The sequence below is a fragment of the Geotrypetes seraphini genome, chromosome 11 (assembly GCF_902459505.1).
Source record: "Geotrypetes seraphini chromosome 11, aGeoSer1.1, whole genome shotgun sequence".
In the NCBI taxonomy this organism is placed as follows: Eukaryota; Metazoa; Chordata; class Amphibia; order Gymnophiona; family Dermophiidae; genus Geotrypetes; species Geotrypetes seraphini.
In genome coordinates this window covers 119628157-119700245 of record NC_047094.1, presented here as the reverse complement: position 1 = coordinate 119700245, position 72089 = coordinate 119628157, and the positions used below count along the sequence as shown (strand labels likewise).

The 72089-nt window shown below is 45.3% G+C and overlaps 1 protein-coding gene across 3 annotated transcripts; it reads right to left on the bottom strand.

The window, feature by feature from the left end:
* Positions 1-14574: 14574 nt before the first annotated feature.
* On the bottom strand, positions 14575-70703 carry CD40 (CD40 molecule). 3 transcript variants are annotated; one of them, XM_033914295.1, is made up of 9 exons: positions 70548-70703; positions 53563-53644; positions 52054-52179; positions 51320-51466; positions 50195-50288; positions 46067-46128; positions 39800-39883; positions 29521-29558; positions 14575-17234 (listed from the first exon to the last, which is right to left on the bottom strand). In XM_033914295.1, exons 1-9 carry the CDS (start codon positions 70587-70589, stop codon positions 17073-17075), a joined length of 837 nt encoding a protein of 278 aa, XP_033770186.1. In that variant the 5' UTR covers positions 70590-70703; the 3' UTR covers positions 14575-17072. The 3 variants fall into 3 exon arrangements, with proteins under 3 accessions (XP_033770186.1, XP_033770188.1, XP_033770187.1); XM_033914297.1 differs by having other exon boundaries at positions 14575-14951; XM_033914296.1 differs by lacking the exon at positions 70548-70703 and adding an exon at positions 67861-67910.
* Positions 70704-72089: the final 1386 nt, after the last annotated feature.

The window sequence follows — 72089 nt, the reverse complement described above, 5'->3', positions numbered from 1 at the left end:
CCACTCTGCCCTTCTCTCTCTGACCCCCACACACCCACATCCATGTGCCCTCTGCCCTTCTCTCTCTCAGATACACACACACATCCAATATGCCCTCTGCCCTTCTCTCAGACACTTCCCACCTGCCCACAATCACAACCCACCTGCCCTCAGCCACTCTGCTCTTTTCTCTCTGCGAGCTTGTTGATTTTGCTGTCTCATGAGCTTGGAAGTTATAAGATCAACAGGCTCCTCTTGTACTTAGTCAAAGAGGGCCTAATTCCTTTAATTCATCTCTAAATGAATACATGCATTTCTTACTTGTTTAGGGTCTAATGAGGTTCTTTAGATTTTTTAACATATGTGTGGTTTAAGTATTTTCGTCTTTGTTGTTGATGTAATTCAACTGTAATGCTAGAGGAAAAAGAACCCCCCCCCCCCCCCCAGCATTAAATCCCCTTCAACTAAACCTTCTACACCTCTTCAGACCTGGCATGCAAGTTATCCTCACCTAAAAGTCTTCTGCATATTTATATGCATTGGGACCAAATAGCTAATAGCCTCGGTACAGTTTAACATGCTGTGCACCAGTGTCCTATGAAATAAATTTGAGCAGCATTATCTTCTGTATGAAACGCTTCTTTGCATTGGGCAGCCAAAAAATTGCATACAGACTTCTCACTAACAGCCAGGGGTAGGCAATTCCGGTCCTCGAGAGCCAGAGCCAGGTCAGGTTTTCAGGATATCCACAATGAATATGTATGAGGTGGATTTGCATGCACTGCCTCCTTGAGATGCAAATCTATCTCATGCATATTTATTGTGGATATCCTGAAAACCTGACCTGACTCCGGCTCTCAAGGACCGGAATTGCCTACCCCTGCATTAACCTTATGCTTGCACCCGTGCTAGCCTTCTGCATCAGCCCTGAGGCAAGGGAGAGCTGTTTCCTGCCTGAGATCACTGGTATAGCCAGACAGCCAATTTTGGGCAGGTCTGAGCCCAAAGTGGGTGGGCAACTCTCTCTCCCTCCTAGCCCACTCTCCGCCCAGCCTGTGCAGCAGCCTCTCTCTTTCCCTCCCTTTCCAGCCTCCCCCCTCCCCCCACTCCATGCAGTCTCACTTTTTATCTTCAGGTTGCCAGCAGCGTTTCCTACGTGCTGCTGGCGGCCTTCCCTCTGACACAAAATGCAAACAAATCAGAGAGAGTGTGTGGCATAGTAGTTAAAGCTACAGCCTCAGCACCCTGAGGTTGTGGGTTCAAACCCTGCACTGCTCCCAGTGACCCTGGGCAAGCCACTTAATCCTCCACTGACCCAGGTACATTAAAAAGACTGTGAGCCCACTGGGACAGATAGGGAAAATATTTGAATTACCTGTATGTAAATCGCTTTGAGTGTGGTTGCATAACTACAAAAAGGCAATATACAAGTCCCTTTCCCTTTCTGGGTCAGCCGCCAACAGCTTGTAGGAACCGCTGCCGTTGGCCTGTGGCTGCTGGGTGGTCAGGCCTGAGCCTAAACGGGGTGGGCCAGGCCTGTCTAGGCCCGCCCTGTTGTTATGCCCCTGCCTAAGATTACAAGGAATAACAATGGAATTTGAACTCTTCCACTGTTGGCTAGAAGGGATGAGGAAACATGTACGGTAAGCATACAGAGGTAAAAAAAGAAGAAAGCAATATGATAAAACTGATAGAGGTGTTGAGAGAAAAGAGCTGAGACGGTATGAAGAAGGGATCAAAGAAGAAATTCAGGAATCAGAGCTGTGATGGCTATCGAAGTGTCTCCTGGAATTGCTGAATTAAGGGTGGAAGGTCTTGAAGGGGGCAAAGGTATCGCTGAAGGAGCTGTGCCCTTCGGGGAAACAAAGGATAGGCTTAGGGTGAGAATGCGCAGGTGTAAGTAACATTTAGACGACCGCTAGATGAAGAGCTGTGGAAAGTGCAAGTGGTGGAAAACAAAAGATGTTGAAAGACGCTGTAAGAAGAAATTCACCAAGGTGGTGTACAGAAGGTCCAGTTTCACGTAAAACTTGCAACGTTGCTAACAGCATAACAATAGTAAAATGCAGTGATGTCACGAGGATGAGAGGCGCCTGGGGGGGGGGGTGGCATCCTCTCCCCCCTGCTCCATGCGCGCCCCCACCCCCGCTTTCCCTGTACTTCTGGTTGTTCACCGCCATGAGGAACAAGAACTTCAATGTGTTCCTCACGACCCTGTCGTCTCTCCCGCTGACGTCACTCCCGGAAGTGGCGTCGGCAGGAGAGACGACGCCGTCGCCAAGAGCACGTTAAATCTGTTGCTCATGGCGGTGAACAACTGGAGGTACGGGGGGAGGGAAGAGGGGCGGAGGGGAGGAGGGAGGCTAGCACCCCCACCAACGTGGCGCCCGGGGAGGACTGACCCCTACCCCATACTGCGCCACTGGTAAAATGACAAAATATAAGCATAATTACAATTAATGAGGTAAACCTGGAAACAGGATTAGTGTGAACAGTATAAAAAATATATATATAATTAACAGCACTTCAGAACAACCATGTAACAGAAATATGATAAATGCTAGTGCAATACAAACATTATCACAGCAGACAGCAAGGAAGAACAATCAGATAACACAGATATAATACGATGTCGGCAGAACCCAGCACCTAATAAGCACACATTAGATCATGGGTGTCAAAGTCCCTCCTCGAGGGCCGCAATCCAGTCAGGTTTTCAGGATTACCCCAGAGGACATGTCCGGGCATCCGGATGGCTTTTCAAAACCCCGCACTTTGTCCGGGTTTTGCAAAGCTTCCAACCAGGAGCGAAGGCGGACGTCGCCGCCTCACACCAGTGCGTGCACAGATGCTCTCTCAACAAGCGAACAGGTCGAGTGGGGCGGGGCTGTGGCGTGACTCGGGCAGAACTCGGTGGGTCTGGGGGGCGGGGCCACAGGTCCAGATTTTAGTTCCAGAAAATCTGGTACCCCTAATTCAAATGACACTCGTACGACGCTAACGCGTTGCTACATTTCAGAGTGCCAAGTAGCTAAGTGCAGGTGTATAGATGGGAACAAGATGGGAGATTCAGACAGAGTCAGGGTGGCTCAACTCAAGGCAAGTTCTTTGGGATAGATTCACAAAGCAAACCGATCGTGTACCGATCGGTTTGTGAGCCCGATTTTATTCCAGGCCGATTCACTTACCTCTCTGCCGAGCCGATTCCAATCCGCGCATGCAAATGAGAACGGCATGCAAAGTAGGCAGGGACGCGATTCACAAAACAAATTGTGCGAACCGACTGGACTGGACTGATCAACTCAAGAAGTGACTGCTGGGGACCAGTCGCAAACGTCCTTTCCAACTCTCCAGCTCCATTGCCGCCCTGCTCTCTGCTGTCCCGATCTCGCTGCCTTTACTCTGCAAAACCTGGGGCCGGATTTGGGGGAGAGCAGGATTTAGCTCCTCTCGCCACCCTGCTCGCCACCCTTCTCCTGCCTTTCAGCCCCACCTCGCCGCCCCGACTCTCCTCTTGCTGCCCTTTCTGCCCCGACTCGCCGCCCTGCTCTCTGCCGCCCAGACTGATCTCTGCTGCCCCGACTCTCCTGCTCTCTGCCTCCTTCCCCGCAGTGCTTGCCCACGTGTTTAAAGCGGGGCTGCACTACACAGTGCAGCCTCGCTTTAGACCTGCGGGCTCGCACTGCAGAGAAGGCGGCAGAGAGCAGGAGAGTCAGTGTCAGTGAGATTAAGAGGCTGCTGCCGCCAGGGATTGCCCTTCAAGACAACTTTTGATAGCAGGAGAGTGGTGGCCCCCCTCAAAAAAACAAAAAAAAAGAGCAGAAACGAACACATGCGCAGACCATCCACAGGGAAAGCAGATGGTCTGCGCATGCGTCAGGATCGCACACTTGCGGATGGGGACATTCCTATGATCGCCCCCCATTAGAATATTTCTGGTTTCTAAATCCATCAGACCTGCCCGGATCGGACAAGGATCGATCACGATCGGGCTGGTTAGTAAATCTAGCCCTTTGTACAATTAAAGGATGTCTAAGGAGCCAGTGTAAGTTAGTGGGTGCCTCAAGGTTGTCTAGGTGTGGTCACCCCAAGAATTAAAGGCATGGGAGAAGATGCTGGCAGATATAAATGAAGGAACATGATAGTGATGCACATTGGGAAGAATAATCCAGATCATAGTTACTGGATGCAAGGGTCCACCTTGGGGGTCAGCGCTCAAGAAAAAAGATCTGGGTGTCATCGTGAACGATACGCTGAAACCTCCGCCCAATATGTGGTGGCAGCCAAGAAAGCAAACAAGATGTTAGGAATTATTAAAAAAGGAATGGTTAACAAGACTAAGAATGTCATAATGCCCCTGTATCGCTCCATGGTGCAACCTCTTCTGGAGTATTGCGTTCAATTCTGCTCTCCTAATCTCAAGAAAGATACAGTGGCACTAGAAAAGGTTCAAAGAAGAGCAACCAAGAAGATAAAGGGGATGGAACGCCTCTTGTATGAGGAAAAACTAAAAAGGTTAGGGCTCTTCAGTTTGGAAAAGAGACGGCTAAGGGGAGACATGATTGAAGTCTACAAAATACTGAATGGTGTAGAATGGGTACAAGCAGATCAATCTTTTCCTGCATCAAGATTTACAAAGACTAGGGGACACTTGATGAAGTTACAGAGTAATACTTTTTAAAACCAATAGGAGGAAATATTTTTTCACTCAAGAGAATAGTTGAGCTCTGGAACACGTTGCCAGGGGACATGGTAAGAGCAGTTAATTTAGCTGGTTTTAAAAAAAGATTTAGACAAGTTCTTGGAGGTAAAGTCCATAGTCTGCTGTTGAGACAGACATGGGGGGAAGCCGCTGCTTGCCCTGGATCAGTGGCATGGAATGCTGATTCTATCTGAGGTTCCGGAATCTTGCCACTCTTTGAGATTCTGCATGGAATCTTGATACTCTTTGGAGGTTCCGGAATGCTGCTACAATTTGGGTTTTTGACAGGAACTTGTGACTTGGTTTGGCCTCCGTAAAGATGGGATACTGGGCTAGATGGACCATTGGTCTGATCCAGTAATGCTACTCTTATGTTTACGTTAAGTGTAGTATAGCGGATGTACAGTGTTCCCCTGCGAATTTGCGGTTTGCGAATCACGGACTCACTCATTTGCGGTCTGCTCCAACCGCCTCTTCCTGTAGTAACGTCGGGCTACACCAATCAGGAGCTGCGTGTCAAAGCAGCTCCTGATTGGTGTAGCCCGACGTTACTGCAGGAAGAGGCGGTCGGAGCAGAGCGCGAGTGATATTCTTCACCCACTGGCGCTCCAGCTGCCCTCTCCTGCCCCCCCTGCCTTTTGACAGGCGAAAAACCACATTTGCGGTGGTTCAAAATTCACAGGGGTTCCTAGAACGGAACCCCCCCTGGATTTCGTGGGGAGTACTGTATAGAGTATATGTGACCATGTTTTGCGAAGATGGAAGTGAAATATTAAGTGGATCTGCTCTAGGAAAGATGCTGGAGAAGATTGTTATTCAAACGCAGAAAAGAAAATTCAAAATAAAATAAAAGCCCTGACACGAGAGCGCCTTCATTTTCCTCTATCTCTCATCTGTAGCCGCAGCACCGTGCTCACACGCTGTGAGCATAATTGAAGTTTAAATACCACCTTTTTGTCAACGGCTTGCTGGAGAATAATTGAGCATAATTGTTCTCATTGTAACAAAGACAAGAAAGAGAGAGAGAGGGGGGAGGGGCGGTAATAAACCTGAAAATGTCAAGTTTTCTGCAGTAAATATTCTGTTTCACTTTCTGAAGGTTAGGTTCGGCACCCTGACACACCCCAGCAAACATCCCTAGCAGAAAGCGGTTTGCCTGTAAGCAAAAGACTTTTGGGAGGGGGGGGGGGAGGGGGTTTATGCTTCTCACACCCAGAAGCATTTAAAGACCATTACAAGGACTTGAGGCGGGTTGATGCACCGCTGCCATGAAGCAGCAACGGGATCCAATCATTGTAGCTTATTTTACATTATTCTAGACCAGTGGTCTCAAACTCGCGGCCCGGGGGCCACATGCGGCCCGCCGGGTACTATTTTGAGGCCCTCGGAATGTTCATCATAATCAGAAAAGTAAAATAAAACCGTTTCTTGATCGTCTGTCTCTTTAGCTATAAATTACAATATTATTATTAAGATTTAGCCAAAAGGAAAGATTTATAAACTATAAAGAGTTTTACCTAATGCAAAATTGTCATTTCTTTAATAAGACATTAACTATTTTCTCTGAGGCTCTCCAAGTACCTACAAATCCAAAATGCGGCCCTGCAAAGGGTTTGACTTTGAGACCACTGCCAAAGGTCCATCAAGCCCAGTATCCTGTTTCCAACAGTGGTCAACCCAGGTCCCAAGTACCTGGCAGAAACCCAAAGAGTAGCAACATTCCAGAGCTGAGATTGTGATGTCATAATGCCTCATTCCACCAATGTATAACAGACAACCTCATCAATGATGTCACAATGGCTTGATTATTTCTATACTTGGCTCACAGAAGAACATAAGAGCTGCCATAGTGGGACAAACTAAAAGGTCAGTGGTCTCAAACTCGCGGCCTAAGGGCCATATGCGGCCGCCAGGTACTATTTTTGAGGCCCTCGGTATGTTTATCATAATCACAAAAGTAAATGAGTTTTACCTCATGCAAAATTGTCATTTCTTTAATAAGACATTAACTATTGTTTTCTGCGGCCTTCAAAGTACCTACATATCCAAAATGTGGCCCTGCAAAGGGTTTGACTTTGAGACCACTGTTCTAGACTTTTTATACTTCGTTCCCCTTCCTTTTGTTTTGGTCCCTCTTCCCCTCTCTTTCTCTTTATACTTTGTTCCCCTTCCTTTTGTCTTGATCCCTCTTCCCCTCTCTTTCTCTTTATACAAATTGTATTTCTGCTCTTCTCCATCTTGTATCGGTAAGTTAATGTTTGTCAGTGAGTTTGATTGTTTGTAACATTATTTGTAATTTGTTTCTAATGTACGTTCTTATTATAGTTTGTTTTTATATTAGGTAAAACCGCTTTGAATTTTAATAAGGCGGTATATCAAATTTTTAAATAAACCTGAAACCTGATCTTGCGTTGCATTATTATGGTATGAGCGGCAGCAGGCTATACAGGGTATGATGGCGTAGCAATGGTGAGAGGGGTGGTGGCCCTCCCCCTTCCGCTCCTGCCATGCACGTGCCTGCCCCTTCCCCCACACCTCTTCAACGTTCCCGGCGCGAGTAGCAACCCCAACCTGCTGTTCGCACCAGCGTCAACTCTTCCTCCAACGTTACTTCCTAGGCGCAGGTCCAGGAAGTGACATCATAGGAAGAGCCGACGCTGATGCAAGCAGTAAGTTGGGCTTGCTGCTCGCGCTGGGACAGGGGAAGGGACGCACGTGGTAGTGGTGGGGATGGGGAAGAAAAGGGGTAGCAGAGAGGAGGAAGGGTGTTGGTGCTCCCACCAACCCCCCCTCCCCCCATACTTCACCACTGGAGGGCAATAAGGGCTAGATTCACTAAGTTCCGACCACTTAGTGACCTGAGTCAATAACCTCTGTCCCGATCATCCTCTGATCCGCGCATGCAAATGAGGGGGAACGGCACTCAAATGTAGGCAGGCAGCAATTCACTAAAAAAATGAGGGACACCGACTGGGCTGACCGATCCAAAAAGTCGCTCAGGTCCTTTCCAATTGCCCTGCCTTCTGCCGCCCTGCTTCTCTGCCCCGATCTGCTCTCTGGCTCGATCTCCTGCCCTTCCCCGCAGTGCAGACCCATGGTTTTAACCCGCGGCATTAAAAAAAAAAAAAAAAGTAGTTTCCTGCTCTGCCGGGCACGGAAGGCCAGCACATGCGCAGACCATCTACAGATGGTCTGTGAATGCATCGAGATCACTATAGAGCGATTCGGGCAGGCAGTTGGGTGTGTGATTCCGATCGCCCTCATTTGCATGAGGGTGATTCGTGAATCAGCCCCCCAGACACGCATCGGATTGCTCGAGGATTGGATCCAATCCGTGCCCTTAGTGAATCTGGCCCTAAGCCTGTTCACTGATTTAAGACTCTTCTGCTTAGTCATTCCAGTTTTATCCAGCCTCCTTCTCTTTCCCTGTCCTTAGTCTCCTTTTGTCCTCTTTGTATTGATCTGGTCGTTTCCTCCTTCATTCACATCTTCTTTCTCCTCCACCCAGAGCTCCAACATTCTCCCCAATATATGAGTAAGGAGAGGGAAGGACAATGTTTACGGCAGCAGAATAAGGAGTACCCTAGGGCAGTGTTTCCCAAGTCTGTCCTGGAGAACCCCTTTGCCAAGTCAGGTTTTCAGAATATCCACCATGAATATGCATGAGAGGGATTTGCATACAATGGAAGCAGTGTATGCACATGAATCTCATGCATATTTTATGTAGAAATCCTGATTGGCCAGGGCAGTGGAGTAGCAAGTGCCCTGCCCTCGCCCCTCTTCTCCACATGTTATTCTCTAAAGCTAGGTTTGCCTCTGTGGTCCTCCTTGTCTAAGGATGCACTGGCCCAGTCATCTGTCTCTCCTATCATCTCCCCTCAGAAAAGAAAGGTCAAGATGAAAATGGTACTTCCTCATTCACAAAGAGCTGACCCTCCCACCAAAGCAGTAGCATCCAGTCAAACCCAGCCCCTTAAAGTTTCAAGTTTATTATTTTTCTTGATTAATCGCTTAATCAAATTCTAAGCAATGAACATGTTAAATATAGTCAAATAAGGACAATACAATACAAAACAAACTTTAAATAATAACATTGGGTAAAAACTAATACATAATATTTTATACTTACGACATAGGGTAAGATAAGGGTTAGAAATACAATTGATAAAGAAAAGTAAAACAAAGGAAAAATACATTAGGGGAATCAATTAACACACAGCATAACACAGTAAAATAACATCACCAAATTAAGAACTATTTAATTAAATATTAAAAGCATCTTTAAAAAGAAATGTTTTCAAATTGCTTTTAAATTTTCCTAAATCCTGCTCATTCCGCAGGTAAATGGGAAGATCGTTCCAAGTTTGAGGAGCAGTTACAGAAAAAATAAATTGACGTCTAGTGTTAATAGTTTTAAGTGATGGAATGGTTAATAGGTTTTGCTCATTAGACCTCAAAGTTCTATTTGAATGATAAGGAATTAAATGTTTAAATATGAATGCTGGGGTCTTATGAAGAAGAGATTTAAAAACAAGCAGACAGAGTTTGTACGTTATCCGATAATTAACTGGAAGCCAATGTGCAAAGATAGAAGGGTGAGGAGGCTCCAAATGCTGCTGGCCTACTCCTGTATCTTTAAAGGGAGGTAGATACAAGAAATTGCCACTTGGGAGGAGGCAGCAGCCCTAGAGTGTCGAGTGGTTAGAGCAACACCTCAGCACCCTGAGGTTGTGGGTTCAAATCCCTTGCTGTTCCTTGTGATCTTGGGCACTTAATCCTCCATTGCGAGCCCACTGGGACAGATAGGGAAAATGCTTGAAGTACCTGTATGTAAACCACTTTGAGTGTGGTTGTAAAAACTACAAAAAGCCAGTATACAAGTTCCAATCCCTTCCCTGATGTCATAATGCCGAAGAGCCAATCTCATCAGTGATGTCACAATGGTTTCATTGTTCTATACTTGGCTCACTTCTGCTATTATTGGAGGAGAGTGTAGCACAGAGGTTAGACGTTAGAGCCCGAGGGCTTTGGGTTCAAACCCTGTGCTGTTCCTTGTTACCTTGGTCAAGTCACTTAATCTTCCAAAAATAATTTAAGAAGATTGAGAATTCAGAACACCGCGGTCCGATTGATTTTTGGTTTGAAGAAGAATGACCACGTCAGCCCATATCGTTTATTGCATTGGTTAGCGTTAGAAGCAAGAGTATTATTCAAATTTTCTTGCATTTGTTTTAAGTTGATATCAGGATTGTCTCCATTTTATCTTTCCCTTCACTTTGAGTTATATAGACCATCAAGGAATACAAGAAGTTCTCACTTATTTGCCTATCCTTAGCCAAATGGTGTCCGATATAAGACCTTTTTTGACAGGACCTTAGCGTTTCATTTTGGCTTGGTGGATGTATTCATCAAGCCATGTCCTACTGTTCTTTTTGAAAATCAGTCAAGTCTTCTCTGTTTGACATATTTATCACTTAGTTGGGTATTTTTAAGATTGTAATCATATTTTTAACTTTTATTGTACGGTTTTATTTTTATGGTATGAATGTATTTCGCTGACTGTTCAGTTTCTTATGGTGTAAACCGCCTAGAACTTTTGGTAATGGCGGTATAAAAGAATAAATGTATTATTATTATTAATCCTCCACTGCCCCAGGTACATTAGATAGATTGTGAGCCCACCAGGACAGATAGGAACAATGCTTGAGTTCCTGCTTGTAAATCATTTAAATAAATTTGATAGGCAGTATAAAAATTCCTAAAATAAATAAATACTGCACTGGAGTGAAACTGGAAAAATATAGTAGGGAAGGATTACTTTTGTGGGACAAAATGATTTATCATCAATGGATTTGCTCTAAGAAGAATCTTATAAGTTAATTTGCCTTTTGGGTTCTCTTTGTTTTAAAGCTTGTCATTTCCTCCTGCTTTTGGGCTTTTGTGATACAAGGCCCCCTACTAGGGTTCTCTCCAATGTTTTGCACAGTGCCCTCTTGAGTCACATAGAGATATTGCATTTGAGTCACGACTCAAGACACCCTTCCCAAACTGTGAGAGGAATATGAGATGGGGGTTTGATATGCTATAATCATAGCGGTTTGCACATTATATACAGGTACTTATTTTGTTTCTGGGTCAATGCAGGGTTAAATAACATGCCCAGAATCACAAGGAACTGCAAACCTAGCTCTCCACTGCACTAACCGTTGGCTCTCCCTCCACAGAACTCTCAGACCCTGATAATCAAAAGAACTGGGTCCAGGGATCAAAAGGGACCCAGCTCTGCTTGTGTTTTAAAGAAGATCACTGTACCATTCGCACCTGATCCACATCTGCTCTTCTGCAATACACTAAGGCTAACATGTTTTTTCTATAAAAATGTGAAACTCGGGTTTAGGCTTGCAGATAACTTTCGGTGAAAAATGTCACGCTTGGAATACTATTCTTCTTCTTTCAGGCACATTCCTAAATCATCACAACTTCCTTATCTTCTCTCTACAGGAATAGTCAATGTTTCGGCCCCAGGAAGATCTGTGCTGGGGATTTTTCTGCCTGGCCCTTCGGTCTTAACTTTGGTTCTGGCTTTGCTTTTATCATTGCTTTTGCAGTGATGTCATGTTAGCTCTGGGTTTTGTTTTGTTTTTTTAAATAAAAGTCTGTATTTAAAATAATTTAAAAATAATAATAATAGCTTTATTTATATCCCATCATACCTTTTCAGTTCAAGACACAGTACAAGAGGTGCTGTAAGGACAGCGAGGTTACATCAGTTAGATTTGGGAAGGAGTAAAAGACAGTTGAGTAAATGGGGTGGTCATGGTTAGGAGGAAGGAGCGTGTAAGAAGAGGTAAGTGATGAGAAGAAATTGGAGGATCAGGTAAATTTCTTGAATAAATGGGTTTTTAGTGATTTTCTGAATGAATGGTATGTTGGTGCGTTCAGGATAAGTGGACGGTCTGACTCACGTACAACAAAATTGCAGACTTTTAATCATATACCTACCTGGTCTCCCAACTCCTCTCCTCACCAGCAGAATGCCCTCCAGACCTGTTACCGCACACTGGCACTGCCTTTCACAGGAGCATTCTGTTACCCAGACACACCTGTTCTCCCCCATCAAAACCTTTTTAGACGCATATAAAAGGATGTTGACTTCATGTACGTTCCAAAATAAATCACGTCTCTTCAAAATAAAAGACGTTTCATAGATGCTCATCTAGGAGCATGGATGAGATCGTAGCAGGCAGCGCGGAAGAAAGAGCTGCTCCTGCCTGAACCAATAGAGCCATCTGCTGGATTAGGAGGGAAGTTCCTGCTTCCGTCACTTGTTTTATCCATGTAGTTTTACAATAAGTAGTGGTAGAAAGATGATGGAACGCTAGAACTGCTTATCATTTCTGTAGTGCTACCAGACAAACCCAGCGCTGTACACAAACTCATAAGAGACAGTACGTACAATCTACTCAAGACAGACAAACAGGACAAATATGAGATTAGGGAGTTATTTATGGTGGGAATGATTAAAACAGACATGGGTACTGAACAGATGAATAGGAGTCGAGTTAAAAACACCCTCAAAAAGTGGGCTTAAGAAGAAAAGAATACCAATACTGGATCAGACCAATGGGCCATCTAGCCTTGTATCCTGTTTCCAGCAGTGGCTAGTCCAGGACCTAAGTACACTCCTCCCTCCTTATTCAGTTTCAATACCCTGGGCTCCTTCCCCCCCCAAAAAAAAAAATAAAAAAAAATTACATCATCCATGCTACCAACTCCTATTCTAAATCAAGTAAAGGGGTGCATACCTGCCATTGCAAAGGGGTGGGCTAAAGCCTCATTGCCACATAGCCAAGTGCAACCAGGGCTTATCTATGCCGGTACCCTCACACGCCAGGCAGCTACCACAACTTTAATAATAATAATAATAATAATAACTTTAGAACTCCTGTTGCCATGGCCCGGACCGGAGTGCTGCCCAGCCATTGGCCAAGACCATCATGTGAGCGCCGCTGGAATTTGGGTCCACGGCTCTGAGGAGAGGAGGACAGGAGACGGGCTGGGTGCAAGGGCGACCCAGAGGTAAGAGCGGCGGCTTGGTGGGGTGGGAGGGTTGGAGCGACATGACAGGAGTTGGCGGTGGGCTTCTCTCACCTGCTCTGTAGATGGGTCCAGGGTTAAGGAGAGACCCGGACAGGCGGGGGGGAGGGGGGAGACAAATAACTTTCTCATATATTATTTGCAGTTTTATCATATTCGAGGGTTTTTAACAGAAAACCTCAAATAACATGAGAAAGTTATTCATAGTTTTTCTGTATTCACGGCTATGTTCCGCCTGTAACCACCGCAAATACGGAGGGAGGAGTGTACTGGCAAAAACCCAAATAGCAGCATGAATCCGTGCTACCAATCCCAGGGCAAGCAGTGGCAAATGAGCTGCTGCATACCTTGGAGGGGAATTTTTGAATGTTGCTGTGGACACAGTAGATGGGTAGGGGGTATGCAGGGCAAATAGGGGTATCTAACATACTAGGTCACCCATCATGCTATGTCTCACCATTCAATGGGGGTCCTTTTTCTAAGGCGTACTAAATGCTAAGACGCCCATAGGATATAACAGATGCCTTAACATGTACTAAATCAATTCACATGCCTTAGTAAAAGGACCCCAATGATTTTTTTGTCATGGTTTGGTAACTGTTTGTCAGACAATGTCCTGCCATGTCATGTTTGACATCACCTTGTATAAATACACTTTATTATGCTTGTAAACTTGTAATCTGGTCTGAGCTCTCCTGGGAGGATGGGATATAAAACCAAATAAATTAACTAACACGCATTATTTATTTACTAGTCTTTAAGCCCGTTACATTAACGGGTGCTAGAATAGATGTGTCTGTCTGTGTTTCTTTCTCTCTCTCTCCTTGGTCACTGTCTGTATCCTTCTGTCTTTCCCCAGCACACCCCTCCCCCCCAAAGCAGCCCCCTTTCCCTCTCCCTGTCTCTGCATGGCCCCTTCTGTCTTCCCCCCAGAGCAAAGTTGTCTTCCCCCATCACACCCCTCCCCCCAAAGCAGCCTCCTTTCCCTCTCCATCTCTGCATGGCCCCTTCTGTCTTCCCCCCCAGAGCAAAGCTGTCTGTCCCCAGCACACCCCTCCCCCCAAAGCAGCCCCCTCTCCCTCCATGGCCCCTTGTCTTCCCCCCCCCGAGCAAAGCTGTCTGCCCCAGCACACCCCTCCCCCCAAAGCAGCCCCCTTTCCCTCTCCCTGTCTCTCCATGGCCCCTTCTGTCTTCCCCCAGAGCAAAGCTGTCTGCACCCCAGCACACCCCTCCCCCCAAAGCAGCCCCGTTTCCCTCTCCCCCTGTATTGCTCCCGTTCTTACCCTCCCTCCATCCCGGCATCTTCTGGCCTGCCCCTCTGACGCGATCCCGTGCGTCAGAGGGAACGTGCTACTGAGGTTGGAGCGCGGCCTGCGCAGTTCGCTAAAGCCAGCCACGATCACAGGCTGCTTTGAAGAGGAGGATCAGCGGCGGCGGCGGTTGGTGAGTGAGGGTGGGAGGGGGGAAGCTCCAATGTGTTCCCTGCCAAGGATGCGGGAAGGGAGAGAGCTTGCCTGCGCTTCCTCCAGCAGGAGGGGAGTGGCCAGAGTTTTCCCTGCTGCCGCGTTCTAAAATAGAATCCGGCCACGGATCAGAAAACACAGACGCAGGAATCACGAAACCCTAAGTGCGCCTGCGCGCTTAGGGTTTTATTATATAGGATTCATGTCAAATGACTGACCCTTAGTTCCATTTAACCTATTAAATTACACATCGAAATGTTAAGTCACCTACGGAATTCCACTTAACTTTGGTCACTAGAGTTTTGTAGAAACATGAAGAGAACCACGAAAAGCTCAGACAGGGAGTCATCGCTCCAAGTTTATTGATAAAAGGAGAACTTCAAGAAAACTGTACAATATGGAATATCTATTTGCATAGGGATTTATTTACAGAACTGGCGTCTTCAAATAAAATCACAAACTATGTTTTCCGAATGTAGTTTTTAACGGATGCTTGCTGTACTGGAATATCAGTGTGGTGTACAAATTGAGTTAAAACTAAGAGAAGAAAAATATGGAAACAAATGGAGGGGAACACACGGCACAATTAAATCTTGGGACCTGGGTTGGCCACTCTTGGAAATGCTGGGCTTGATGGACCTTCAGTCTGTCCCAGTACGGCAACTCTTTATGTTCTCAGATCCATTAGTTTAAAATACTTGATATACCACCTTTCAGACAAAAGAGTAGGGTACAATTTAAAATTCACAAATTAAATCATTCAAGAAACATAAGACATACACCCAACCAGTGGCGTAGCGAGGGTAGGAGGTTCCCTGGGAAGTGGCCTCCACCTACCCTCCTCATGCCCCCCTCCCCCTGGCTCCTTGCCCCAGCTCTTTCTGCATCAACACCCCTCCCGCCACACTTGCATCCTCCCTTCCCACCCCCGTACCTTTTTTAATTTTCGCCAGCGCAAGCAGCTTCTCCAGGCTGCTGCTTGCACTGGCTTTCCCTCCGACGTCACTTCCTGGCCCCGCAACCTGGAAGTGATTTCAGAGGGAACCAAGCCTCAAACAGCAGGCTACAGTAGTTACTCACGCTGGCAAAGATTAAAAAAAAAAAGGTACGGAGCATGGGGAAGGGAGGGCACGAGCGTGGTGCTGGCACCCCCACCACCAGGGGCAGTACAGTCCCCCCATACCTTCAACCCATTGCATTACTTCCCCAAGGCAATTATTAAACAAGCAATGGAGGGGGGAACAATGTAAACAAGAAATTACAAAAACATTGCACATTAAAAAGACTAGATCAACAAAAGAGTTTTAACCTAGGCAAACTGTCTGTGAAATTTCTCTCGTTCACCGAGACTGAAAGGATATGCTGAGTTTCATACCATATGTGCTATTAACTGAACAGACAGGAGGCATTTCTGGGTGCACGTTTAGGGCAGGGACGGAAAACAAGTAGACTAGATTTTCAACTCTGCTTTTCTTGCTTTCCAGCAAAAACGTGAGCAGCCTGCACTTTCTATGAACCCTGCAAGGTTTCTCTTTGAAAATTAGGGCTCCTTTTACTAAACAGCACTAGAGATTTTTTTAGCTCGGGCCAATAAGAGCAACGGTCCGACACTCAAAGAATTCCTCCGAGTGGCAGAGCATTCACCTCACCGGCCTGTGCTAAAAACCTCTAGCACCATTTAGTAAAATCTAGCCTAAATGCTAAGAATTCTAGGCTTTGAAAATTGGCCCCTTTTTGTCTATGGAAAAAAAACACTAGGTTGGCGTTTTCTTGACCATCAAAGCAAAGAGAAGTAAGAGCTTTGGGGAAACCTTTCCCAAATGTCACCACCAAGTCTTTTCTCCAGATGGCAGCCCAGAACATGATTGTTCGAACTCTGTTTCGATTACGAAAGAGTGATCATGTGACAGAATGCTATATATCTTTGTATTGGTTAAAATTAGAACATCAAATCCTTTATAAATTACTGGTCATGGTGCATCTTTATATACACAATAAGGCACCAAAACATTTGATGGATACCATTCTGCCATACGAACCACAGCGCATGTTGCCCTCGGCGACTCACGATGACCTACATATTCCGACAGTGAAACAGCTGCGGCTAGCCTTGTCTAGAGCCAGCATATTTTCGTGTGTGGGTCCTCGGGAGTGGAATAAGCTTCCGGGATATTTATGACAGCAAACATGTTTGAGTCGTTTTAAGAAAATGTTGAAGAAACACCTCTTCTGTAAGATGAAATATGGGACTTGATTTATAGTTTTTTTGATGCGAGGCGCTGGTAGCCTCTTTGTAATTTTAAGAGGCTTTATATTAGCACTGTGATGTTTTAATCATGTTCGATTTGTTGTACTGTATGCGATTTGTTTGTGTAGGAACTCTAGTGTGACCCGCCTTGGGAAAGGCAGGGTATAAATAAATACAAATACAAACACAGTCCAGTGTTGAGATCAAGGGTCTTTGGAGCTGCATGCATGTTGCAGAGTTTGGATTTTCACTTTACTTTATAGTGGAGCCCACCTTGTCAAGTTGACATTGGACCATCAACATGGAAGAATCAGATAAGCACAATCTATCAGTATATTTGGAAGAATTTAGAAAGACTGGATAGTTCTTGTGCAGTACTGATGGTAATTTACTAACACTATTCTCTTGGTGGGATCGAGTTGCATACATTGATGCTGCAGCCCATCTGTACATATGTAGGGCTATCCCCTATAGTGTTTATGTCTTCATTGTTCAATAGGTAGGGTGCCAGAATCCAAACCAGATGTTTTCCTGACACCACCTGGCATATCAAAGACATCCCAGCTTCTCGCCTCCTATGTCTTCACTCTATCTCTTGCAGTGGCATCCGACTGTCCTTTCCTTCTTCCTGGACCACTGGCTGCTGCCCACTCAATGTCTCTTGGACAGGTGCCGGGTGAGGTAATTCAAACTCTTCTGGACCTATCTCCTCAGGCATCATTGCCTTTTGTTCGTGAGGCGGGAACTGGGAGGGGGAGAGAAACAAATATAAATATTTGTCCACACACCTCATGTCACTTCAAAACACATCTACGATACCACCAACTTTCATTCATTGGCACAATCTGTTTGCTACAACAAAGGGAGTTTCGGGTTTCCCCGAGGAGGTGGACTCTTCTTGAAAGTTCATGTCTCAAAAAAGTTTAGTCTCTCACAAAACACCAGCCTCTTTCTTGTTCTTGCAGTTTCTCTTGGGATCTTTTGGTTATTCTTAGGTTGGAGCCAGTTTTTTTGACTCGTATAATCCCTTTCCCAAAAAAAGTAAAGAAAACTGGATGAAGTTAGAGAAAGTCAAAATCATGGAAACTAGAGAATGACATGGTGACAAAATTCGTCACCGTTCCCGTTCCCGCGGGAAATAATCCCATGTCATTTTCTAGTGTCTATTTCAATCTCAGTCCTTCTACACCAGCATTCTTCAAAGCAAAGCTTGCGGGTCAGTGGTTGTGGCCATTCATACTCTGATTCTTCCATCTCTCTTTAAAGAATGACATGAAGATGGTTTCCCGCGGTTATCCGCGGGGACGGGAACGGTGATGAATTTTGTCACCGTGTCATTCTCTAATGGAAACTGCTTTTAGTCTACTTTCTAAAGAAAAAGGCTTATGAGCTCACCACAAATGTTTGTGGGTCTACCTAATACATTTTGGGCCCAGTATTCAAAGACATCCAGATAATGGCTGTCATCCTCTGGACAAATAGCTTTGTCACTGTAGTCTATCTATATTTGGTGGCTCTAGTCAGATGCTGCTGCTATCTTAGATGGCTTTGACACTATTCAGACAGTGTTGGTTGGGTCAGTGCACGGACAGAGCCAGACTTTATAACGTTAGCAGCGATTTTCAAATCATTAAATTGGGGCAATTTTATAAATTGACATTGCAGTCTAAGCACCCCAATGCCGTGAGCTTAGCACTAGTTCTATAACACCAGCTTAGCCCCAAGTGACATCATAATTTATAGCATTCTATAAACTGCGCCCATAACTGGGAGACACACCCATGGCGTGCCCATGCTCCAGCCTCATGCATAGCCCTAGGAGTGGTGGAGCCACCTAATGATTAGTGCAGTGGGCTGAAAACTGGGGTTCAATTCCCACTGAAGCTCTCTGTGACCCTGGGCAAGACACTTAACCCTCCATTGCCCCAGGTACAATATTTAGATTGTGAGCTCACCAGAATAGATAAGAAAAAACGAGTACCTGACTACTATTTAATGTAAACCGCTTAGGATATAAGCAGTATATAAGAAATAAATACATATATACACACATATATTAAATAAATGGTGCTTAACTGCAAGGGGCGGGGCATATATGTGAGTGGAGCATGCGTGTGTCCCAGTTAGGTGTGTAGTTTATTGAATACAATACTAGGTGCATTACTTGGCACATCTAGGAGTAATCTCTAAGAATTACACATCCCCCTCCATATTCGCAGGTTCGGAACCTGCCTTCTGGACCTCTCCACTTACTTTTTAAAACCTGGTCTAGCGGTAAAGCAGGGCAGGAGCGATCTTCCTATGCTCCTGCCCTGTGCAGAACTGGGAACAAAAATGGCCGTCATGAGTTCCCATGGATACATATGCCAGTTCCCAAAGAACAGCAAGGCAATCCATCCACAAAACACAAGACAGAAAAAATAAGCAGACAGATGAAAACCCATCAGAGTTTATTGCACCTACAACACTTGATTGGTTTAAAACCACAAAGTTCAACCTGGCCACATTTCACCCTGGAATGGGCTGCTTCAGGGGATAAGACAATATAGACAAATAAATGAATCAGAACCATAAAAATCCATAAATAACAAAATGAAATAAATAATAAAAACAGGACATTAGAAGGTTATCCCCCTCCCCCTCCCTTTTACTAACATAGTAACATATGCATAGTAGATGATGGCAGATAAAGACCCAAATGGTCCATCCAATCTGCCCAACCTTACCCACTCTTTAAATTAACGATTCAATTTAATTTTTTTTTTTTCTTAGCTATTTTTGGACAAGAATCCAAAGCTCTGTGCTTAGGTTCCATCTACTGAAATCTCCGTCAAAGCTCACCCCAGCCCATCTAAACTATCCCAGCCCATCGGGAGGTAATGTCTTATTATGGATTAAGAAGACAGAAGAGAGAGAAAGTAGGTTTAAATGGTCAATATTCTCAATGGAGAAAGATAAATAATAATAATTATTATTATTTTATTTCTTATATACCGCCAATAATGGGGTTCCCCAGGGGTCTCTAAGCCATGTTACAGGATTCTACCGCGGCCCGGGGCACCAAATGCTCCAAGAGTCAGAGCATTTAGTACCCCAGGCCGCGGTACTGCAGCTTAGTTTAAAAAAAAGGGAGGGGAGGTATTTTTCTAACTTAAAAACAAAATTAAAGCCAATATAAGAAAGCAAAGAATATGCATAAATGTTATAGAACCTTAATAGTATTTTTTTTTTTAAATTCACTTATGTGTGTGATGTATAAACAAAGTTTGCACGTGTGGTCTGGAAAGCAGACTATTAGTTCAGCATGTAACCCTATTCCCTTTATCTATTGAAAAGAAGATTATACAGCTTGCTCTGATCTGCAATAAAACAACATGCTTGAGAGGGGAAAAAAAAAAAAAAAATCAGACTATCAATTATTATATTATAAAGGCACCTCAACAGAAGTTGTGTCTCAGTAGAGAAAAGGAGCACAAAGTGGTATAAACGTATTTCTTTCATGAGAACAACCTTAAACGGAGCACCTATAATTATACTGAAAGATGACATGTCATTAAAAAGTACTTGAATCTAGGCAAATATGGAACCATCACCTGAAGAAAAAGATTAAATAGACTTCCCGGAATCATAGCGAGACAGGCTGCTCTCTAGCTCAGTGTCTCCCAACTTGGGCCTGGAGTACCCCCCATTGCCAGTCAGGTTTTCAGGATATCCACAATGAATATGCATAAACTTGATTTGCATACACTGCCTCCATTCTATGCAAATTTCTTTCATGCACCTTCACTGTGGATATCCTGAAAACCCGACTGGCAATTGGGGGGGGGGGGGGTTTCGCCAGGACCGAGTTGAGAAACACTGCTTTTCTAGCCGACACAGACTCTTAGCTTTAATAGACATTGTCTTTGGACCGCCCGGCAATTTCAAAGGTCAAAAGGCAAGACAATGAAAAATTTTAAATCGTGCTTCAATGCACTTGATTCAACATTGGGTAAGCTGAAATGGTTCCTGAGGGTGGATAGTGCTACCTATCTCCAGAAGGCAACAATTACTTTTTAATAGTTTTATTTATTGATTTTATTTTATAAACGAGATTAGTGCAACCATGCCAAATAGTTTAGACCTGCAGAGTAACTGATGTGGGACCAAGTTCACTGTACAATTCTTTTAGCTAAATAAAGCACCTTTAGGCAGGACAAGAATAAGATTTGTGCTCTAAAGCAGTGTTCTTCAACCTTTTTACACCTATGGACCGGCGGAAATAAAATAATTATTTCGTGGACCGGCAAACTACTAAAACTGAAATTTTTTTTAAAAAACCATCGCCGCCCCATCCCCGTGAGGTCGGTCCCACAAACCATCTGATCCCATCCGCAAAAGCCTCAAATAGTTATAATTTTATATTGAACATATTTTATTAAAGTATAAAAAGAAACAATATTCTATACAATTGTCATTTTATAAATACAAATAATACAGGGCAAAGATCAACAAAACCCCTGTCTCCCCTCTCCTTCACATATATCCCCTCTACTATCAAGAAAACTGAATAAGCCAAATTATTACAGAATGCTACACAAATATCAAGTAACAGAATACCACAGTCACACATGACAGGAATGGTGTTAGGGGAGTGGAACTAGGGCAACTGCCCCCTGGTCAGAGAGAGCCCTAAGCCAGCTGGAAGCTAAAGAAGCACTGCCTGGGCTTTGCACTCCCCAATTATGTCTAGCAAGATACATATTTCAAATCTGATATATTTGAATCACAAGATAGAAATCAAATTATTTTTTTCTACCTTTTGTCGTCTCTGGTTTCTGCTTTCATTGCCTTTTCACTCTCTTCCAGCCAGTGTTTGCCCTAAGAACATAAGAATTGCCACTGCTGGGTCAGACCAGAGGTCCATCATGACCAGCAGTCCACTCACACGGCAGCCCTCTGCTCTAAGACCAGCACCCTAACGGAGACTAGCCCTACCAGCGCACGTTCTTGTTCAGCAGGAACTTGTCTAACTTTGTCTTGAATCCTTGGAGGGTGTTTTCCCCTATAACAGCCTCTGGAAGAGCGTTCCAGCTTTCTACCACAGAACTTCCTTACGTTTGTACGGAATCTATCCCCTTTCAACTTTAGAGAGTGCCCTCTCGTTCTCCCTGCCTTGCAGAGAGTGAACAACCTGTCCTTAGCTACTAAGTCTATTCCTTTCAGTACCTTGAATGTTTCTATCATGTCCCCTCTCAATCTCCTCTGCTCAAGGGAGAAGAGGCCCAGTTTCTCTAATCTTTCGCTGTACGGCAACTCCTCCAGCCCCTTAACCATTTTAGTCACTTTTCTCTGGACCCTTTCGAGTAGTACCGTGTCCTTCTTCATGTACGGTGACCAGTGCTGGACGCAGTACTCCAGGTGAGGGCGTACCATGGCCCGGTACAGCAGCATGATAACCTTCTCTGTCTCTTCAGTCCAGCATCTGCCCCTTCCATTCACTGTCTGTCTTTCCCTGCCATCTCTCCTCCTGCCCCCCCCCCAATTTGGTCTGGCATCCATCATCTTCCTTCTGTTCCCCTCATGGTCTGGCATCTCTATCCTTCCCTCCCCCCTGTGGTTTTTAGCATATCTCTCTTCTCATTTCCTCCACTCAGATCTGATATCATTCTCTGCTCTCTCTTCCCTTTTCTTCTCTGGTCTTCCTTCTCTATTTTCTGCCTCCATCTAAATTAAATTCTTTCTTACTATTTAGTCCCTTTTCCCTCTTTTCACTGTGTCTACGCACAGCTTGTCACCCCTTTCCCTCACCCCTCCATTATCTTACTATTTTCTTCCCCCTTTATTTATCTCCTCCTTCCATCCAGTATGTGTTCTTTCCCCACTTACATTCAGCATCTGCTCTCCCCTCTCAACTGACATCCATCTGCCTTCTGCTCTCTCTCCCTTCTTCTCACTTCCATCATCTGTCCCCTTTTCTCTCTCTCATCTCCTCCATTCCATCATCTGCCCCTTCTCTCTCTCTCCCCCCCCCCAACTTCCATCATCTGCCCCCCTTCCCCTCACCTTTGTGGGTCACTTTCTTTCCCCTGAGGGTGACTCATGTCAGAGGGGAAGCTTTGGCCGAGCAGAACCGCTTGCAAGGAACAGTGGAACTTACTTGATTGATGTCTATGCTGGGGCCCGTTGCCGTTTGAAGGAAAAAAAAAAAGGTGGAAAAAAGGGACCTGCAAAGGCGAGAGGAAGGGAAACCTCCAGGACAGCTGCTCTTTGCCCTCCTTCAGCGGCCCAAGAGTCCAGACCAACAGCGGCAGCTCTGTGTACTTCTAACTTCGGCACAGAGCTGCCCCTAATCAATAGTTTAGCACGGTTTCACGAGGCAGCCTCGGGGCCTTTGATAGCCGGCCCGCTTCGATGATGCGATGTGGGCCGGCCTAGCAAAGGCCCCGAGGCTGCCTTATGAAACCGCGCTAAACTATTGATTAGGGGCAGCTCTGTGCCGAAGTTAAAAGCATACAGAGCTGCCGCTGCTGGTCTGGAGGTGCGGAGACAAGGCAGGAGGCAAACGCGGTGGAAGGCAGGAGTCCTGGCACAGCGACTGCAACAGGAAGTTGCAAGTCAGCTGACGCCGGCCTTTCGTTGCGGCGGGGACCAAATCCTTTGCGGTCCGGCAAGATTTTGTTTGCGGACCGGCACCGGTCCGCGGACCGGCGGTTGAAGAACTGTGCTCTAAAGGACAGTTTACCAATCTTTTGATAGCTGCCTAAACTAGGGTTATGGCTGCCAAAAGCGTGCAACCCCTGGTGAGTGCAAGATGTCCCCTATAGCACCCACCCAGGTCAGAACTCCAAACATGACCCCATTTGAGATCTCAACTAGAGAATGACAAGGGGACAAATTTTTCCTGCCCCTGACTCATTCCTGAAAGCTCTGTCCTCATCCGCACAAGCTTCAAACACTTTAAAATCATAAGTGTTCGAGGCTTGTGCATTTAAGGCAAAACTTACAGGAAAGGAATAGGGACGGGACGGGAAAATTGAGTTCCTGTGGGGACAGGAACGAGTTTGTCCCCATGTCATTCTGATCCAAGGTCTACGTAACTACAGGATGCCATCAGCCATATTCTCTTTCACTTTATTTTCTTTTTTTTTTGTTATACCCCACTTTGGTGTAGTCATGAAAAGCATTAAATTAATATACAATTTTATCTACGGAATAAAAAGTTAGCACATGCATGCCTGCAAATAACGCCAACAGCCAAATTAAAATATTTCAGCTAAGACAGCTATTTTCACACGTCTTCGGGTCAGTATTTAAACTCTGCAGTTGATGTTTCTTTGAAATGCCAAATATAGAACAAAGAAAAACAACAAAAAACCTCACGCAAAATACAACAAAAGGAAATCAAGTGGGGGGGGGGGATCGAACACGTCAGCCTTAGGACAAGCAAATTGTATTTTAATAAACTCAAAGCAAATACAAAATCACATAAATAAAAGCACATATGTCAAAATAATAAAGTCCTATGGACGTAATATCCTTATGGTGCAATGATCCAGCCAATGGCAGAGTAGGAAATTATTTGGATCTTGGCCATTGGCTGGATCCTTTCAACATAAGGACATTACATACATAGGACTTTTGACATATGTGCTTTTATTTATGTGGTTTTGTATTTGCTTTGACTTTATTAAAATACAATTTGCTTGTCCCAAGGCTGATGTGTTCAATCCCACTCCGCACTTGATATCCTTTTCTTTGAAATGCCTGCCATGGTGCATAAAATTATTCCTGGATATTCAGAGCTGGGCCACTGCCCGGATGACACCCCTCAATATCTGGCTAGGCTGAATCCCGCTCAAGTTTACCCACATAACAGCACTGCTATCGGTAACTATCCAATCAATTTTCCTGTCCAGATAATTATCCAGCAAGAAAAAACTCGGAATTGTGAAACTCAATAATATTACAACAAACACTTTCACTGAAATGAAAAGATGTCACAAAAAAGAAGAAAGCAGCACTGCTATAGTTCCAAAAGGGGAGTTACAAAAGACTGGAGGAAAAAGCCTCAGATAGGAGCCCTTCCACCACCACAATGGTGGTCCAAGGTGGTCGGACGTAACACCTCACTGGCAAAAAACCTCCAGACCGACTCCCCGTAGTAAAGAACTTAAAGCAGGGCGGCGGTGCAAAAGATAGAGGATGACAATCCACTTATCTAAATTAGTAGATCGGTGCTGGTGCGGCCATCTTTTGATCCTGAGATGCAGTTTGCGTCCTATCTTAAGGTATGTCATTAAAGCTTCTTTTTTAGTTTTTCCTGAAGCTGTGCAACTTTACCAGTTTATTGATTGAATTTTTGTTCTGATTCTGGTTTCAGTTTTGATCGGATTTCTTTACACCCTGAGGCAGCAGATGAGTGAAACGCTGGCCATCGTCGGTGTACCGATCTACTAATTTAGATAAGTGGATTTTCATCCTCTATCTTTTGCACCGCCGCCCTGCTTTAAGTTCTTTACTACGGGGAGTCGGTCTGGAGGTTTTTTGCCAGTGAGGTGTTACGTCCGACCACCTTGGACCACCATTGTGGTGGTGGAAGGGCTCCTATCTGAGGCTTTTTCCTCCAGTCTTTTGTAACTCCCCTTTTGGAACTATAGCAGTGCTGCTTTCTTCTTTTTTGTGACATCTTTTCATTTCAGATAATTATCCAGACCATGGCGCTGAATAACACCAAAATCCAAATCATTTCCCACTCTGCCCCTGTCCCAGCGCCATCCCCCCTGGATTCTATACATGGGATCCAAAATTGGACGCCCATCCAGGATATGCGCCCAACTAAATGGGCTAGCGAGCCAACTGGTTCCAATAATTGGGTGCTAATTAGCTCCCGTTTGGATTTGCATGCGCATCTTGCTACGTACTAACAATGTGAGCCCAAATTCCATAGGGTGCAACTCGATAGGAGGCGCGACCATGGGAGATGCACGAGCAGTTCAGAAGCATTCCTTCAAATTTACGTACAGTCTTATAGAATACGGGGGATGTGCGCCTAAATGTGGCGTGGGGAATTATGCCTAATTTTGGCAGGCATAAGCCCTGATGCCCAAACTGGAACTCAATGCTATGTTTTTCATCATTATAGTCGCATTGAGCGCCAAATGTTTGGGCACCATTTACATTTACTTATCCAAATAATGAGGCAGTCTGCAACGATTTCTATAGGCCAGAAAGTCAATGGATGGCCCTGGTCAGCAGATGCAGCTGTCCAGAGAAGTGCCTGTGAATATCAGGCAGCCTTTTTTTTTGGGGGGGGGAGGGGGAGGAAAGGGGGCATTTTATTGCTTCTCTAATACATTGTCTCATTTCAATTTTTTCCATAGAGTTGGAGTAGACACAGTGGCATAGTAAAGGAGGGCCCCTCTGACCCCCACACCACGCTCACGCCCTCCCTTCCCCGCCGTCCCCGTACCTCTTTAAAAGCTTCACCAGCTCGAGCAACTATTCTAGCCTGCTGCTCGCCCCAGCCTGGCTCCCTCTGAAATCACTTCCGGGTTGCGGGGCCAGGAAGTGACGTCGGAAGGAAAGCCAATGCTATCAAAGATTTAGGGCTCCTTTTACAAAGGCGCGCAAAAAAGCCAGGCGCGCTAGCCGCTACCGCCTCCTCTTGGGTAGGCGGTAGTTTTTCAGGTAGCACGCGCTAATCCGGTGCGTGCGCTATAAACGCTAGCGCACCTTTGTAAAAAGGAGCCCTTAAAGAGGCATGGAGGTGGGAAGGGAGGACGTGAGTGTGGTGTGGGGGGCGCCTCCTACCCTCGCTACGCCACGGTGTGGTCGCACCTTTCCGTTTCACAATGCCATTTACCAAAGGCAGTACAAACGCCTTCAAACCCTGTTTGGCACATTGTTTCACACTGAGTTTATTTTACATGCCAAGAACGTGCCCCTCCTCAAGTCAAAGCCTGTGTGAACTCCAGCCATAAGTTCTACAGTCCTTGGACATTCCCAAATTAAGAACATAAGAACATAAGCAGTGCCTCTGCCGGGTCAGACCACAGGTCCATCCTGCCCAGCAGTCCGCTCCCGCGGCGGCCCAAACAGGTCACGACCTGTCTGTATCACCAGAAGGGGCTCCCTTGCCACCTTGGTTTCTCATTTAAGTCCTGTCTTCCTATCGAAGTCCTAACCCTCCGGTCTTGCACATGCACGACCTGGTTTGGTTTCTATACTCATTACCTGATTAGCTTTCTATACTTGTGTTACATCCCAGCTCCTCCCTCAGTATCCCATGATCCCTTTATCCTTCAGGAATCCGTCCAATCCCTGTTTGAATCCCTGTACCGTACTCTGCCTGATCACAAGAACAAATGCTCCTTTAAATTGCTGTGCATTTACTACACGCTGACAACTGTGTTCAGTCCCCTTTCATAATCTTTACTTTTTTTTTTTTTTGGGGGGGGGGGACAATAAACTTTTTAATGAAAACGCTATTTTCTCTATAAAGGTAGACTTTTGTTCTGGGTGCTGGATATCCAGCTGTTCTCTAACCCCTACCCACTGATCCTTTTAGAAGGCTCGTGTGGGGGGGGGCATACTTCCACCTGGCCAACTCAACAGGGCCTGAACAATCGGGGAGGTAATAAAGAGATCCCCTGGTGTGCACCGAGCCTAGAATCAGACCAAAGAACCATTAAAAAGCTATTTTCTCCTTATAACGGCACAGAGAACTACATTTCAGCTGCAAACACCTCAGGGAACTCTTCAATTTAGTCCACTTTTCTCTGCCTAAGGAGCCGATAGGCTTCTTTACAATAAATGCACATTTGGCTCTTCCCAGCAAAAAAAAAAAAAGTTGAAGGCCCATGAAGAGTTACATGGCCATGCAGGGAAGGAAAGAGGAGGGTGAATATAACTTAAGAACTGCCATCTCCAGATCAGACCTTCGGTCCATCAAGTCCGGCGATCCGCACACCAGAGGCCCAGCCAGGTGTACACATGGCATAATTTTAGTCACCCATATCCCTTTACGCCTCTTGTAAGGAGATGTGCATCTAGTTTGCTTTTAAATCCTAGAACGGTGGATTCCGCAATAACCTCCTCTGGGAGAGCATTCCAGGTGTCCACCACTCATTGCGTGAAGCAGAACTTCCTGATATTTGTCCTGGTCTTGTCCCCCCTTAGCTTCAGTCTATGTCCTCTTGTCCGTGTCACATTGGACATTGTAAATATTTTTTTTCCTGCTCTATTTTGTCGATTCCTTTCAGTATTTTGAAAGTCTCGATCATATCCCCTTGCAGTCTCCTTTTCTCAAGGGAGAACAATCCCAGTCTCTTAAGTCGTTCCTCATATTCCAAGTTCTCCATACCTTTTATTAACTTCGTTGCTCGTCTCTGCACCCTCTCCAGCAGTTTTATATCCTTCTTTAGGTTGGGAGACCAATGTTGGACACAGTATTCCAAGTGTGGTCTGACCATTGCCCTATAAAGTGGCATTATAACTTTCTTCGATCTACTCGCGATTCCTTTCTTTATCATGCCTAACATTCTATTTGCTTTCTTTGCCGCTGCCGCGCATTGTGCCAACGGTTTCAGGGTCCTATCTATCAGTACACCCAGGTCCTTTTCTTGTTCGCTCTTACCCAGAATTGCACCTGACATTCTACACTCGTGTTCCTTGTTCTTTCTGCCTAAATGCATTACTTTGCACTTTTCCACATTAAACTTCATCTGCCATTTCTCCGCCCATTTTTCTAAATGACACTTAAGTCACTCTGAAGTTCCTCACTATCCTTCTGCGATCTGATTGCCCAGCATAGCTTTGTGTCGTCTGCAAACTTGATGATCTCACTGGATGTTCCTTCTTCTAGGTCATTGATGAAAATATTAAATAAGATGGGCCCAAGTACCGAGCCCTGGGGCACACTGCTAGTCACTTTCTCCCAGTCTGAGAACTTCCCATTTATGCCCACTCTCTGCTTTCTGTTCTCCAGCCATTTGCCTATCCATCTTAGTAAATCTCCCTCTATTCTTTGGCTTTGTAGTTTCCTGAGAAGTCTTTCATGTGGAACTTTGTCGAACGCTTTCTGGAAGTCCAAGTATATTATGTCCACCGGTTCTCCACTTGATCCTTTTTTGAAAATTGGCGTACGTTTGCTATCTTCCAATCGTCCGGTATCTGTCCAGTTCTAATTGACAGGTTGGCAAGTTTTTGCAAAAGCTCTCCGATTTCAACCTTCAGTTCTTTTAAGATTCTCAGGTGAATTCCATCAGGTCCAGTGAATTTGTCGCTTTTAAGATTGTCGATCTGGTAGTATATCTGGTCCGTCCACTTCTACTGTGGTGAGGCTGTCCTCTATTACTCCTTTGAACACTTTCACTGCTTCTGGTATTGTTGCGGCATCCTCCTTTGTAAAGACAGCTGCAAAGAAGGAATTTAGTCTGTCTGCAATTTGTTTGTCTTCCCTGGGGGAAGGGAGGGGAAATCTGCCCTCTGCCGAGGGTACAGGAACAAAACTTTTCACCGCCCTGTGGAGCGGTAATTGACCTTATCCCCACAATGGATCTGCCACGAGTTGCCTCTCTTCCCACCCCTCCCGCAGAGCAGCTCTCCCTCACGATTGCAAGTCCAACAGCCCCCTCCCTCCCGATCGCCAGCCAAAACTGGCAATTAAAAAAAAAAACTTTGCCTCCTGCTGCGGGCCTACCAGCCTCTTAGAAGCTTCGTGGGAGAAGAGGCAACTTTGCATGCAGGGCTGCTCTGGGACCTTCTTCCAGCTGAGTCCCTCCTTCCAGTGTAACTTCCTGTTTTGCCAAAGCCTGCAACAGGTTCGGGGGGGGGGGGGGGGGGGGCACAATGCTGACCCAAATATAAACCGAGCCCCATTTCTTGGCTCAAAAATCTCGGTTTATATTCGAGTATATACAGTATATCAAATCCCAAATTGCTATAAAATATAATGTACTGCATATTGTTGATTACTTTGGCAGAAATCATCTGCTGCGACAGGACTCTGTGGAATGCAGTCGCCAGAAGCGCCACCTTCAGGTACCTACCTGAAGCTGCATCTTTTTCTTCACCCAGCTTCGGTATCCTGCAGCAACAGAGAAATACCAGCGTCAGCGCAAATAGTGAGGATACAAACTAAAACAACAAAAGACCAGACTATGAAATGCAGTGCCTTGTTTTAAAAAAAAAAAAAGGTTTTGCTTTGTATTTTATGAAAGCAGAAAAATGTACAAATTCAAAATGCATTAAAAGCGTTACTTTCACTAATCTATACAACAGAATATAATTCCAGCCTGAAAGAACAATTTTTAAAAATTGCAAAAGTAGTTAAGAATGTGAAACCAAAAACCCTTAACTGCACGTTTGCCATTACAGAATTCTCACTCAGCACACATCATCCCAGTACCTAACTTTAGGCGATCTGTTCAGAATTAGAGGCCCACTGAATTTCGGTATCAACACTGAAACCAGCCCAGAATCTGGGTTTTGGCAGAAAACAGTATTTTATTGGCTGAAACCAAATCTCGCCCTACCCAGGCCAACTTGAAGAAGCCCTGGTGGTCTAGTGGCCTCTCGGCAGGCAAGAACGACCACCACCCATTTCTGCCTGGTGCTTCTGCTCTAAAGAAATGGCTGCCAAGACTGCTACAGGGCGTTCCAGCAGCCATTTTGAGATTTGAGAGACTTCCTCCTGCCCATGTCAATTCCAATCCTCCATCAGCAGTCATGCAAGGCCATTTCAACCGGAACCAGCTATGTATAGGAGTAGGAACACTCCTGCACCTACTATCCAGCAACGATGAGGCAGGACAAGGAGGCAGGGTTTTTTTTTTGGTTGGGTAGGGGGAGCATGTTCAGTTTCTGCCAAAACCAAGCAGCTAATTTCAATCGAAGATTAGTTTTTAGCAGAAACTGAAGATCCTGGTTTCGGCCACACCTCGAATATTGTGTGCAGTTCTTGTCGCCATATCTCAAAAAAGATATAGTGGAATTAGAAACGGTACAAAGAAGGGTGACAAAAATGATAAAAGGGATGGGTCGACTGCCTTATGAGAGGCTAAAGCGGCTAGGGCTTTTCAGCTTGGAGAAGAGACAGCTCACGGGTGATATAATAGAGGTCTATAAAGTGAGTGTAGTGGAAAGGATAGATGTGAATCGCTTGTTCGCTCTTTCCAAAAATACCAGGACTATGGGGCATGTGATGAAACTACTAAGTGGTAGATTTAAAACAAACCGGAGAAAATATTTCTTCACACGTGTAATTAAATTCTGGAGTTCGTTGCTGGAGAATGTGATGAAATCAGTTAGCTTAGCAGGGTTTAAAAAAGATTTGAATAATTTCCTAAAAGAAAAGTCCATAGGCCATTATTGAGATGGTTTGGGGAAATCCACTGCTTATTCCTAGGATAAGCAGCATTGAATCTGGATCTAGTTGGGTACTTGGGACCTGGGTTTGACCACTGTTCGGATGGACCTTCAATTTGTCCCAGTATGGCAATAATAATAATAATAATAATAACTTTATTCTTCTATACCGCCACAATCTTGCGACTTCTAGGCGGTTTACAACCAAGGTAGTTGAACATTCAGCGAGTTACAATATGCGGATGATCAGAGGAAATACAGAGTGCAGAGATTTTAAGAAAGCGAAAATGTAAATATACAGTTTGCTGAGCGCGAATATAGGTTATACAATTTGCTAAGAAATTTCTGAGAGGACCTGTTACGAAAAGGTCACGTATTACAAAAAATACAGCGAAAAATTACAATATGATAATAATAACAGTTTATATAAATCACAGAACCGTGAAGTTCTATGCGGACTTATGAGGGGAGAGAGGGAATGGATAAGAGATCGGGAGGACCTTTATTGTGGAGAGAGAGAAGAGCGGGACAGTTTTCTAGGTATTTCAGGAACAGGTATGTTTTTAGGCGCTTCCTGAATTCCTCATAAGTGGCGAGTGAAAGCAATTGATCTAGGTCTTTACCCCATATGGCTGCTTGGTGTGAGAGAAGGTATACATGGTGTTTTTTCAGTTTGCAACCTCTAACTGGAGGGGAAATGAAGTTTGAATGTGTGCTTCTCTTGCATATGCAACACCTATGGTCTTATGTGAGCCAAGTATAGGACACAATCAAGCCATTGCAACATCACTGTATGTGACTCTTAGGCATTGGTGGAATGAGGCATTATGACATCACAATCTCAGTTCTGGAATGTTGCTACTCTTTGGGTTTCTGCCTGATACTTGGGACCTGGGCTGGTCAAGATACTGGGCTTGATGGGCCTTCAGTCTGTCCCAGTATGGCACATCTAATGTTCTTAGAGAATTAGCCCAATAGGATACACACATTATACCTTCATTTGAGCAGGTGTGAAAATATATGTCTGCATTGTGTGCTGCTGGGGCTAGGAAACACCTATATTGCCTTTATAAAATACGCTTCAAATAGGTGCCTTTTGGATTTCTCTTATAGGTTCCAGTTACAAAATTTTCTGCTGAACATAAGAACATAAGCATCGCCTCTGCTGAGTCAGACCATAGGTCCATCGTGCCCAGCAGCCCGCTCCCGCGGCGGCCCTCCAGGTCAAAGACCCATTAGTGATCTTTTACATACATATTGCCTTGTATAGTATCCCTCCAACCATACCCCTCAATTCCCCTTTCCTTCAGGAATTCGTCCAATCCCTTTTTGAACCCCAAAATCGTACTCTGCTCTACCAGCTCCTCTGGAAGCACGTTCCAGGTGTCCACCATCATCTGAGTGATGAAGAACTTCATAGCGTTTGTTCTGAATCTGTCTCCCCTCAATTTCCTCAAGTGCCCTCTTGTTATTGTTACCCCCGCAAGTCTAAAAAATCTGTCCCTTTCTACCTTGTCTATACCCTTCATGATCTTGTACGTTTCTATCATGTCCCCTCTAAGTCTCCGCTTTTCCAAGGAAAAAAGCCCCAGCCTCTCCGCATATGAAAGGTTTCCCATGCCTTTTATCATTTTTGTTGCTCTTCTTTGAACCCTTTCGAGTATCGCCATATCCCTCTTGAGGTACGACGACCAGTAGTGAGCGCAGTACTCCAGGTGCGGGCGCACCATCGCCCGATACAGCGGCAGGATAACTTCTTTGGTTCTGGTAGCGATACCTTTTTTGATAATGCCCAACATTCTGTTCGCCTTCTTGGAGGCCGCTGCGCATTGTGCCGCCGGCTTCATTGTTTTATCCACCAAGACCCCCAAGTCCTTTTCAAGGTTGCCTTCCCCCAATACATTTCCTCCCCCCCCCCCCCCCCCATCATGTAGTTGTACATCGGGTCTCCTTTCCCTACGTGCAAGACCTTACATTTCTCTACATTGAAGCTCATCTGCCATCTATATGCCCAATCACTCAGCTTGCTCAAATCCCTTTGCAGTTCTTTACGTAGAGTATGCTGTAAACAAACTCCTCTTTAATCTATTTTGAACTGTATTTTTAGATAGCAGAATGTAGGGAAAAAAACAACCCATACAAGGCTGTGAAGATTTACAAGGCACTGAAATAAGCACACACACAAAAAATCCTACCGCCACACATGAAAATCTGGTTACATTCACAAACACCCAAAACAAATAGACTGCAAAATGCAAACTTATACAAATGCTTCAAGCAAAAATATTGCATGGCATTTACAACCCACCCCCAAACATATGTTACACTAGCAAACAGATTACAGATGTCATAACAAGTGCAGGCAAGAATCCATACAAACACCATAGACATAAGCTAAAATACAAACACACACATTGACATTCTGTACTTAGCTGCACGTTGCAAACCTGAGCCAATGGTTATTTTAGAACCTTCTCCTTTACTGGTGCAGATTGCATTAAGATGTTTTCAGAAAGCCATTGTTTGCACATGGAGATCTGCCCCATTTTACAAAGGGAATACAGGTCTCGGGGTAAACACTTCAGTCGGCTCAGATTTATAAAGAGGGCTCATTTGGGCCAGGGCTTTATACGAGCAATTAAGGAAATAATTCTCATTAATTCCCTGTTTGTTTCCATCTCCAAAATGGAACAAAAAAAAAAAAAAAAAAAAGTTGCTGCTTCACTACTTAATTGATGGCATTGTAATGTATACTTTTGGAAAATGCAAGGCTGTGGAGAAATAATAACATAAGCGGAGTCTCTGCTGCATCAGACCAGAGTCCATCGTGCCCAGCAGTCCGCTCACGTGGCGGCCCATCAGGTCCAGGACCTGTATAGTAATCCTCTATCTATACCCTTCTATACCCTTTTCCTTCAGGAAATCATCCAATCCCTTCTTGAACCGCAAAACCGTACTCTGTCCTATCACGCCCTCTGGAAGCGCATTCCAGGTGTCCACCACCCTCTGGGTGAAGAAGAACTTCCTAGCATTGGTTCTGAATCTGTCCCCTCTTAATTTTTCCAAATGCCCTCTCGTTCTTGTATTTATCGAAAGTTTGAAGAATCTGTCCCTCTCCACTTTCTCTATGCCCTTCATGATCTTGTAAGTCTCTATCATGTCCCCTCTAAGTCTCCTCTTCTCCAGGGAAAAAAGCCCCAGTTTCTCCAATCTTTAGGCGTATGAAAGGTTTTCCATAACTTTTATCAAATGTGTCGCTCTCCTCTGAACCCTCTCGAGTATCACCATATCCTCTATCTATACCCCTCTATACCCTTTTCCAACAGAAAATTGTCCAATCCCTTCTTGAACCCCAATACGGTACTCTGACCTATCACATCCTCTGGAAGCGCATTCCAGGTACCCACCATCCTCTGGGTGAAGAAGAACTTCCTAGCATTGGTTCTGAATCTGTCCCCTCTTAATTCTTCCAAATGCCCTCTCGTTCTTGTATTTATCGAAAGTTTGAAGATAAATTCCTCTCCACTTTCTCTATGCCCTTCATGATCTTGTAAGTCTATCATGTCCCCTCTAAGCCTCCGCTTAGAGTCAGAGTCAGATTTTGTAGAGTTGGAGCCCGATTCAGTAAAAATGTACCGTCTCCATCTTAGGCCCCCCCCCCCCCCAGTTTATTGCATATTTTCATTCAGATTCTTTGTTCAAACTTAAGACCATAAGATTAGCCATACTGGGTCGGACTAATGGTCCATCTAGCCCAGGATCCTGTTATCACAGTGGCCAATCCAATTTTCAAAAACATGGCAGAAACCGAAATAGCAGCAATATTCCATATAGAATCCCAAAGAATAGCAAGATTCCAGAATCCCCAATAGCAACATTCCATGCTATCAATCCCAAGCAGTGGCTTCCCCCATGTCTGTCTCAATGGCAGACTATGGACTTTTCCTCCAGGAACTTGTCCGAACCTTTTTTTTTTTTTAACCCATCTGTGTTAACCACTGTTACAACATCCTCTGGCAACATTTCCTCCTATTGGTTTTAAAAGTATTTCCTTGCAACTTCGAGTGTCCCCTAGTATTTGTAAATTTTTGGAGTAAAATATATATATATATGGTTTTTGTAGACTTCAATCATCTCTCTCCTTCAAATAAATATATTTTGTGGTGTATTAGAATTGTACATAAAGTAATATGCTTCTGTAATTAATTGACTCTCTCTTATATTTACTATACATAAGGAGTCCAGGGATGGATAGTGGTAAAAAAAATACTCGTCCAAGATTTGGGGTACTGACTCCACATGTAGACTGCTATCATGAAAAGTGCCAACATTTGTACAGAGGAGACAGACGACTACAGTGCAGGCAGCCTGCCTTGGGGTTTTTTGTGGGTTTTTTGTTTTTTTTAGAAAACATGCATCCCGATTGGCTGGTTAGACAGCGGTAGGACACCTACCGCCACATACAATCAGGATGCCATTTATCGAATTTGGCCCAAAATGCGCATTCCTAAAATGCAGCGCCACGAATACGCAACTGACAATTCTATAAAGTGTGTGCTGGAATGATCAGAACACTCATGCCCCTCCCCCTTGCAACTACACTGCAATTTTCAGAATAGCGCCTAAGTGCACTTAAGAGTGTATCTGCCTTTTCAGCACCCTTTTGGCGCTTAACTACCATCACAGCATGCAAGTTACATGACGAACTGGCACCTAGTTTTTGGTGCACTATGTGGCATTAAAGGGATAAACACCCCACCCCCACGCCTAGACATAAATCAAGATTATGCACATGGAATGCAGATTTCAGAAATCAAATATTACTCCTCCTGGGGCACCATTATTTTGTAGCACAATTTCAGACCCGTGTAATAAGAGCATCTATCCAGAACGTTCTGCCATGTAATGATCCTAATTAGAAGGTTTCACTCTCTATCATCATTTATAGTAATTACTGGTTTCTCGTGCAATCCAATTAGCTTTTTTACCATACATTACACATCTCATCACCAGCAGTAACACCCATACAGGACTGTTAATAGGCCTTCTACTGCAGAGCTTACTAAGAGCCGCCTGAGGTTATTACATGGTAGACTTCTTTTATTACATATATTTAATATCTCTCTGACCGTTTTCTGATGCTTGGCCTCTGCAACATCTATATATCTGTAGGAATACAGACAGCCCTTTTTATTTATATACCACTAATATCCCAAGCGGTTTACATTGACTAGTAATCGCTACCAGCAGTTGGGAAGGGGTAAAGGAGACACAGAACAGCAGCCTCTGCCCTATGTCAAAACCGAGACCCTCATTTAGCAAAAAACGCTGCAGGCTCTGCCACAGAGCTTCCCAACTTCTGCACGCCACAACACATAGAACAGAGTAAAATGAAGACAGATGAAGGAGCATCCCTTCTCCCAAGCTTGTTTTGAATTCAGATACAATCTGTCTCCATCTCCACCGGGAGGCCGTTCCACAGAGTCGCCACCCTTTCCGTGAAGAAGTGTTTCCTCGGGTTACTCCCGAGTCCACTTCCTTTCACCTTCATTCTCTGCCCCCTTGTTCCAGAACATCCTTTTAATTGAAAGACTCACTTCCTGTGCATTTAAACCATGGAGATATTTAAATGTCTATCAGATCTCCCCTCACTCGCCTTTCTCTTAAATTTTGCATAATGAGATCTTTAAGTCTGAGCTCATGTGCTTTTTGACAAAGACCACTGACATTTTGCTGCCCTCTGAATGGCTCCATCCTATTTTCATCTATCTTTTTGAGGGTTTGGTATCCAAAATTGCACACAGTATTCTAAATGATGTCATCTCCTTTTTCCTGCTGGCTATTCTTCTCGCTATGCACCCCAGCATCAACTTTTCTACCTATTTTGCCACTTCAAGATCACCATATTCCAGTGGCATAGTAAAGGGGGCGGAGGGGACGGACTGCCCCATGCGTAGTCTTGGTGAGGGTGCTGGGCGCCTCCCCACCCTCCAATGCCATGCTCACACCCTCCCTTTCCACCACTGTACCTCTTTAAATCTTTGCCAGCACGAGTAACTTCTCTGGCCTGCTGTTCATGCCGGCCTGGATCCCCTCTGAAATCGATCCCGGTACACGGGATCAGGAAGTAACATCACAGGGAAAGCCAACACTGACATGAGCAGCAAGCCAGAAAAGCTGATCATGCTGGTGAAGATTTAAAGAGGTATGGGGAAGGGGGGGAGAGGGTGCAAGTGTAGCGTGGGGGGCGTGGAAGGAGCAGGGGGCAGAGAAGAGGGTGCGGGGGGACACCACAAGCCCGAGTGCCTCATACATAGTAACATAGTAACATAGTAACATAGTAGATGACGGCAGATAAAGACCCGAATGGTCCATCCAGTCTGCCCAACCTGATTCAATTTAAAAAATTTTTTTTTTTTTTTTTTTTTTTTCTTCTTAGCTATTTCTGGGCGAGAATCCAAAGCTTTACCCGGTACTGTGCTTGGGTTCCAACTGCCGAAATCTCTGTTAAGACTTACTCCAGCCCATCTACACCCTCCCAGCCATTGAAGCCCTCCCCTGCCCATCCTCCTCCAAACGGCCATACACAGACACAGACCGTACAAGTCTTACACAGACACAGACCATACAAGTCTGCCCAGTAACTGGCCTAGTTCAATCTTTAATATTATTTTCTGATTCTAAATCTTCTGTGTTCATCCCACGCTTCTTTGAACTCAGTCACAGTTTTACTCTCCACCACCTCTCCCGGGAGCGCATTCCAGGCATCCACCACCCTCTCCGTAAAGTAGAATTTCCTAACATTGCCCCTGAATCTACCACCCCTCAACCTCAAATTATGTCCTCTGGTTTTACCATTTTCCTTTCTCTGGAAAAGATTTTGTTCTACGTTAATACCCTTTAAGTATTTGAACGTCTGAATCATATCTCCCCTGTCTCTCCTTTCCTCTAGGGTATACATATTCAGGGCTTCCAGTCTCTCCTCATATGTCTTCTGGTGCAAGCCTCCTATCATTTTCGTCGCCCTCCTCTGGACCGCCTCAAGTCTTCTTACGTCTTTCGCAAGATACGGTCTCCAAAACTGAACACAATACTCCAAGTGGGGCCTCACCAATGACCCGTACAGGGGCATCAACACCTTCTTTCTTCTACTGACTACGCCTCTCTTTATACAGCCCAGAATCCTTCTGGCAGCAGCCACTGCCTTGTCACACTGTTTTTTCGCCTTTAGATCTTCGGACACTATCACCCCGAGGTCCCTCTCCCCGTCCGTGCATATCAGCTTCTCTCCTCCCAGCATATACGGTTCCTTCCTATTATTAATCCCCAAATGCATTACTCTGCATTTCTTTGCATTGAATTTTAGTTGCCAGGCATTAGACCATTCCTCTAACTTTTGCAGATCCTTTTTCATATTTTCCACTCCCTCTTCGGTGTCTACTCTGTTACAAATCTTGGTATCATCTGCAAAAAGGCACACTTTTCCTTCTAACCCTTCAGCAATGTCACTTACATACATATTGAACAGGATTGGCCCCAGCACCGAACCCTGAGGGACTCCACTAGTCACCTTTCCTTCCTTCGAGCGACTTCCATTAACCACCACCCTCTGGCGTCTGTCCGACAGCCAGTTTCTGACCCAGTTCACCACTTTGGGTCCTAACTTTAGCCCTTCAAGTTTGTTCAACAGCCTCCTATGAGGAACTGTATCAAAGGCTTTGCTGAAATCCAAATAAATTACATCTAGCATATGTCCTCGATCCAGCTCTCTGGTCACCCAATCAAAAAATTCAATCAGGTTCGTTTGGCACGATTTACCTTTTGTAAAGCCATGTTGCCTCGGATCCTGTAACCCATTAGATTCAAGGAAAAACACTATCCTTTCTGCACCACTGCCGTATACAACCACACAACTCCTGCCCCTCTTTCATGCGCATAAAAGTATTTCACACCCTAAACTCTACTGTTCCTTTTGAGGTTTGCATTACATCTTTGCTACCAAATTCTAGACCATTCTTCAAGCTTTGCTAGTCCTTCTTCATGCTATCGAGAGACTTTACCCAACTGTAAATTTTGGCATCATCTGCAAAGAGGTAAACCTTACCAAACGGCCAAAAAACTGGGGCGGGAGAAGCGGTTTTGACGAAAGCTATGTAACCTTACTAGGAAGACGTCCTACCACTTTCCTAAATCTACCTTTGTGAGCTTCATCTAATTAGGTGGAACCGAATAGTCAACCAAAACTTCAGTTGATTAGCCAGAAAAAGTTAACTCTGTAGCTTAGTGGTGCTTTGAATATCTATCTCCGAATGTCCAAAGGTGGGACAGGACACGTCCTGAGAGAGTCCATCAGTTCCAGTAGTGATTACTGCTGGGTAGACCACTAGCAACCTGCTGAAAGAGACCCATATTTAGGTACCTGGTGACACTGCAGTGTGGTTCAGATCCCGATACAAGCTACTGCTGTTGGCATATTTAGGTCTCTATGGGTTGGCCCCCCCACCCCCCCAAATACCTAACAGATTGTCTTCCTCAGTTGCGTTCCTCGGGACTTGTCTATTCCCTCAAAAAAAATAGATGAAAATGCAAACAATGAGAGCGGGAGCGTTTTCCTGTGTTGGTCCTGAGGCATGGAACAAGCTTCCACAGTATATATGACAACCAGGGGATCTAATGAAGTGTTAAAAATTGCTAAAGCGTCATCTCATCTGTGTGATGAAGGTTGGTTGAAGGGGCAATGCTGGTTTGGCACATTGCGCCCGATTCTTTGGGTCTTACTGTATGGGACATTATTTTAGGCTTAGTATTTTGTGTTCGATTTATTTTGCTGTTTGTATGTTGAAATGTATTATAATTTGAGTTTTGCTTTGTATAAGGCGAACAATAAATAAAACAATACAATATAAGTATTAGCTCACTAAATAACACCCACGTGCTGATATAACACAACATCTCACTTACGCAAAATGATGATGAGTAGGGCAACCAAAACAAGACCACTAATCACAATGGCAGAAACTATGATGGCGATATGCTTCCTTGTTTCTATGTGCAAAAAGAAAAACAAAGATACGAGTTACAAGTCATAAAATATATACATATATCGCTGGCCACAGTATGCAAATCTCTCAAGCACAGCACTAAAATTTCATAGCTGAAAACACTTTAGAAACATGATGGCAGATAACATCTGTAACATCCACTATCTCCTCCTTTCCCTATTGGCTAAGGCTCTTTTAACATCCACTATCTCCTCCTTTCCCTATTGGCTAAGGCTCTTTTAACATCCACTATCTCCTCCTTTCCCTATTGGCTAAGGCTCTTTTAACATCCACTATCTCCTCCTTTCCCTATTGGCTAAGGCTCTTAACTAAACTAAACTAAAGTTTAACTTTCAATACCAAGTCATCATTCTGAGAAGGCTCGACTCAGTTTACAGCAATTAAACAGGGAATGGTTTAAAAATGATAAATAGAAGATAATAGCAAAATTTCAAAAGAATTAATTTTCAAAATGTTTGGCAAATAAAGATTTATGGAAAAATTGAAATGAACTGGAACTCCTTAAAAAAAAAAAAGTTGAGATAATTCCAGAGTTGAGGGAGTTTAAAGGCCAAAGATTGACTGAAGATCTTGACTCCTTTAATCCCTTTTTTAGGAGGAAGGAAGAGTTTTAACATTTGCATCTTCTCTTTCTATAGGCTAAGAGTCTTTACACCTGCATCGTGAGGCCATAGAACTTTATGGTTATAGAAACATTGTAGCATGATGGTAGATAAAGTCCAAATGGCCCATCTAGTCTGCCCATCTGCAGTAACCATTATTTCTTCCTCTCTCCGAGAGATCCCACGTGCCTTTCCCAGGGCTTTTAAATTCAGACACAGTCTTTGTCTCCACCACCTCTTCTGGGAAATTGTTCCATGCATCTGCCACCCATCTACCACCCTTTCTGTAAAAAAAAAAACTTTCCTTAAGATTACTCCAGAGCTACTCCGGAGCCTATAACCTCTTATTCACGATGAATAGGCAAAAAAAAAAAATTGGCATTGGTGGTCTTCACCTTGTCTTTGGGCCTTTTCTGAAGGTTTTAGGAGTCCATCTGGACCTTCTTCTTTAGACGGAAACTCAGATCAATATTTTAAATCAAAAAGATTTTATGACACGGTGACAAAATTCATCACCGTTCCCGTCCCCACGGATAACCGCGGGAAACCATCTTCATATCATTCTTTAAAGAGAGAGGGAAGAATCAGAGTATGAATGGCCACAATCACTGACCCGCAAGCTTTGCTCTGAAGAATGCTGGTGTAGAAGGACTGAGGTTGAAATAGACACTAGAAAATGACAAGGGATTACTTCCCGCGGTTATCCGCGGGGACGGAAACGGTGATGAATTTTGTCACCGTGTCATTCTCTAATGGAGACAGCTTCAAAGAATTAGATACCATTTCCACCTAGATCAATTTAAAATTCTATTACAGTTTGATTACCGTTAACAGCCCATAACTGGGCTGTCTTCAGAAAATTCACTTTTTAAATGGCAAACTCTTCAAAATACTACAGCTAGGTTGCTTTACAATGTGAGCAAATATGAGAAAGCTAGTCCTTTATTATTTATTTACTCAGATTTATTGACCGCCTGTGAAAGATTCAGGTGTTTTCCCTAGGAAAAACTGTCATTTTACCTCAGGGTAGCAGAGGGCGCTGGCCCAATTGAGGGTAAACTACAGAGCCCAGGATGCAGAGCTCTATGGCTGAGCTCAACCCTTATCCAGCAGGTGACAGTAAAATGCCTGAACAGGCTACTCTGCTGATTCATGGGGTGGGACTCAGGCAGGAAGAGATTCATGTGCCCAGTCTAGAGAGGCTCCCAAGGAGGAGAGGTCCCTGGGAGAAAGACTTAAGTGAGCAGAGGGAGCTCAGAAGAACTGCCTATGTGAGATGGTTAGTTTTGGGCTGAGGTCTATGATAAGCCAACTATATTACTTGAATACTGGGAAAGCTGGGAAATTGACCTAAAGCTGAGGTTCCTGAAATGAATGCAAGACATAAAAGTTAAAAGTTTAAAAAAAAACTACAAAACCACATCTGCAGGTGTGTGCTTCATGAGCTGTATCATCAAAATATATTATACTAGTCTTATAGCCCGTTAAATTAACGGGTGCTAGAATATATATGTGTGTGTCTGTCTTTATTTCTTTTTCTCTCTCCTTAGCCACTTTCTGTGTTTCTATCTATCTTTCTTTCTTTTCCTTGGCTGTCCACCACCACCCTTTGTCTGCTCCCCCTGTTCATTCTCCCTTCCTTTTACCTCCCCCTGTGTCCTCCCCCACCCCATCACTGCTCACCTTATCCAACAGCAGCCCTTTTCCCTTTATTTTACCTCCCCCCTCTTCCTGCTCCCTCGTCCATCAGCACCTCTTCCTGCTCCCCCTGTCCAGCAGTAGGCTTCCCTTCATTCCCCCCCCTGTCCATCAGTACCTCTTCCTGCTCTCCCTATCCAGCAATATGCAGTTCAACAGCAGAGAAAGAGAAAAAACACTATACACTTTGGAATATGAAAAGAAAGCAGTCTACTTTTATTGTCTGGCCATTTTATTCATGTTTATCCCAGTTTCTGCTCTCTTCTCTCAATTTTCTTACCAGGGTTTGCAGTCTATCTGGCTCTTCTCTCATTCCTGTCTTCACTTCCTCTCCTACATCCATCTCTGACTTTAACCTTATCTTTCAGTTTTCCTCCATTTATTTTTCTGCATCTCTATATGCTTCTATTTCTCCAGTTGTTTGTTTTTTGGGGAGTTTTTTGGGTTTTTTTGTTGTTGTTGTTTTTTGCTAACTCCTCCCTTCCAGCATCTTCTCTTTCTCTCTCTTCCCCCTTTATTTTCAGTCTTCTAACAAGTATCTGTCTTGCTCCCTCCATCCAGTATATCCTCTCCCCTCTTTCCTCCAACACCTCATCTCTCTCTCTGCCCATCACCTTTTACTCCTTGCTTCTTCCAATGGAGTCGCAAGTCAGGCCTGACATATAAAGCTGGAAGCCGATTCCTCCCGGAAGCAGTCCTCCATGTTGTTTGCCGGCTGCTGGAAGGAGGGGGGAGGGTGTCAGATCAAAAGCGCGTCGGGACAAAGGCTCGCCCAGACAATTGAGCGCAGCGCGGAGGCGCGCACCGGGTTCCCCAACAAACCCCCCCCCCCGGTCGGAGCCCCTAAAAACTGTAATTTTGTTCGGCGCATGCCTCCGTCTTGCGCTCAGTTGTCGGCGCGCGCCTTTGTGAGCAGCCCTGCCTTCGGTCCTGTCTCGGTCCCACTAAACCGGCTGGCAATAACGAAGCCAGACATCACGGGGGCTTTCCCTCTTGCTAAATCGCTATAGGCTTTGCCAGTCTCGATCCCGCCCCTCAAAATCAGGAAGTAACTTCAGAGATGGACAGGATCGAGACCGGCAGAGCCTTTAGCAATTTGGCAAAAGGGAAGAACCCATGGCATCTGGCTTTGTTATTGGCAGCCGGTTTAACAGGGACAGGACCGAAGGCAGGACTGGTGAGGAGCAGAGGCTGGAGTCGGGCAAAGGAGGAGACTTACGTTTGAGGGACGGCAGGACTCCGCGTTCACTCCCTCTGTGACGGTTCGTCTTCCGACAGTGACCTAGTAAGCGCGCATGCGCACTCGTGCGGCCACATCCCGACAGAAAAGGGATCAGGGAACACGTTTCGCTACTGCGCATGGGCGGGCTAGCATTTTATTATTTAAGATAATAATGAAAAACAAAAAGGTCTAAAAACCACTAGTCACAAAAATGTTAAATATAAACCCTCAAATTATATGTGAACAGGGAAAGCAACACTTATCTCAAATGGTAAAACCCGTGAACTAGCGCTGGTTGAGAATGTGCAACTCCCAACGCCCTTCTGACAGGAGAAATAGGTGTTTCAATCTGTCTAAAGAAGATCTTCCTCAGGGGGTTTTGGTGCATACATATGTCTTTATTGAGTTTCCTGTTTATGTTTTTTTCTTTTCTTTCATTGTAGACGGGCAACGCTGGTTATCACCCCCTGAGGAACCAGCATAGGTTCTAGGTGCCGTGAACACCCAAATATTGTCCTACAACGAATACCCAGATCTAAATTGGCTGGCAGCAGTCCGCATCTAGACGTCAACAGTGCTCACACGCCACACTGCACCCAACAATTTAGTTCAATTTTCTGTCTGTCTGTCCAAATTTGCAGATGCTGAAATGTTGTGTTTTCTCCAAGTCCAAATAACCTTAGATTGGCTTCTAAAGGTTACACCCAGTCCTCCTCAGTAATATTTATTTTAAAAATTTCTATATATAAGAACATAAGAGATGCCGCTGCTGGGTCAGACCAGTGGTCCATCATGCCCAAGCAGTCCGCTCACACGGCGGCCCTTGTGGTCAAAGGCCAGTGCCCTAACCGAGACTAGCCCTACCAGCGTACGTCCTTGTTCAGTAGGAACTTGTCTAACTTTGTCTTGAATCCCTGGAGGGTGTTTTCCCCTATGGAAAGCGTTCCAGTTCACATTACATACATAATTTAAAAACAAAATCATCATGACATACAAATAATCCTAAAAATTATTTTAAAACCTTATTAAAAACTAACACCATGAAAAAAGTGATCGTGAACGTTTCATCAACTTTGTAAAAAAAAAAAAAAAAAAAGGCAGTTATTGACCAGAAAAAAGCATCTACAAATAGCTGTCTAGAGTACTTTCCTGAACATACCCTTTTCACGGCAGATATGTTCTATCAATAAAGCCATTAACCTCTACATACCCATGAAATTATTCAATTCAGTTTCTCTTATAAGTGTTTTACAACAAGCACTGAAGTAAAGCCACTTATTTTACCTCATTGGAATGACTACGAGACGGCATTGTATTTTCCAAAACAGACAATATTTTTATTGTTAGTATAAAGACTTACAAAATTACAGCAGCAAAGGCATAGCAGAAAGAAATATATTGTCAGTTCAGAATATGCAATGGAGAGTAGAACTTACACTGATATGCCTAGCAGGGGGCTAAATATTTCTTAGAAGGTTCGATACCTCAACTATCCTTCCCCTCGCTAAAAGGCATTTCCCCACACAGGAAAGCTAGGGACCTCCCTCCACTTCAAAATCACTGAGCTCTGGAACAACCTTACCTCCCCTCTTCGGAACTTGAGCTCTCTCCAAGTTTTCCGCAAACATCTGAAAACCTGGCTTTTCTCAAAAAATGTAAGTCTCCCTCCAACTTAGGAATCAAGGAAACTCTTATACCTTGGCATCCCAAGTCCTCTAAATTTTCTTCACACTTCTACCTCTAACCCTCTGCTGTAGTTCCTTCCTATTTCTCCTACTGTAAACCGCGTCGAGCTCTACGAACGTGGAGATGATGCGGTATACAAACCTAAGGATTAGATTAGATTAGATTAGGGACCTCCCTCCACTTCAAAATCACTGAGCTCTGGAACAACCTTACCTCCCCTCTTCGGAACTTGAGCTCTCTCCAAGTTTTCCGCAAACATCTGAAAACCTGGCTTTTCTCAAAAAAATGTAAGTCTCCCTCCAACTTAGGAATCAAAGAAACTCTTATATCTTGGCATCCCAAGTCCTGTAAATTTTCTTCACACTTCTACCTCTAACCCTCTGTTGTAGTTCCTTCCTATTTCTCCTACTGTAAACCGCGTCGAGCTCTACGAACGTGGAGATGATGCGGTATACAAACCTAAGGATTAGATTAGATTAGATTAGTATGCCCCTGGGCTGTCGGGGGCGGGGGGGGGGAGGGGCGGCGCGGCGCTGGAAAGGAAGATGCATGAGAGAAGGAGAGGCGCTGGTGCCAACTGAAGACATACAGGATGTGCCTTTCACCGCGCGAGGCATGTCCTTTAGGCAGTCAGCTGGCGCCTCTCCTCCTCCTCGGCATCTCACGGCACATCTGGAATCTCAGGTGGCACACAGTTTGCAATACACTGCTTTAGCCATTTCTTTAGTGTTCAGTGTAAAATATTCTAAACACCGCCTTCTCATTCTTCTTTCTGCAGGTTTTTCTCCCATCCCCTGTGTGCCAGAATCAGAAAGAATACTTTTCTTCTGACTCCTGCTTAGAGACATCACGTCTTTGAACTTGTACATACCGTGGATGTCTTTTCACGCAGTAAATCTCAAGCACGTCATACAGTAGAAACAGGGAAAAATAGAAAAAAAAAAAAAAAAAATCTTACCACAGATCACATCAGAGGAACTGGTACCACTCTCCTTTTCCACCATCCCCAAGTTCTCACATCTAAGAAGGAAAAAAAACTTATTTTAAAAAAATTACGTGACAAACCCAGTCAGCAATAAGATAGCCGATTCTTAAGGACTGCCAGCAGAGGGCAGCATTTGCAGAGAAACCAGTCACTCAACAGTTATGAGTGTATCCAATCCTTCACATCATTAAGTCCTCAGCAAGCAGGCTCAAATATTTATTTTTATTTATTCTTCTTAATATGATGACAATGCACAGGGAGTAGCGATATCGTGTTACAAATTATATCCAAATAATAGGATGAATCACTTTGGGGGGAGGGAGGCTCGGGATGGCAGAGATTCAAACAGAATAAAAGCCCTGTTGGAAACAAAGTGCAATGTGGAGCCTTTAAAAACTAAAAATTCCCATGTGTGATGGGGAATAGTGGTGGTGGGGGTATAATACCTGTTCAATCTGGCAGATGAAGAGAGAGAGATAATGAAATGCTAATGGAAATTAGGAGAGCTAACAAATCTGGGAGATTTCAATTAGTGCAATATTGATTGGGTAAACATCAAAAGGAGGATACACTAGGAAAGTATCCAGATGCTGTAAATTTACAGTTTCCAGAAAAAACAAATGCAGGTCCTGGTGCAAGGGCTAATAGTGGTGGTACCACTTGTTACATGACCAACAGAAGGTATTTTCACTCCATCATACTGTGTCTAGCATTAGTGGTGCATTAATAATAGAGAATGACACGGGGACAAATTTTTCCCCGCCTCCGCAGAAACTCATTTTCCCATCCCCGCGAGTTCTTTTCTTGTCCCTGCCTCATTCCTTCAAGCTCCGTCCTCATCTGCATAAGGCTCAAACATTTTAAAATCATAAGTAGGGGCATTCTGGAGCTCAGATTGTGATGTCATAATGCCTCATTCCACCAATGCCAAAGCTCTGTCTTCATCTGCACAAGCCTCAAACACTTTAAAATCCTAAGTAGCAACATTCTAAAGCTCGGACTGTGATGTCATAATGCCTCATTCCACCAATGCCTAAGCTCTGTCCTCATCTGCACAAGCCTCAAACCCTTTAAAATCCTAAGTAGCAACATTCTAAAGCTCGGACTGTGATGTCATAATGCTTCATTCCACCAATGCCTAAGCTCTGTCCTCATCTGCACAAGCCTCAAACGCTTTAAAATCATAAGTAGCAACATTCTAGAGTTCAGATTGTGATGTCATAATGCCTCATTCCACCAATGCCTAAGCTCTGTCCTCATCTGCACAAGCCTCAAACGCTTTAAAATCATAAGTGTTCGAGGCTTGAGCAGTTAAGGCAGAGCTTGCAGGAATGGGGCAGGGACAGCAACAAAACTCACAAAGATGGAATGGGGAAATTTAGTTCCTGCGGGGATGGGGAAAAAAATTTGTCCCCGTGTCATTCTCTAATTAATACCTCTTCAGACATCTCTGACAATACTTGGAGTTAAAGAAAAAAAATTAAAATGGCAGCATTGCCCTTGCCCCTCCCATGTGACCAACCCCTTTAGATTTATACATACAAATATGAAAACGACGCAGTTTTGCTCCCCTCATTCCTCCCTATTAAATGATATAAGGGTGCATGCTTTTATTGGAGACCTACTCCGTATTCAGCATTTTACATAGCTTATATATAGGAATAACACTTTCTTAGTTTTTAAATAGTTCTGTTATTTTAAAAGGTTTGCCTTTTTAATATATTTATTTTTGAAAAACAATGCGTCGGGGGACCCATCTTGTGCTTATAGATCACGGAAGCATTTTAATTGCAAAAAAAGAGAAGCAAAAGAGGTGACCTTGGGGCTCAATCTTTTGCTTCTCTTTGTTCTACCCTGAAGAGGTAGAATCTCCTGTTTGCGTGTAACATTTTAATTGCAGCAGAAGTGATGATCAAGAGGGAGAGAGATAGTAAGTGCTATTTGGCAGCTACCTCCGAGTGTGTTTTTAAGACACCTGGCTTGGCTTTTACTTGCTCGTTTTCAGCGCTTTCATCCAGCCTGGTGTTTGCATTCAACCGACCGTACCTCACTTCAAAAAGCAGGTCTAAAAGGCCTACGATTAGAGGCCGACAGCATTGCGATGCGAGGTCCTGACTCTGCCCCGGAATGCTCTATTTTCCTTTTTCTGCTTTCTTTGCCTGCTTAGTCCTTCTCAGCGGTGCACTATGAGAGTACTAGGACCTCCGCTATCTCTTTTATGGGAGTAACCCCCTACTACCAAAAACTCCACTGGCTACCACTAGAAGCAAGAGTGCTATTCAAATTCGCCTGCCTTTGTTTCAAATCTGTCCTTGGCATGGCCCCGCTATACCTGGTCTCCCACTTTAAATTCGATTGCTCCACAAGACCCACATGTAGAATAAAAACCTGCCAATACAAAAGATTTCTAAACAGAACGCTAGCCTTCCAAGTCAACAAAACAACTGGCTAGGCAACTTCATCAAACTCTCCTCATCCTACCTTAACTTCAGAAAACTAATTAAAACAAACCTGTTCGACCGTTTTGTAACCAAGAACCCTTAAACCCTCTACTGCACTCCTTTTCACATCTTCTTGTATCCCCACATTGTAACTTTATGTAACCAAAATCCTCACTGTTATTTTTCCTTCTTCGCTGTATCCAAAATCTCCATTGTTATTTTCCTTCGCTGACTGTCCAGCTCTTCTTGTTGTAAACCGCCTCGAACTACTATGGCTTTGGCGGTATATAAAAATAAAATTATTATTATTATTGCCTCGTTGCGAACGATACCAAAATCTGCAATCGGGTAGACTATCAAAGACAGGACCCATAGATCTCGGAAGAAGGGTAACAAGGGCGAGCGGAGCCCCTCTCCAGCACCTCCCTGCCGCGTGCACCACCCTTCCCCCGCACCTTTTTAACTTCAGCAGAGAGAGCGCCGAAGTTGACGCATGCAGCACTTCCTAGGCGCGGGTCCCGGATGTGGCGTCAGAGAGAGCCCCGAAGCCGACGCGGGCAGCAAGTTGGTGGGCTGCTTGCACCGAAATTAAAAAGGTACGGGGGAAGGGGAGCCGGCGAGCCAAGCAAGACCATGCCCAGGGCACACTGCCCCCCACCCCCCCTTCCACCACTGGATCTCGCTCCAACTTGTCACAGCTTAACTCATGCTCATGTTTACATTCTTATGGTTTCTACAGCATCCACCAAGTTCCAAACTTTCTTCTCTGCTTCACTGCTCCTACGCTGAAAGGAATTCTGTGAACACTCCGGGCGGCAGCAGAAACTTCTACTGTAGCTTAGTAAAAGGGAGGTTAATTAGTAAATTGGCTTCAATTATGAGCTTTAGCAAGCTAGAATTGGGGAAAAAAAATAATAATTAATTGGGTGAAAGGCGTTTATCTTAGGTGCGAGTCTACAAAAGACAAGCATTTAACACCAGAGTAGGCCTGTTTATCTGTTTAGAGGTGGAGAAGGACTTAAGCGCCACTGGGCAAGATTCTCTAAAGGACTTAGGTGCCTATAAAACCCTGGCCTACATTACAGGTGCCCAGGTTTTAAGTTAGGCCCAATTCTGTAATAGGCACCTAAGAAGGTGCATTCCAAGCACCCACCACTCGTTCTGTTTCACACAGCGAGTGGTGGGTGCTTGGAATGCACTCCCGGAGGAGGTTGTGGCGGAGACTACTGTACTGGGGTTCAAGCGCAGGCTGGATGCACACCTTCTTGCATATCATATTGAGGGATACGGTAAAGTCGGGTCTCCAGAAAGGAGTACCTAAATGGGCCGCCGCGTGTGCGGAGCACCGGACTAGATGGACCTCGGTCTGATCCGGTGAAGGCATTTCTTATGTTCTGAAGTGTGACTGACAAAATAACCTGTCTTTTTTAGATACCTTTTTACAGAATTTCTTTCATTAGGTCTGCATAGTGTTTTTCTTCACTGTAATTCTTTCTAGCCTTAAACAATGAACAAATTCAAAATATATCAGCCCACTTTTAAACTGCTTCAATATCTTCGCTTAGAGAAGCAGAATATCATCTCTTCCCGCCTTAGAAACACAGGATCTTACGTCTCGGCGTTTCCTCTTTTGACCAGTAGAAGATGGAATCCCACATACCTGGTGAAGTTGTGGCATGGCTTCACAGAGGATGAGATGTCGGAGAAAGTGCCGGTAGGGCAGGGTTGACATTTGGTGTCCGAAGATTGTGTAGCTGGGGGAAAGAACCAAGACTCAGAGGTAAAAAGATGGTTTTCTCTCTAACCTTTCATATCTACGCCTCAGACCCTCCTCCTTTCTTTCAAAAGATGCCTTATACTACTACTATTAATTAGTGGTACCTCAGTTTACGAGTGCACCAGTTTGCGAGTGTTTTGCAAGACGAGCAAAACATTCGCAAAATCAGCACTTCGGAAACCGAGCGTGCCTCGACTTGCGAGCAGCATCCCCCGTGATCTGGCACCCTTCCCCCCCCCCCGATCTGAAGTCCCCAGACCCACCCGAACCCGCTTTTTACTGCCATCTGGGCCTCGGCACCGGCACCGGCATGTCCTGTGCATTGGTGCCGGTGCCCGAAGATCGGCCTCCTCTTCTTGCTGGGCCTTGAGCATCTGCGCATGCTCAAGGCCTGCGAGTTCACGTTCTCTCCGAGATTCTCAAGGCCCAGCCGAGGTATTTGTTGGATAGCATTCAGCCACATGAGCCAAACGTGAGTGGCATTTAGCTACTCACGCTGATCTGGTTATTCCAACAGTGAAACAACTGCAATTGTCTGTGTCTAGAGTTAGCATGTTTTCGTGTGTGGGCCCTCAGTAGTAGAATAAGCTCCCAGGGTACTTACGACAGCAAACAAATTTGAGCAATTTTAAGAAAATGCTGAAAATAAATCTCTTCTTTAGGATGACATACGAGGCCTAAACTGGTATGTGTCTAGGGGAGGCGCTGGTAGCCTCTTTGCGATTTTCATGAGGTTTTATATTATTTGTATGTGTTATGATGTTTGATATTGTTGAAATGTGATTTGGATTATGTTTGTATCTTATTGCGACCCGCCTTGGGAAAGGTGGGATATAAATAAAACTATAAACTGTAATTGTTTTGCCCAGACTAAAGCCAGATAAAGAATGAAGGGGTCACAGGTCAAGCGCTCAACCTTCTTCATGAAAAGTTATACTTTATTTCATCCCATCCTCCTACCATTCTCCTCATTTTTTCTTCTATCTGACGATCTTGGATGGTTCTCACCTTCCTGGATGACGCCATATCCCGGGGCACACGGTGTATTTTTCACACAGGTTGCACACTCTTCACTGGAGCAATGTCTACCAGCCTCGCAGTCGCACACGGCATCAGCCGTAGAACTCCCTTTGGTCTTCACAATTAAACCAGCATCTAAACAACAGCGACAAAACATAATTCCAGATAAGACTTACCGGCTGTTGAAAATAAGCTGGAGCCATCAGCTCTTGCAGCTTTAACTTCCAGATGCTACAGCCCTGAACGACCATTTGTGCTGCAGGGTGGATGATTTCTCCCAGAACCATTTTGTTACACAGGCTCTGTCTTTGAACTGCAAGGTTCTAGGACATTGAGAATATCTGGGTACCACCCTCAGCCAGCAGTCGCAGAGTTCTGGGATGACCCGAGTGTCAAATATTTTAGAGCAGTGGTCTCAATCTCAAACCCTTTGCAGGGCCACATTTTGGATTTGTAGATACTTGGAGGGCCGCAGAAAAATAGTTACTATCTTATTAAGGAAATGACAATTTTGCAAGAGGTAAAACTCTATAGTTTATACATCTTTCCTTTAGGCTAACAATAATATTGTAATGTATATGATCAAGAAACTGTTTTATTTTACTTTTGAGATTATAATAAACATACCAAGGGCCTCAAAATAGGATCTGGTGGGCCACACGTGGCCCCCGGGCCACGAGTTTGAGACCACTGTTTTAGAGGAAAACAAAAGAAACTCATACTGTGATCACAGTAATGGTGGACGTGACAGGCCTTCTCCTGGTTCCACGTTGCCTGATACTCTCCATTGTTACACGCTGTGCACTGAGTGGCTGTTGATTCGGTGCAGTCGGATTCTACTTTAGATCCTGACAAGAACCAGAACAGGGGCTGATTAGTTTGGGGGGAAGCCAGCTGGACCAAGGCAGAATTCTGTAAGCATCAAGCCTATTTATTCATTCAAATCAGATTGCTCGCCTTTCCCATATACACCAAAGTAATAGCAACTGAATTTAAAAACTAAAAGTACCGAGAGAGATTTCCATCATAAACACGAGGAGCTGTGAGGAACAAGCAAAAGTAAGGAGGAAAAAGGGAGTGGGACAGGACGATGGACCTTCCATCAATCAAGCAAAGCCAATGGCCAAAACCAAAGCCAGCAGGATACTATTAAAACTGTTTATTAATATCCAAGTCGAACAGTCAGAACCCAACACAGGACTGTGTTTCTTTCACAAGTGCCCTTCAATAGACACATAATATAACTTTATTCTTCTATACCGCTATAATCAAACAATTTCTAGGTGGTTTACACAAAAGAAGGCTGGACAATCAGCGAAATACAATACAAATAATTAAAATACAACAAGTTTCTTAAATATGTTCAATGTAAAATTTTGTTAACAGTAATATCCACATTTAGGAAATGAATTTATCAAACAACGCTGACTTAAATAATTACTTTTCAAAATGCACCATAAGACAGCATAACTCCACCAATGCAATTACCCCACCAGGACTGCTGCTTACGTGCTTGAAATGCAAGAGTTCTATCCCAAAAAGTCCTGTATCTGCAGCCAGTAATTTTTGGATAAGCAAATAGATTGGAATTCCTAGTTATCCTCATTGGGTTGTATAACACAAAATGAGATAAAGTTGGGGCAAATCCCCAAACCCAAAGAGAATTTGAATAGTACTCGTGCCTCCCTGGAATTTTTCAAATGTTTAGCGTTATTAATATACAAAATGGTCATCTTTTGGTGAACAAGACTCAAGCTTTCAGTACCCCTGATGCAGGTGTATTTTCCATGCCGAAACACAGTACAATACTGTGTTGGGTTCTAACTTTCGACTTGGATATTAATAAACAGTTTTTATAGTATCTTGCTGGCTTTGGCTTTGGTCATTGGCTTTGCATGATTGGTGAAAGGTCCATCATCCCGTCCCACTCACTTTTTACTCCTGGTTTGTCTGCGTGGGTTTGTATCCCGCTGGACTCTTTGTGGTCCTTTGATAAGCATAAAGTACTAGCTTACACCACCCAATTTTCAGCACTGGCCTCGTACCCCTCCTGGACCCCCACCTACTACTGGCAGCCCTCCTCCCAAAACCCCTCCCAACCAACAGCATCCTCTTCCTGGGCCTACCATGTTGTTTATGGATAGTGAGCACAGGAACGATCCCAATTCAAAGAAGCATGAGAAAAACACTTGCTATGCAAATGCACTTCAGAGGGAACATGATATACATACCTGGGGGGCATTTGTCGCAGCACCTGCCATTATTCTGATACTGGTCCATCATATTACAGGTTAAAGTGAAGACGGGATAAAACTGAAAATAAAGTTTATAAAACTACATTGCTTAAAATGTCTAAATATTTTCATTTCAAACAAATTACAAAGTACAAAAATCTTACGTCGCTATGTTTGCATTGTCCTCTGTTCAGTTTACTGAAAGCCTTAAAACAAAAAGCTCACGTAATTTTTGAGGCTTTGAATATTACGGTATTTGTTTTTTCTTTTTCTTGTGAAAGCAGTAATCATCAAAGGTCCATTAAGCCCAGTAGCCCATGCTCATGGTGGCCACTTCAGGTCACTAGTACCTGGCCAAAACCCAAATACTAGCAACATTCCACGCTACCAATCCCAGGGCAAGCAGTGGCTTCTGCCGTCTGTCTCAATAGCAGACCAGGGACTTTTCCTCCTGGAACTTCTTTTTAAAACCAGCTACGTTAACCGCTGTTAACGCATCCTCCGGCAACGCGTTCCACAGCTTAACTATTCTCTGAGTGAAAAAAATATTTCCTCCTATTGTCTTGAAAAGTATTTCCCTGTAACTTCATCGAGTGTCCCCTACTTTTTGTCATTTTTGATGGCGTATAAAAATCGATCCGCTTGTACCCGTTCTGCACCCCATCATATTATATCTCCGTTATTTGAATTTCAGTTCTGGTAAATATATACCTAAGAAAATCAAACTACTTACACTACTTCTGTGTTTCATGACACACGTCAGAAAACAGCATCAATTGAAATATCATAAATTGTTTTCTTCTGTTCCTAAAATAATATTCAAGTGTCTCACTGTCCATTACTACTAGCCTTCAGTAGCCAGAACAACATTTTGGGGAGGGGGTACCAGGCACCTTATTCTGCCCAGATTGTCTGATGTGCAGCTATCAGTGGCTCCAAGTGCTACCACAGATGCAGGCACTGTGAGCATACTTGGTTCTGAAGCATGCTTACTATGCTGTTAGCAGATTTTTCAGCCTTGGGGGGGGACGGAGATCTCCGCTAGCGATGGGAAGGTGTTCCTGGATGCTGAGTGGGTGCGAGGCAAAAGAAGAAGGTCTCAAGTCAACCCAGGCCCTCCTGGGGTTAAGCCTCTGCTATCCTTGACCTCATTTCCTGCAGTAAATTTCACAGCTAAACTGCATACTGGTAAAAAAATAATAATAATTTTCATAAATTCATTTTAAATCTGATAGTCTGTCGGGTCGCTAAGATAACCCCCTCCCTGGACGGGGCTTTGATCAGCCAATCGTCCAGATAGGGAAAGACCTGTAGACCCCGCGAGCGCAGGGCCGCCGCCACCACCACCATACACTTGGTGAATACCCGAGGGGAGGATGCCAGCCCGAAGGGAAGAACCCGATACTGCAGGTGCAAATCCCCGACCTGAAACCGCAAAAACCTGCGGCAAGCGGGATGCACCGGAACATGGGTGTAAGCTTCCTTCAAGTCCAGGGAGCACATCCAATCCCCCTCCTCCAAAAGAGGATAGAGAACCGGGAGCGATAACATACGGAACTTCTCTCGGACCAGGAACTTGTTGAGCTTCCGGAGGTCCAAAATGGGGCGTAAGTCCCCGGTCTTTTTTGGGACCAAAAAGTAACGGGAGTAAAATCCCAGGCCCATCTGATCGCGAGGCACCACCTCGACCGCCCTGAGGCTCAACAAGGCCCTGGCCTCCTCCAGGAGAAGGGGCAGCTGGTTCCGATTGGGAGGGCAAGCCCCGGGGGGCAAGTCCGGAGGCGGACAGGAGAAGTTCAGCAAATAGCCGTCTGAGATTATCCCGAGCACCCAGGCGTCCGACGTGATCACCGACCAGGCCCCGGCAAAGGCCGTCAGCCGACCCCCGATGGGGAGGGGGTGGCTCGATATTGCGGTGGGGGCCCGCCCCCAACCGCCTATCCCGTCAAAAGGACGGCGCGGCCTTGGCGGCCCCCTGCGCGGCAGGTTTAGAGGGGCCGCCTCTACCCTGCTGGGGCTGTCTTCGAGGGGGCGGTCTGGAGAAGGCCGGTGTGGACTTCTGAGGGTATCTCCTCGGAGGCTGCCTGAAGGGGCGCTGAGCAGGCGCCTTAGGCTTCGGCTTCACCAGAGAGGCCAAAGAGCGTTCCTGTTTGGAAAGTCGCTCGGTCGCCGCATCCAAAGTGTCATCAAACAATTCCACGCCAACGCAAGGCAAATTAGCCAGGCGTTCCTGCAAATTGGCCTCCATTTCGAGGGTACGGAGCCACGCCAGCCGGCGCATGGCCACTGCACAGGCGGAGACCCTCGAGGCGAGTTCAAATGCATCATAAACCGCGTGGAATAAATAGAGGCGCAGCTGGGTCAGGTTGGAACTAAAGGTGGCGAACCGGTCCCTATGCGACTCAGGCATCACCTCCCGAAAGGAGGGGAGGTCCTTCACCATCGTACGGAGGAAGGAAGAGTACGAGAAGGCGTAGTTCAGGACCCTGGTCGCCATCAGAGAGTTCGCATAGAGACGGCGCCCAAATTTGTCAAGGGTCCGGCCCTCCCTACTAGGCGGGACCGTCGCCGAGACCCGGGAAGGCTGAGATTTTTTGACTGCCGATTCCACCAGAAGCGAAGTGTGGGAAAGTTGGCCCTTCTCAAACCCTTTGATGGGAAGGGTGCGATACTTAGACTCCATTTTGGCGGGGACCACAGCGACCGTCAATGGAGCCTCAAGATTCCTCAGAAAGGTCTGACAGAGGACCTTGTTAATTGGAAGGCGCGGCGACTCCCTGGGGGGGGCAGGGAGATCCTGCTCCTCCAAAAACTCCTTGGTGTAAGTGGACCCTTCCGACAAGTCAACACCCAAAGCCGCAGCCATATCCTGCACAAACCTCGTAAAGGACGAGGGTTTAGCAGGAGGAGAGGGAGACCGAGACTTCCCGGCAGAGCCGAAGGGAGAGGCCTGGTTGGAGTATCTGGGCTCCCTACCCGACCCCGACCCCAAAGAGGCACAGTCCTGCGACCTCGACGGAGTCGGAGACCGGGTGCGCCTGGAGGAACCCCTCGGGGATCCCCCCGGGGTCCGAGGCACCGAGGTCCGCCCCTTCGGCCCGGGCGAGGAAGCCCGAGAGCTCTCCCTGGCCGGAGACCGGAACAAAATGGGGTTATCAACCCGCAAATCCCGAACTTGCAAGGCCCCGCCCCTGGCCGGTGACGAGCGACCACGCCGCCGAGGCGAGGTCCGAGACCTCTTAGCCTTCCTCGGCTTGCGCCTCGCTCGAGACCTGCCCGAGGGAGACGAACCCCTCGAGGACCCCGAGGACGAGGACGAAAGTCTTCGTACTCGGCGCCCCTTGTCCTTCGGCCGCACACTACGCTCCGGCGGATCTCGCGAAGCCGGGTCCGAGGGAACCACCGAGGTCGAGGCCGTGGGCGCCTCGGGAGCCAAGGCCCCGGTACCCGAGACCGAGGTCGCCAACTGCGGGGCCACCGGGGCCGAAGCCTCCGAGGCCGAAGCTGCCGAGGCCGAAGCCTGGTGCAGCTGGTCAATGGCCCCGGTGAGCTCCGAGGCGATCAACGCCCGGAGCAATTCCTGGAACACGGGGATTGACATCCCCTGCGGCAAGACCTGCCGCTGCTCCTCAGAGGGCGACCTCGGTCTCGAGTATTCCCTCGGGGCAGCGGACGATGGCAACTTGGGCTTCACTGAGGCGGACCCACCCGCCGACGAGCCCGAGGATGGCTTCTTAGATGGAGCTGAGGAGGGAAGCGGAGACTTACCCGAGGCCTTGGAAGAGGGCAGCTGCTTCGAAGGCACCGAGGCCCGAGGCGACGCCGACGGTCCCGAAGCTGAGGCCGAGGCCGATGTCGAGGCCGAGGTCAAGGCCGGGGCCGAAGCCGAGGCCGAACTCGAGGCCTTCCCCGGCGGGGACTCCACAGAGAAAAGTTCCGCCATGCGGGCCTTTCGGCGTTTAAGTGCCCGCTTCTGAAAGGTGGCACACTTATCGCAGGATGCCGTCGGGTGTTGGGGCCCCAAACACCGCAAACAGCACCTGTGCGGGTCAGTAATAGAAAGGAGTCTTTCACAGCGCCCGCACTTTTTAAAGCCCGTTACGGGCCGGGACATGGGCCCACAAGCGAGCCGGGAACAAGCGAGGTTCCTCGGCCACGGCTACCGGGAGCCCCCGGTAGTAACGAATACGAAGTATTTATTTTTTTTTTTTTTTTTTTTTGAAAAAGAAAGAAACAAAGCAAAAAGAGACGAAAAAACGCAGCGACCGTGCGAAAAACCCCACACAGCCGCGGCGACAGAAGGCAAATTTAGCACAATTTCTCCACAGGGCTTCTGGCTCCGCGGATGAAAAAGAACTGAGGACCACGAGGTGGGGATGCGCCCTCTAGTGGCAAGAAGGCTAGCACATGCGTGGTGCAGTGTGCAAACTTGAAACTTCTAGCAAGTTTGCTTGAAAAGCTGTCCGCGCTGGGGCTCCGTAGATGACGTCACCCACATGTGAGAATATCATGCCTGCTTGTCCTGGGATAAGCATGCTTACTATGCTGTTAGCAGATTTTTCAGCCTTGGGGGGGGACGGAGATCTCCGCTAGCGATGGGAAGGTGTTCCTGGATGCTGAGTGGGTGCGAGGCAAAAGAAGAAGGTCTCAAGTCAACCCAGGCCCTCCTGGGGTTAAGCCTCTGCTATCCTTGACCTCATTTCCTGCAGTAAATTTCACAGCTAAACTGCATACTGGTAAAAAAATAATAATAATTTTCATAAATTCATTTTAAATCTGCTGCCTTATACTTACTCCTAAGCTCTGTTTGAAAGGGTAAATGACTCTCCTCTATTAACCTGTCCCATGCTATTCATGGCTTTATAAAACTCTCTCATATCTCCTCTGCCATCTCTTCTCCAAGCTGAAGAGCTCTAACCTGTTTAATCCTTCATCCCTCTCCTTTTCTAACATCTGAAAGCTATAACAGATGTCAGATTTTATGGAAGTAGAAAAGGATTTACAGTATATCGTCACTTCTCATAGCCTAAATTATATTTCTGACAGAGATAGGATAATGGGTTTTCTCCAAAGCAGTGTTCATTTCAGGGCTGCTATTACTAGTGGGCAAAAGGGGCAGCTGCTCTGGACCCCTACCAAAAAAGGGTCCAGCTGCCCATTGGTAAATTCAGCCCCCAAAACCTCTCTCTTCTCTTTTCCTGCCCACCCACTCTCTCCCTACTCCGCAGTCTTCCATCTTTGTCCCCAACAGCAATTACTGTGCAGCAAATGCAATGCAGTCTACCGAGAGCCCCTCCTTATACCAAGCCACGGCAGCGAGTCCCAGTGCAGCAAATGCTATACAGCCCACAGAAACTGAATGGGCTGCGTTGCATTTGCCATGCGGGAACCGCTACTGTGGCTTTATATATAGAAACATGATGGCAGATAAATGCCAAATGGCCTACCATTATCTCTCTCTCCCCAAGAGATCCCATGTGCCTATCCCAGGCCCTTTTCAATTCCTATGGGCTGTATCGCATTTGCTACGCTGGTACTCACCAACGTGGCTTTGCAAAAGGAGCCCTGTGATGCAACTTCCTGTTTCTGCACAAGCGAGACACTGTAGGGAAAAGGCCCAAACATCAGCTGAATGCGGGTTGAGGTATTTGCTGTCGAGGAAGAGTGCGGGGAAGGGGGAGGAAGAGAAAGGGTGAAAGATGCAGGACCCACGGGGGTGGGAGGAGAAACCAAATTAGAGTAGGAGAAATGCCAAAAACGGAGGGGGAAGCAGGGGAGAAAGAGGGAGCGATACAAGGGGAGAAGCTGAATATGGGGAGAAAGAAGGGCAGGAGTTATGGAAACTGTACTACAGTAAACATAAGTTTGCTCACAGCGGTGGTTCACGTGAGAGCATCACTGTTTGGCTTTCTACTGTATAAATTCATAATCTGATGGCTATGAGTTCATAGCTCACATTTACGGATGTACTTTTGTACAATCTCCAGTGCGCATCCATTTAAATTGGTTTTCTCACACCCACAGGATGCCAGAAAATCTCCTGCTGAAGCTTAGGTGACAAAACCACAAATGCATCACACATCCTGTGCAGATCCCATTGAAGTGGTATCTCAGCCAACTGTGTGTGTGTTTATGTATCTATGCATGTCCTCCTGTGTCCAGGCCAACTTCAAAGCAGCATTCTTCAGGGAGACATATCATTCTTCATTTTTATGAGCCAAAGTGGTTGACTGAGCTGGTGGAGAAACAAGGGGGGGTGGTAGCCATAATTTGGGGGAAGAAAGGCAGAAATCTGTCCATAATCATATGGTGACTCCAGAGGCATTCAGAGTCACGGGCAGAGATTCCTCACAGGTTCTCGTTTGCATAATGCAATAGGGACTGAAAAACGAGGCAGAAAACCAAAATTGCTTAATGGTAGAGACGGCTCTCTTATCTCCCTGTACTCCTCCCCTGTTATCTGTACCCTTCTCCTTTACTGCCAACTCCAGACTCCATCCCTTCTATCTTGCTGCACAGTATGCCTGGAACAGATTGTCTGTTGCTCATCTATGGCAATATTCAAATCTAGGATAAAAGCCCACTTTTTTGAGGCTACTTTTAACTCCTTAACTCCCACTCCCTTGTAAAGTACCAATGTCTGCTTTATCATTTCCTCTTTGTGAAAATCCCTAACCTCTCTTTTTCCCGTCTGTCTTAATTCGAGCAGGGATTGTCTCTTACATGTATAATGTACAGCAGTGTTTCTCAACTCGGTCCTGGAGTACCTCCCCCCTGCCAGTCAGGTTGTCAGGATGTCCACAATGAATATGCATAAACTTGATTTGCATACACTGCCTCCATTATATGCATATTCATTGTGGATATCCTGAAAACCTGACTGGCAAGGGGGTATTCCAGGAGCAAGTTGAGAAACACTGATGTACAGCACTGCATACGTCTAGCATGCTATAGAAATGCTAAATAGTAGCCAAAATGCATAGGGCAGTTTCTGCATGTATTCTAGAAAAAGCTCTGTGTCAGCAGTTCCTGTTTAAAAATACTCGTACATTAAGATCATCTGACCAAAAACTTCTCTATATTCCATCTCTTAAAGATTTTTATTATACTCGCAAAACAAACTTCGCTATAACAGCCCCTACCTTATGGAACTCACTTCCACAACACCTCCGCGACGAACCACAACTAGTTAAATTCAAGATCAATCTAAAGACTTTCTTATTTCGAGATGCTTTTAATCAAACCTAAAAGCATCTTCTCTCTCTTCCTTCGGCCAGCAAACTTCCATTATCTTAATGTTCCCCTCCCTTTTGTTCAATCCTCCCCCCCACTCTCTCCTTTTCATCTATACAATGTAACTTTTTCCCCTTCCACATTTACTGCCCTCACACTCCAGTTCGTCAAGTCTTTGTCATTTATTTTTAACTTAAGACATCTTTTTGCACATACTGCTACATTTAACGCTTTTTTAAATAATTTTATTGTAAACCGGCCAGACAATTGTTTGATGGTCGGGATATTAAAAACCAATAAACTTGGAAACTTGGAAACTAGCAGAAACCAAAAAATCCAGACCTGGAAATCTCACTTCTTATTTGTTCATTCTTTCTAAAATTTGCCTTCATGCGTTTCTTCGGTGTATCATCAGGCACAGGGAGGGATATCTTGTATCCATTAGCTGCAGAAGTTGGGGCAGGGGGTGGGGGGTCGTCATATTAGGTGTAAGTGTGACTTTCTCATATGAGGGTTTTTAATCAAAGGATCTCTTTCTTGTAAATCTGTTTAGATTTTCTTTTTATTACCTATGTTCAAGTTTCAAGTTTATTTGGGCTGCACATCAACGGTGAAGCTACCACTCCAGAGGGATAATTGGGTGATCCCGTTACAGTTCAGCCAAAGTTCTCAGTTATTTAAATTCATGTGGTCCTAAGGTTTAGGGGCAAAAATTTCTCGTACACACGTAAGGACTTCACTAATCAAGAAGAATAACAGCAGCCCCACTGTGTCAGACTAATGGTCCATCTAGCCCAGGGGTCTCAAACTCCCTCCTTGAGGGCCGCAATCCAGTCAGGTTTTCATGATTTCCCCAATGAATATGCATGAGATCTATGTGCATGCACTGCTTTCAATGCATATTCATTGGGGAAATCCTGAAAACCCGACTGGATTGCGGCCCTCAAGGAGGGACTTTGAGATCCCTGATCTAGCCCAATATACTGTCTTCACGGTGGCCAATCCAAGTCAGAAGTACCTGGCAGAAATCCAAATAGTAGCAACATTCCATGCTTCCAATCCCAGAGCAAACAGTGGCTTCCCCCTGTCTGTCTCAATAGCAGACTATGGACTTTTCTTCCAGGAAATTGTCCAAACCTTTTTAAAAACTACGTTAACTGCTCTTAGCACATTATCTGGCAATGCGTTCCAGAGCTTAACTATTCTCCGAGTGAAAAAGATCTTTCCTCCTATTGGTTTTAAAAGTATTTCCCTGTAACTTATCGAGTGGCCCCTAGTCTTTGTAATTTTTGATGGGAGTAAAAAAAAAAAAAAAAAAAAAAAATTTTTTTTTTAATCAACTTGTACCCTTTTTTATACCACTCAGGTGTCCCCAATTGTCTGTTTTCCAAGCTGAACGACCCTAACCTCTAGGGCTCCTTTTACAAAGGTGCATTAGGGCCTTAACACGCGGAATAGCGCATGTTAAATCGCCATGGGCGCTAGCCGCTACCGCCTCCTTTTAAGCAGGCGGTAATTATTCGGCTAGCGCACCTTGGTAAAAGGAGACCCTAGTCTTTCCTCATACGAAAAGAGTTCCTTTCCTAGCTATCACCTTGGTCCCTCTTCTTTGAGCCATCGAGGTGGAAGAAGATATCTTCTTTTCAAGAGTCCCACGGCAACAAGAGGGCATCCGTGGAAAATCAGGGGCGGGAAACTGCACGGTGACACCAGGAAATTCTTTTTCACTGAAAGGGTGGTTGATCGCTGGAATAGTCTTCCACTTCAGGTGACTGAGGCCAGCAGCGTGCCTGATTTTAAGGCCAAATGGGATCGACACGTGGGATCTATTCACAGAGAAAGGTAGGGGAGGGTCATTAGGGTGGGCAGACTAGATGGGCCCTGGCCCTTATCTGCCGTCTATTTCTATGTTTCTAATTCCGCATATCTTTTTTGAGATAAAGTGACCAGAATTGAACGCAATATTCAAGGTGAGGTCACACCATGGAGCAATAAAGAGGCATTATAACATTCTTAATCTTGTTTACCATCCCTTTTCGAATCATTCCTACCATCATTTGCTCTTTTTTTTTTTTTTTTTTTGGCCGTCGCTGCACATCGGGCAGAAGGTCTCAGCGTGTTGTCTACAACGCCACCCAGATCTTTTTCTTTGGCGCTGATGCCCAAGGTGGACCCTTAGCATCTGGTAACTACTCTTTCCAATGTGCATCACTTTACATTTGCCCATGTTAAATTTCACCTGTTAGTCACAAGCATTAGGGATATACATTTTTCTAATCACTACTGAAAAATACACTCTTATACATGTCTCCGTTGCCTGTGTCTATAGTCAAAAATGGAGGTAAAAGCCTCAGACTCGAGGTGAGCAAATCTGCTCTTCCCTGCTACAGTGAGCTAGTGTCGACTTTACCATGCAATGCATCAAAGGCATAAAAAAAAGAGAGTGGGGAGTTGTTTTTTTGCATTTTTTTCAATAGTGTGTCCCCCCCACTGCCTTAGAAGAATGTGTTGTAACACACAAAATTACAATCACTGCATTTCATCTTGTAATAGCATATGCTAATTTTACTGAATACACACTAAAACAGCAGGCACTGGATCACAATGGTGCATGCTATTACAGAGTATAAAGGAACAAAATACAATTCAAAACCAAAATCAAACTATCTGCCTGCAAGCCTTCCAACAGGTATCCCAGGCCTAGGATGTGGTGTTTCTTTAGACTAGCATCTCTCAAACTGTGTGTCACACCACAGTAGTGTCCCCCGAAGAGATTCCGAGTGTGTAAGTATACACTAGAATAGACGACACGTACGTCGTGTACGCAAGAGTCTGTCAATATTATGAGCATCTGTGTTCGTAAGGATACAACTGCCCCGACAAGCATCGTTCTTTGACATGATTGGTCCTTGAAAACTAATAAGTAATTTTAGTTTTGTTGTTTTGGTTTTTTTTTTTATTGTTTATGCAGTAGTTATACTAACTCGAGCAACAAAGCAATCGAGGCTTTGTTACCGTTTAGATCGTCTTTTCTTCGGCTCTAGTTAAAAAAAAAAAAAGGGGGGGTTTTCATTTTGTGGAAACCGCGTACGATTAAAGCATATTTTGAACCTACGGCGTTCAGAACTCTTGTTCAATCTTCGATACGCAACACTTTGGACTACTGTACAAACATGCTCAGATTGCAAAGAATACAGAACGTAGCAGTACGTTTGATCTTCGATTTGAAGAAATCGGATCATATTATATCTTACTAAAAAGAGCTCCATTCGAAGCCCATGTGCTGTTCAAATTGGGGACACTTTGTTATAAAGTCTTAAATGGTCAGGTGCCTGGATATCTATCAGAACTATTCACCTTGTTCAAAGCAACTCACCTACTATGTATTACCTCTATTTGTTTTTCCTCTGGTTCAAGGCTATACTCATAAAAAGTTCCAACAGCGCCTACTTGCTTACCAGGCAGCGAGCTGGGATAGGGAACTGCATTCTTTATTCATACGGTCTTGTTCTTATATTCATTTCAGAAAATTACTAAAATCAATATTATTCACAAGATTTCTAGAGAATTAAAGATGTCTAATCTGTAGATCACTGGGATTGTCCAGAGCAGGGGTGCCCAATACATCAATCGCGAAGGCAAAGTGAGTCGATCGGAGTCCTTCCCGGGCTCCGTGATAGACTCACGTTGCCTTCACAATCTACTGGGCCAATCAGCCTTCCTCTCCCTGATGTCAATTCTGCCGTCGGAGAGGAAGTTCCGGGCCAGCCAATTGCTGCCTGGCTGTCCCGGAACTTCCTCTACAACGGCAGAATTGGCATCGGGGAGAGGAATGCTGGTCGGCCCGACGCTTCTGCAGGGAGAGCTTGGGGCGATGGTGGCCTGTTCCCCGATGGTGGCGGCAGTGGCTTGGGGGAGGGCAGGGAGAAAGAAAGAAGGGGCAGGCAAGGAGACAGAACGAAAGAAGGGAAACAGAAAGAAAGAAAGGAGGCATTAAGAGAGAAAAAGAGAGGGAGGCAGGGAAAGAGGAAGAAAAAGTTGGGGGAGGGAATGAGGTCTGGAGGAGAGGAAGCATACAGGCTGAAAGAAGGGAAGAAATATTGGATGCACAATCAGAAGAAGAAAGTGCAACCAGAGACTCATGAAATCACCAGACAACAAAGGTAGGAAAAATGATTTTATTTTCAATTTAATGATCAAAATGTGTCCGCTTTGAGAATTTTCATCTGCTGTCTATATTTTGAACTATGGCCCCCTTTTACTAAACCGCAATAGCGTTTTTAGCGCAGGGAGCCTATAAGCGTCGAGAGCAGCGCGGGGCATTCAGCACAGCTCCCTGCGCTAAAAACTGCTATTGCGGTTTAGTATAAAGGGAGGGGGTATATTAGTCTATTTTTGTATGGTTGTTACTGAGGTGACAGTGCATAGAGTCATCTGCCTTGACCTCTTTGAAAAAACCCCAGAATATAAATAATAATTAACATTTTCTCTGCGTACAGTGTGCTTTGTGTTTTTTAAAAAATTTTATTGTTGGTAGATCATTTTGACTTGGTCATTTTAAAAGTAGCTCGCAAGCCCAAAAAGTCTGGGCACCCCTGGTCCAGAGCTTTTACTTTTTGAGAACCACATCGATCCGAGTGGTTTTGCGGTCTAGAAATGTAATGTAATGTAAAGCACTGGTGCTTATCTGCACAGAATGCTCAAAGGGCTCTAGCGCAGGAAACAGCCATGTGTACACCAGAAAATAGCCATAAACTGCATATAAGAACATAAGAAATGCAGTCAAATGGATACAAATGAGGTTATTTGCTATTCCCTCTCAACGCACAGAGAACAGTGCACAAGCAAGCCGTGAAAAAAGAATGCCAGCTTGGAGGGTTTGAACAGGATTAGTTATGATTCTCCATTTAAAATCTTCCGGTTTTGATTTGTTTGGGAAGCAGAAGCAGCGCCTATACTGAAAAACAAGTGTGTGCACGAGTCGAAACAAACCTGAACATGAAAGCACACACTGACATCTATTTTCTGTGCTTAAACATAAGGCTTTCAAGTGAAAAATAAATTTTGAAAAGCTTATATTTAAAGGTGCAGAAAAGCAGCACAGATGAGTGCATCGCAAGTTTTGACTGGTGCGTACACACAAGAGCTGTGTTTACTGTGAAACTCATCTGCACATACGCCAAGCAAGATCCTCCCCTTGCTTTTGCTTTCAAATTGTGTATTAGAGAATGACAGGGGAACAAATTTGTCCCCCGTCCCATCCCATCCCCGTGAGTTTTGTCACTGTCCCATTCCTGCAAACTCTGCCTTAACCGCTTCAAACAAGCCTCAAACACTTATGATTTTCAAGTGTTTGAGGCTTGTGCGGATGAGGAAGGAGCTTAGGCATTGGTGGAATGAGGCATTATGACATCACAATCTGAGCTCTAGAATGTTGCTACTTATGACTTTAAAGTATTTGAGACTTGTGCAGATGAGGACAGAGCTTAGGCATTGGTGGAATGAGGCATTATGACATCACAATCTGAGCTCTAGAATGTTGCTACTTAGGATTTTCAAGGGTTTGAGACTTGTGCAGATGAGGACAGAGCTTGCAGAAATGGGGCAGGGACAGGAAAATGGGGCAGGGACGGGGAAATATTTGTCCCCGTGTCATTCTCTAGTGTGTATATAATTTGAATGCCATTTGCTTGGAGCGTTAGGAGGACTATGTTTCTGCACTGTTCACTTCAGCGCCAGAACTTTGAACATTGGTGCCTTAGATCGAGTGCCCCCTGAAGAAAGTAAGATCTCCAGGGAAATACCCACAGTAAACTGAATTACTGCTTGAAAAGTGTGAGCTGAATATTACACTTCTCCCTCCAAATTCACAGGTTTAGAACTTGCGACTTCGGTTATTCAAAGTTTCTAAACCCTAACCTCTCCACATTGTACATGGTGGCCTAGCAGGGAAGCAGGGCAGGAGCAATCTTCCTATGTTGCTGACCGGTGCAGAGCCGTCAACAAAAATGGCTGCTGCGAGTTCCCGCTGTAGCCTCGTGAGACCACGAGAACTCACGGCAGCTAGTTTTGTTGACGGCTCCTGCCCCGCTTCACTGCTAGACCACCAGGTAAGCAGTGTTCCCTCTAAGCGGGCGGGTGTTGTGAGCAAACTTTTTTCACCGTGAGCCAAAAATATCGGGCGCCAGCAAGTTATGAGCCAACTCGCCCGATTCTCCTCTCGCCGCCCTGCCATCTGCCGTACGCCTCTTCCGATTGTGCGCTGTGACGAGAAACGTGTGCGCTGCGATGTAATATTTTGTGCGCCAGCGCAGCTTAGCGGGAACACTGGTTCAAATGGTTTTATTTATTTCCCCAAATTTATTTTTGTTATACGCATTGAAAATATTTGATATTGCGTTTAAATCAAAATCTCAATAAACTTGAAACGAGTGCCCGTGAGATTGTGGGAGGGTTAAATACTCAAAACTTAGAAGTTTTTGCTACGCCAGCTTTCTGGTATCTTTACATACAGTGGCGTACCTAGCATATGTAACATCCGGGGCCCATCATTTTTTGGCACCCCCCCCATCTGTAAGAAAAACATGATTTTTAGTAACAAACCACACGTCACACATGAGTACCTAGGAAAAGGCAGCATCTTACATATTGCAGTGAGCAGTACATCAATACACCCATTGTAAAACTAAACAAGCCAGACCAGCACAGATCAATCCTACACCGTCAATCCTAACAGAAAACACACAGAACACAGAAAACACCTTCGCCTAGTAAGGAATATGTAATCACAAACTAACCCCTCCCTCTTTTACAAAACTGTAGTGTGGATTTTAGCTACGGAGGTAACAGCTCTGATGCTCATAAAATTCTGAGCATCAGAGCTGCTACCACCAAGGCTGGTGCTAAAAACGCTTCACAGTTTTGTAAAAGGGGGGATAAAATAAAAATACATAGACAAAGGTTAAATTGAACCAGCAAGAAGCTGGACTCTGCATACAATGCTTCACAGAAACAGTGACACATGTCTCCTAAAGCAATAAATAAATAGAAATTTTTTTCTACCTTTGTCTTCTGTGGTTTCTCCTTTCCTCATCTTCTTGTAACTCTCTTCCTTCCATTCACTGTCTGCCGTCTCTCTTCCCCTATATGGCATCTTCTCTCCTTCTATGCCCCTTCCAGAAACTGTATGCCTCCCCCTTCCATCTCTCCTTTCACCCCATTGGTCTGGCATCTCTCTCCTCGCCTTCCCTCTCCCACACCTCTCCTCATAGTCTGGTATCTCCCCTTCCCTGATTCTCTGGCATCTCTCTCCTTTCCTTTTCTTCCATCTTTCGTTCCCCCTCCATGCTCTCACATCTCCCCCTTCCTTTTCCCTTAGACTGGCATACCTTCCTCCTATGCTCCAAGCCCTGGCATCTCCTTTAATTCCCTCCCTCATCTTCCTTCTCCCTCCAGCTGGGTACCGCAACACTCTTCCCTGCAGCTCTGCACTTCCCCACAATTGCCATGCTTCGGTTCCTCTTCTTCCTTCCTTCCTCCCCCCCCCCCCGCGGGACCCTGCGGCACCATCAACTCTTACTCCCTCTAATGTCGGCCCTGCAGCTCCAGACTTCCTCGCACCTTCTCCCCTCCCCCTTTGGATCGCTATTATTTTAAATGTTATAGCCGCAGAGCTGTATCCATCAGTGGAGATGTCTAACCTCGGCCTGCCCCGGAACTCTTACTGCAGCAGCCGCCCGTCTAGGCAGGAACAGGAAGTCACTGTTGCAGTAAGAGTTCCGGGGCAGGCCGAGGTTAGACATCTCCACTGATGGATACAGCTCTGCGGCTATAACATTTAAAATAATAGCGATCCAAAGGGGGAGGGGAGAAGGTGCGAGGAAGTCTGGAGCTGCAGGGCCGACATTAGAGGGAGTAAGAGTTGATGGTGCCGCAGGGTCCCGCGGGGGGGGGGGGGGGGAAGGAAGGAAGAAGAGGAACCGAAGCATGGCAATTGTGGGGAAGTGCAGAGCTGCAGGAGCTGTTATAGCCTCCCCTTACCTTTGCGACGCGTGTGTGCGCTGTGAAGAGAAACTTGTGCGCTGCGATATAATATTTTGTGCGTGAGCGCAGGCCAACGCAGCTTAGCGGGAACACTGCAGGTAAGGTGTGGAAAGATCCGGAAGGCAGGAGGGTGTGGGTCAGAGTCGGCCCTAAAAGTTATTTGTGATTTTTCCATATTCATGGGCCGGCTCTGCCCCTGCAAATATGGAGGGAGAAGTGTACTACTATTTATAATTTCTACAGTGCTGAAAAGCGTATGCAAATACAATGAACGATCCCTGCTTTGAAGAGCTTACAATACAGAGCAGGGGTGTCCAACTTTTTGGCTTCCCTGGGCCACATTGGCCGAAAAAAATGTTCCTGGGGCTGCACAAATGCGCAAACGCTGCAGCAAGACAGAGGAGGGAGCCGGCAAGATGGTAAACACCCGGGGGCAGCAGAGGAAAACTCTGCATCGCCCTCAACCGGGGCCACACAAAATACTTCACGGGGCCGCATGCGGCCCTCGGGCCACAGGTTGGACACCCCTGATATAGAGGGACTGGAGAGTTTCTTGCAGAGAGAATGATAGGGTGGACACGGGTCGTTTTACAGCGAGTGGGAGTTAGTTGTGATCTTGAACTGAGCAAAAAGAGTCAGATCCTATTTGCTGTTTATACAGCATAATGAAAACTAAGTTTTTTGCATGATTAATGTAATGCTACCACCCCATTCCACTGCAGTGGAACCAAGCTACAAGTCTAGTTATAAAAGTCTTTTCTGTTAATTTGACTGCATAGAACATTTAGGACAGGGGTAGGGAACTCCGGTCCTCGAGAGCCCTATTCCAGTCGGGTTTTCAGGATTTCCCCAATGAATATGCATGAGATCTATTTGCATGCACTGCTGAAAACCCGACTGGAATAGGGCTCTCGAGTTCCCTACCCCTGATTTAGGATCAAGGCAATATGCAAATAGCCTATCAAAATATATACCCCACTGTACAGTCTAGCACAGACCGAAAGTGAAACTATTAAAGCTTCTCAGTTGATTCGAAATCAGATGTCAGCCTAGTGTGGTTAATCTATCTCTCCCAGTGCCTCATTCAGCCCCCCTCCCCCCCAACACTCCCCAGTGCTGCTCCCTGCTGGGATTACAGGGGAAGAAACCCGAGTAAAAGGCTGCAAGATTTAAGCCCAGGTGCTGGGACTTTCCCAACAGTAAGGAAAACCCCCATTTTCTGAAAAAAACAACAACAAAAAACAACCCGTCCAGTCTGCCCAACAAGGGCCAGAGCCGCACCCCACCCCGTGCAAGTAAGGGTCAGTCATGACCCACGTCGGACCGAGTCTTGGGGTGACTAATTTTTCAAAAGGACGGGTGTTATTTGGTCGTCTAATGTATTTTTAAATGAAAGTAAAATATATTTCCAAATGGCCAGACAAGACACCCCTTCCTAATAGCAGATCACGTTCTCTCCCCCGCCTCGGGTTCTGGGGACATGACCACTTCCACGAACCCCCCCCCCCCTCCAAAAACAAACATCGGGGGGCATCGTCCTATTGCCCTCCAGGCAGATGCCTATTAAGGGCGCCGAAACCACCCAAAGGACCCGGGCAAAGCGATCAGGCGCTCGCCCTTCTTTGTCACGGTCTGAGAATTAATCGTAGAACAAAGGAGGGTAAATAGAGAAGCGACAAAGTCCTTAGAAACCCACAACTACGTACCAGCAACCATGCAAGCGGCCAAAACAAGGATCTTGGCTCCATAACGAAGCACGCGTGGTTCCGGCTGGCTCTCTCCTGGGTCTGAAGGCGGAGGGAACAGACAAGTGGGATCCGGAGCGTTGACGGGAGGATCCGCCTCTACTCGGCCCCAATGGGCGTCGACACCACGCCCCGAAAAAAAGGAACAATGCTACCTTTAACAGTCAATAGACGGTCCCTTCTCAGAAGAGCTTACAATCTAATTTGGACAGACAGGGCATCTCAGGGAGATAACAAGGACTTCCCCCGATGATCAGAGTTTGGGAGGGGAGGGGGAGAGGGAACTGAGTTATAAAGAGTGTTCCAATAAGAGGCAAGATTTACTTTTTTTAAAAAATAAAAGGCACAATGTATTCAAAAGGGCTGTCAGACCACGGGGAGAGGGAAGGAATGGAGAGGGGAGAGATGCCAAGCATGGGGAGGGGGAAGATATGGAAGAGAAGGAGATAGAGATGCCAGACCATGGGGTAGGGTGGGTTGAGGAAGGAAGGACAGGAGAGACATGCTAGAGCAGCAGTCTCAAACTCAAACCCTTTGCAGGGCCACATTTTGGATTTGTAGGTACTTGGAGGGCCGCAAGAAAATTAGTTAAGATCTTATTAAGAAAGTAGTCTTTGAACCTGTTACATTAACAGGTGCTAGAATAGATCTGTCTGTCTTTCTTTCTCTCCTTGGCCGCTTTCTGTCTCTCTCTCTCTCTCTCTCTCTCTCTCCTTGGCTGCTGTCTCTTTGTTTCTTTCTTTCTATCTCTCTCTCTCTCCTTGACTCTTGTGTCTGTCTTTCTGTTTCTCTCCTTGGCCACTGTCATTTTTTTTTTTCTTTCTTTCTTTCTGTCTCTCTCTCTCCTTGGCCGCTTTCTGTCTGCCTGTCTTTCTTTCTGTCTCTCTCTCTCCTTGGCCGCTTTCTGTCTGCCTGTCTTTCTTTCTGTCTCTCTCTCCTTGGCCGCTTTTTGTCTGTCTTTCTTTATTTATTTTTGTCTCTCTCCTTGGCCGCTGTCTGTCATTCTTTTTCTTTCTTTCTCTCTCCCTGCCCCCTGTCTTTCTTTCTGTCTGTCTCTCTCTCCATGGCTCCCTTTGTCTGTCTGTCTTTATTTATGTCTGTCTCTTTCCCTGGCCCCCTGTCTGCCAATCTTTCTTTCTGTCTGTCTGTCACCCCACCCCCTCCACTTCCCTGTGCAGCAGCAGCAATTTCCTGCTCCTTCACTTCCCTGTACAGTATTTACATCCTGTAATTCTTACCAGCATGGGAGGACACCTCGCAGCACCCGCACCCTGTCCGCCTCATCCAGGATGAAGGACACCCTCCTGCTGTTGCTCTTGCCGCCACCACACCGCAGGAGACAAACCGCCGCGTTAACCGCTGCACACGCCACAAACTGAACATGGCCACAGAGGCACAAATCACGGAGGCAGGGATCACGCCGTTGTAAGTGCGCATGCGCACTTAGGGTTTTATTATGGAGGATGACAACTTTGCATGAGGTAAAACTTGTTATCATATAGT

Excerpts from the sequence above, each read along its gene's own strand:
- CD40 (XM_033914295.1), bottom strand. The coding sequence starts at position 70,589 with ATGGAGCCAAGATCCTTGTTTTGGCCGCTTGCATGGTTGCTG. Across the intron at positions 53,645-70,547 it reads GGCCGCTTGCATGGTTGCTG|TTTTATCCCGTCTTCACTTT; the intron begins GTACGTAGTTGT and ends CTTTATTTTCAG. Across the intron at positions 17,235-29,520 it reads AGAAAAAGATGCAGCTTCAG|TTCCCGCCTCACGAACAAAA; the intron begins GTAGGTACCTGA and ends TCCCCCTCCCAG.